Here is a 72,089-nt window from a genome sequence, read left to right as displayed (position 1 = left end):
GTACGTGGACATGCAATCGTCTACCATAAAGATCTTTGCATGGGCATAGCAGTCAGGGAGAGCTCTAGGGGTTTTATAGGACTCACCCATATGCTCCTTAGTTTGGGATCAAGCCAGTCGGATGTTTATTTATAAGTTCCAGCTTTCTGCAACACCATCCGTGACACAAAGATAATAATATAGTATCCACGGGTAATAGTTGTACACACAGCCGAGGTGGCACATAGTATAGGCTAGTGCACTAGTTTAATTAACAGTCCCGGACATGTGCTACAAACATACAAAGTATAGGGGTCAAATAGCCCCAAAAAGAGGTGCGGTCATTAGTAACACAAAAATCAGATGCAAAGTCCGTACCTCAAGGTATGTATGAGCTGCACGTCATACAGTAACTACATATGACTACAAATGACACAAAAGTATTTACCCATAGTGGACAATTTGACCGAGGTTCTCAGTGTGCTGCTGCCCCAACGCACGTTTCGCCAACCCTCTGGCTTCGTCAGGAGGCTTAAACAAGTGATGTTAAAAGTGGGTATTTATCCTAAAAATGCACCTGAAGTAATTCAATGACTCAAGTCCAGCATGATGAGTTGGGCCGCATCATCAAAGCGCGCCTCTCATCTCTCCACAGCAGAAGCGGGTCGTGTTCAGGTGATCACCCGCGTCACCCCGTAATAGGTGACGCGAGGTGTAAACCAACGCCCACTGCTGCCATCGAGGAGAGGAGCTGTACGGAGCACCAGATGCTGCGCCCTCGCCAGCGTATGCGTGGAATGCGTACACCCCAGGTATCCACAACAAGGGAAAAGTATAACTGCTGAAACAAACTATTGATCCGCAGTATACCAGTGAAATCAGTGATCAAAAATACAGCAAACAATTAATTATATAATCAAAAAATACTGTGAAAACGTGCAAGTGCCATGTAAATACAAATATGATAAACATGATTAGCCCATACAATATTATCATAATATCATTGTTACATGTATGCTGTTCCCAGGAACTGTAATACAAATATAACTGACATGATTAACCCGAAACATAATACTATTAGTATCATTATTACATGTATACTATTCCCAAAAACCACAATAAATAAAGTGCCAAGTGCCTTGTCCAGTAATTCATATCAAATATCAATGTATAAAAATGAAATAAATAAAAAACAATATAATGACAAAACAGTAGATTTGCTCGGGGTCAATCATATTTAACAAAATTAGATTTAAATATAAAGTGCAGCAGTGATATAGGAAGAGGTCACCAGACCAGATTATAGATAAAAATAATTAAAGTGACAGTGCAAATAAGGGAGCTGATTTTCAATATGCATCCGCATATTAACGAGGCGTACTACATCTTGCTGGAGAGAATATATATCATCAAGGGTGCTGAAAATAAGAAAAACCAAGGAAAGAAAAGAAAAAAGTAGTTAAGATACATATAAAAAATACCCACATTCAATAAAACAGCACAATCATATAAAGGACCTGAAACTAACCTCCTCATTTAATCCAAAGGGAATCTCTGTTTTTAACATGACTATCCATTTAGTCTCCCTCTGTAACAGTGCTTTTTTGCAATCTCCACCTCGAAAGCCCAGAGACACCTTATCGATGCCTCTGGCTCGCAAACCCCTGGGGTCACAGTTGTGCTTATCCTTGAAGTGCAGGACTGTGGGTTGTGATTTGTTTAACTCCTCCAACCTCATTGTACCTGCCCTTCGGATTTTACTCGTATGTTCAAGAATTCACACTCGAAGCTCCATAGTGGTCATGCTCACATAAAGAAGATTTCAGGGGCATTCTAGGAGATAAATAACTGCTGTTGTTTTGCAATTAATATGATGTACTATCCGATATTCCTTACTCCCACTTGAATCTGAAAAGGAGGTCAATCTCGACATGTGCCTACATGCCTGGCAATTACGACATGGAAATGACCCCCAACTGGGGCCCCTGCTGCCAAAGGGATTCCGTGCACCAGATGGAACATAATGGCTCCTTGTGAGCAGATCGCCCAGATTTTTAGACCTCCCTTATGTGTTCACCATGTCTTATATATATTTTTTTTTACCAATAATAAAGATTTTCGCTTGATAATTAATGCGAGTATGTCTCATTATTATTAGGGGCTATTTGTAGAGTTGTTGTAGGAGTAGTATCGCAGCCCTCAATCAGTATTTTGTGGAAGAAGGTATTTGATGGAAACTGGTATATAGCACCCCTCAATCAGAAATTGGTGGAAACTGGTATATAGCTCCCCTTAATCAGTATTCGGCGGAAACAGGTATATAGCACCCCTCAATCAGTATTTGGCGGAAACTGATATATAGAGCCCCTCAATCAGTATTTGGCGGAAACAGGTATATAGCACCCCTCAATCAGGATTTTGTGGAAGATGGTATATCGCAGCCCTCAAGCAGTTTTTTTGGGGGCAACAGGTATATCACACTAGTTGCAATTAGTTACTCCAATAGTGTTTTGCCCTCTATCTAGCTGCGGTATTGCAGCAGAACCGCACACAACTGCTAAACAATACAAATACACTATGATATATAATTTATATAAATCATCAAAAAACCATTGAGTAACATTATATCCCTTTAAAAAAAAATACCTTTATTTTAATACTTATAAAATACATGAAATGCATACAATAGGGAGTCAATAATAAGGTGTCACCTAATTTCCACATGTATACAATGACTGACAATGGGCCAAATTCAATCAGATCCTGCTATATCTATATGATGAACCAAGGAATAACCTCTATTACATATCCAAGGGTTCAAGTAAATCTGAAGTAAATGACAGGGTGCTAAAAGCGTCCTCCTATTTAAGAATTAATACAATGCTTGAATAGCCGAGGCTGGACAATGGTCTATAAGTGAATAGCATACATCGGGAGGATCAAACAAACAAAATAGTATTGGTGCAAACTAATATTACCTCAAAGTAATGCAAGAGAAACAGGTGGCTCCTTCCCCTCTACGCTCGTTTCGCATATCTGCTTCGTCTTCTCCTCCTGTAAAATCAGTGTTTAATAATTTGAGGGGTGTAGATTGTAAAATGGGCTCACTTTTGGGTGCTTTGCCCACAATGTGACTTCAGATCTTGAATTGATCCTTTATAAAAAGTTGGTATTGGAAATTTTCTTGAAAATGTTGCAAAATTGCATTTCAAATTTCAAAGTCTTCTAACACCCTCCCTAAAAAAACATTAAAAAAATGAAGCATAAAGTAGACATGATGCCAGCATAAAGTAGACATATGGAGGACTCACTATTCTTACTAAAAGCAAAGAAATTCACAGCCTTTCTTGGTCTTATATTTACCAGGTTATGACTACTATAGTTATCTCAGGAGCCTTCTTACACTCTATAAAAACCCTTTATACGACTTCCACCGCATTCCTTAAATTGCCCACAAGTCATCCGATCCCTATTCAGATCAGTCGAGGCACACGCCAGGGTTGCCCCCTCTCTCCTGCCCTTTTCACTTTGGCTATTGAACCGCTGGCTATAATGATTCGTTCCAATTCAAATATAACGGGGGTAAAGATTGGTCCCCGTGAATACAAAGTAAGTCTCTTCACAGATGATATGCTTCTTACTAGTACACACCCCTTAACTGCACTACCTAATTTACTGGACTGTCTAAGTGTATTTGGTCGTTTCTCTGGACTTCGGATCAATGTTGCTAAATCAGCTATTTTACATTGTAACACTCCATCTTCTGTCCGAAACTTAATCACACCCAACTTCGGTTTTAAAAACAGGGAACATTATATTCCTTATTTAGGGATTAATCTACCAAAAACTCTTGATACCACCTTCAGATGGAATTACGCCCGTCTCATCCCTAAACTCTACCAAGAACTGCTTACCTGGAACTTCCTTTCTCTCTAGTGGATAGGCAATACATACTATTAAAATGGTCACCTTACCTCGGATATTGTATTATTTTCACTCTCTTCCTGTGCCAATTGCAGTTTCTGCCCTTAAAGTGTTACAGAACAATATTTTTCACTTTTTGTGGGCATATAAGAGACCTTGAATAGCCAGGCATATTATTCACTTACATAAAAGGGTAGGTGGACTCTCAGTGCCCAATCTACAGGGTGGGCCATTTATATGGATACACCTTAATAAAATGGGAATGGTTGGGGATATTAACTTCCTGTTTGTGGCACATTAGTATATGTGAGGGGGGAAACTTTTCAAGATGGGTGGTGACCATGGCGGCCATTTTGAAGTCGGCCATTTTGAATCCAACTTTTGTTTTTTCAATAGTAAGAGGGTCATGTGACACATCAAACTTATTGGGAATTTCACAAGAAAAACAATGGTGTGCTTGGTTTTAACGTAACTTTATTCTTTCATGAGTTATTTACACGTTTCTGACCACTTATAAAATGTGTTCAATGTGCTGCCCATTGTGTTGGATTGTCAAAGCAACCCTCTTCTCCCACTCTTCACACACTGATAGCAACACCGCAGGAGAAATGCTAGCACAGGCTTCCAGTATCCGTAGTTTCAGGTGCTGCACATCTCGTATCATCTGAAGGCAATCGTCTATGCTGTGAAGATACGAGATGTGCAGCACCTGAAACTACGAATACTTTCTCACCTTCAACTTCTGAACTCTTTAGAGTTACTCAAGTCTTTCATATCCAATAGACTCCACAATGTTTGAAAGGCTCTGTAAATATAGAGCTTCAGAGAGGGGTACTCTCCCTTCTCTATTCTACTCTGAACTCACCACCTTCTGATAGTAAGCTGATCTTTATGCATGGTTGGGAGATAGATTTGGGGGAGACGCTCACATTGGAACAGTGGCATGGGTGTTGCACGACGATCAGTAAGGGAAGTTGACAGGTTACATTAATGGAGACTTCTTTAAAGATACTTCACAGAGTTTATATGGTGCCCTCTAGATTACACCTCATTTATCCAATGGTCTCTCCTTTATGTTTCAGTGGTTGCCAAGAAACCCGTAACACTCTTAATGTTTGGTGGACTTATCCCATAGTGAGATGGTTTTGGACCAACATCAAAAGAGGACTGTTTGAGGTGTTCGGGAGAGACCTCCCCTTGTCGGCACCTGTATATTTGCTAGGCCTTAAACTGCCAACATTCAACAACACTGCCTGTAAGCTTCTACAATATATTCTGATGTCTGCAAGGATTTATGTCGCGTCCAGGTGGAGGTCTATCCTCAGAGTCAACCGCATTGTCTTATACGAAAAACTGAATGCCACTTTGAATGATACCAGGGAATGTTGCTTGCAAATATGGAACCCCTGGTTAAACTGTGCCAACTCCCCCAACTTACAGTATTTCCTATCCCTCTGAATACTTACTTTGGTACCTGGAAGACTTAATTGCTTGTCCCCACCACCCTACTCTATCTATATCTTCTAACCGGGAGAGCCGCGAGAGCAGAACTTTCCTACTGTCTTGCATATGTTATGTTTTATTATTCCATACTTCTTCAAATTATGTTTGATGCTCATTCAATACTACTAGAGATCTCTGTTCACCCATTCTGAAAATTTTTCTCCATTCTTGCTACCAAACCAATAAATATGTTTTGAAACTAAAAGCAAAGAAATTCAAATGTAGAAAATTGAAAATTTTTTAAAATTTTCAGTACATTTTTTAACTTCAAAAAGTGTAAAACATCAACTGAAATTTACCCTTAAAATGATGTATTATGTGTCATGAGAAAACATTCTCAAAATGGCTTGGATAAGCAAAAGCATTCCAAAGTTAATACCATATAAAATGACACGTCAGATTAGCAAAAATCAGCCTGGTCATTAAAGGGGTTTTACGAGATTTTGAAGTGAATGGGGTTGAGAGTGATACCGAGCACAGCTGCTATAAAATGTACGGCACTGTGCTTGGTGAGCTGCGAAGACTGTGGTGCTCAAAAGAGCACTGGTGCCTTCTCAAATAGCTGATTGGTGGGGTCCCATGTGTCAGACCCCCAACAATCAGATACTGATGACCTATCCTGATGATAGGTCATCGGCATCGAAATCTCGGAAAACCCCTTTAAGATGAAAATTGTCTCAGTCTGGAAGGGGTTAAGAACAGGGCAGTTCGTACAAATTGGAAATGTTGTTGATCATCCATCATTGCATCAAGGAAACACTTCATATTGAAAGAAGCCACCATGAAAAAATTCAAAACATCAACTGCAGGTGACCATTGAAGTCTTCAGTGCAGTGGATACAGACATGCTGGCTGTGGTAAGTACTCCCACAAAAATCTTTATTGGTCACATCACATAGCTGAGGATCAGAAGGGAGGCTATAACTTAGAAATACAGTCACTGGTGAAAAAAATTAACTTCACTACAATTTACAGCCTATCTAATCAGCCAGAGAATAAAAGCTTTTGTGGGAGTGCTTCTTTAACTAATGAACTATTTGTTTCCCTTCCCCTTGTTATTTTATGTGTTCCCTCTCACTCTCTGGCATGACTTTTCGGGTGTTTTTTATTTTTATTTTCTTCTGGGGTATCATATTGGTATAATCATGGGTTTCCCATAGGAATATTTTTCGTGCATAATCACACATGTGTTATGGATCTCTATATTGGTATAATTATGATGTCTTTAATGTATTTTTGTAAAGGCAGTTGAAAAGTCACAAAAAAATAAAATAAACAGTTTGACAATATCTATATTTTTTCCCAGTGCTCCACTCCTTTAAAACATGAATTATGCTGTATAGTGAAAACTTTTGATTTCTGTATGGCCTCATGCACATGACCGTTTTTTTTTAAGGTCCGCGAAAACGGGGTCCGTAGGTCCGTTATCCGTGACGGTTTTTTCGTCTGTGGGTCTTCCTTGATTTTTGGAGGATCCACGGACATGAAAAAAAAAGTTGTTTTGGTGTCCGCCTGGCCGTGCGGAGCCAAACGGATCCATCCTGAATTACAATGCAAGTCAATGGGGACGGATCCGTTTGACGTTGACACAATATGGTGCAATTGCAAACGGATCCGTCCCCATTGACTTTCAATGTAAAGCCAGGAGTCCCTTTTATACCATCGGATCTGAGTTTTCTCCAATCCGATGGTATATTTTAACTTGAAGCGTCCCCATCACCATGGGAACGCCTCTATGTTAGAATATACCATCGGATTTGAGTTAGATCGTGAAACTCAGATCCGACAGTATATTCTAACACAGAGGCATTCCCATGGTGATGGTGACGCTTCAGGTTAGAATATACTAAAAGAACTGTGTACATGACTGCCCCCTGCTGCCTGGCAGGTGCTGCCAGGCAGCAGGGGGCAGACCCCCCTCCCCCCTCTGTATTTAACTCATTGGTGGCCAGTGCGGCCCCCCTCCCTCCCTTGTATTTAACACATTGGTGGCCAGTGCGGCCGGCCCCCCCTCCCTCCCCTGTAGTACTGTAGATTCATTGGTGGCCAGTGGGCCCCCCTCCTAATTAAAATCTCCCCCCCCTATCATTGGTGGCAGCAGAGAGTACCGATCGGAGTCCCAGTTTAATCGCTGGGGCTCCGATCGGTAACCATGGCAACCAGGACGCTACTGCAGTCCTGGTTGCCATGGTTACTTAGCAATTTTTAGAAGCATTATACTTACCTGCGAGCTGCGATGTCTGTGACCGGCCGGGCGCTCCTCCTACTGGTAAGTGAAAGGTCTGTGTGGCGCATTGCTTATATCACAGACCTGTCACTTACCAGTAGGAGGAGCGCCCGGCCGGTCACAGACATCGCAGCTCGCAGGTAAGTATAATGCTTTTTCTAAAAATTGCTAAATAACCATGGCAACCAGGACTGCAGTAGCGTCCTGGTTGCCATGGTTACCGATCGGAGCCCCAGCGATTAAACTGGGACTCCGATCGGTACTCTCCGCTGCCACCATTGATAGGGGGGAGATTTTAATTAGGAGGGGGAGGGAGGGGGGGCCCACTGGCCACCAATGAATCTACAGTACTACAGGGGAGGGAGGGGGGTCCGGCCGCACTGGCCACCAATGTGTTAACTACAGGGGAGGGAGGGGGGGGGGGGCGGCCGCACTGGCCACCAATGTGTGAACTACAGGGGAGGGAGGGGGGGCCGTCCGCACTGGCCACCAATGTGATAACTACAGGGGAGGGAGGGGGGGGCGGCCGCACTGGCCACCAATGTGTTAACTACAGGGGAGGGAGGGGGGGCCCACTGGCCACCAATGAATTTAAAACTGGGGAGGGAGGGGGGTGTGCCCCCATCTGCCTGGCAGCACATGATCTCTTACAGGGGGCTATGATATGCACAATTAACCCCTCAGGTGCAGCACCTGAGGGGTTAATTGTGCAGATCACAGCCCCCTGTAAGAGATCGGGTGCTGCCAGGCAGCAGGGGGCAGTCATGTACACAGTTCAAAGTATATTCTAACTAGGGTCTGAGATGGCCGCTTGATTCTGAGCTCCGTGCCACAGCTCGTTCTATGCACTAGCTATCAGTAGCATCCCGCTAGAAAATGTTCAAAATCGGCCACCCCAGAGCAGGGGACAGCTCCGGTGCCAGTAAAAATCAAGTTGCAGGAGGCGACATGGATAAATTTCTGAAGAAAGCGGCAGCCTCATACGTAGCCCGCGATTCTAAAATGGCGCCCGCTCATCCCCAGAAGGCCAGGTCGGACGACGACGCAAGTGACAATGAAGAACCACAAGGTAGAGGGGCCCTTCCGATCACCAGAAAATATCTCAAGAACACCCTGAGTAAAGCCCTTGAACCCCTGCTTAGTGAAGTTGCAGCCATGCGTCAAGATATGCGGCATATAGGGGACAGGGTGGAGGCGCTGGAGAATCAACAGGGCCAGATGCTAGATAACCAGAGGACCACGTCCGATTCCTTAAAGAAATGCGGTACTTACCTAAACCAACTCCAGAGTGCCTTGGAAGACCAGGAAAATAGAGGCCGCAGGAACAACTTGTGCATTCGGGGGATCCCTGAGTCTGTACTTCCCGGCGATATTCCAGCTGCAGTTGTCTCCCTCTGTTCCTCTCTCTTAGGCCCGGATTATGATATGGAGATTGTCCTGGAAAGAGCACATAGAGCGCTAAGACCCAGACCCAAACCAGACGATCCTCCAAGGGATATCATATGCAGATTTCTCAACTTCCAGGTCAAGAATGCTGTTCAGGAGGCTGCAAGAAATAGACAAGACATCACCTTTGGTGAGGCCCAGGTATCAATTTACCAAGATCTAGCTCCCTCAACTTTAAGGAAGCGCAAATTTCTCAAGCCTCTGACAGAGTGGCTACGGGCAAAAAGGATCCTTTATAAATGGAACTTTCCCTTTGGCATCTCCTTCTCTCATGGAGGCCGCCGCATCAACATCACGACATACGCTGACCTGGAGGATGTTTATGACCATCTACAAATCCCACCTATGCCAATTGAGAATTGGGACTTATTTCTGGACTTAGGAGCCTTACCAGAAATCCCATCGGTTGAAGCTTTCACAGTACAGCACACTCCTAAGGCCCATAAAACGGGGAAGAGGAGTCGGCAGATGACACCCAAGAGACTGGCTCAGGATTAATCCTCATGGAACTTGTTCGATATATTCTTCTTCACATACAGAGACGGTGCTTTTTATTCTCCTGGACTACCCTTGATCTATCCAGATAATTTGCTTCTCCCTTTTAACGAATCCTTGGCTATTATCTGCCTTATTAGCTTAACATTCTGCTAGTAGATCTAGGTTCTAGTCCTGAACAATATAATGTGTTCTCTGTATTGAATAATCCATGCTTCTCATTATGCCTCTCCTCTTCCCCCCTCAACTCTCTCCAACCTTTCTCCAATTCTCCCCTTAATTTATCTCCCTTCTTTTTTTCTGCTTATATCTCAACCCTTTCTGACTCTCAACTTTCCTTGCTCTGACTGTCCGAAGATGGCCTGACCAATCCTTCTTTCACATAAAAAGCCCACGATTGTGTGAACTAGGATTGCTTAGTTCTATTCTGCAATCTTATGTGCAGAACGGCCTGTTTACCGGTCTTTGACCAATTTTCCCCCATGCTTTACACCAGTGGATCAACCCACTTTATACGTTATCTCTTTGTTTTCTTTTATTTTGTTCTCATTGTTTCCCCTCTCCCTTTGTTCGGTTCTAGGTACCTCACATACATCTTCCTGTCATTATTGATGTGCACACAAGATCCAAAAGACCGGACTTCTTCCCTGGACGAGGTGGTTATCCTGAAAACCGTAAGTGCCCTCTTCTGGGGGACTAGCACATCACTTTCTTTCCCCCACACAATATCCCCTAACTATGGCTGACATTCTCATAGCCTCGTATAACGTAAAGGGATTCAATTCACCCTCCAAAAGAAGTCAAATTTTCTCTATTTTACGTAAGGAGGGTTCGGATGTGCTGCTCCTGCAGGAGACTCACTTTAGGTTCAACCATTATCCTAATATGGAATTCTCTCATTACCCGCTCTGGTTTCATTGTGGGGGATGTTCCGCCTCGTCCGGGGGAGTAAGTATTGGCTTCAAAAGGAGGGTCCCCTTTAAATATATGGACCACAAACAAGACCCAGAGGGTAGATTCATCATGGTTAAGGGGAATATAGGTGTTCAGGTATATACATTTGTAAACCTCTATGCCCCCAATTCTAAACAGGCCATATGGCTCGCCTCTATAGCTCCTCTGATTGCCTCCTTTAAGGAGGGTATAGTAGTATTAGGGGGTGACCTAAATGTGGCCATCAACCCCCAACTGGACTCATCTTCTCACACAACTTCCCAATCAAAAAGATCTCTAAGGCTCATCAAAAATACACTTTGGGATCTCCAACTAGTAGACGCTTGGCGAGCCCACCATCCTGACACACCAGATTATACATTTTACTCCCATGTACATAACAACTACCACCGAATAGATTATCTCTTTATCATAAAAGAGCACCTTCAACTTTGCCAAATGGCCAAAATTGGGTCTATACATATTTCAGACCACGCTCCCATATTCCTCAAAGTCACCTCCCCTATACAGAAACCTAAATGCTTTAATTGGAGACTGAATGAATCTATCTTGGGCAATCCAGATTCTATAAAGAAAATAACATCACATCTGGAAGAATACTTCACCCTAAATTCCTCACCAGAACTCTCTCCACAGACTATTTGGGACGCACACAAACCCTATATTAGGGGGGAGTTCATTAGTTTAGGAGCACATCTAAAGAAAACTAGGGAAAACAATATCAACACCCTCCTCTCTAAAATAAACAAACTAGAGTCGGCCCACAAACTTACTCGCTCTGAAATTCAACTCCAAGAGCTCTCTAAAGCAAGAGCGGAGCTAAAATCTTTACTACACAATAACTCGGCTAAGTATTACCTTAGTTCCCAATATATGTTTTACGCTCATGGGGACAAAGCTTCCAAATTCCTCATGAACAGAATTAAATCCAGAAGATCTGACAACTACATTCACCAATTGTCCACCCCTAATGGCGAACCTATATTCGCCTCATCTAAGATCGCTAAACAATTTAGAGACTTCTATGATGCACTTTACAATCTCCCTTCCCCCCTGTCTTCATCTTACCACTCCTCCTTGGTAGACGCTTTCTTGAAATCAGCCTCCTGTCCAACTATATCAGAGAGTCAAAAGCTTTCCTTAGAAATGTCATTTACTATGAAAGAGATTTCCATAGCCCTCGATCAGATGCCCAAAGGGAAAAGTCCAGGTCCAGACGGACTTCCTGCACTTTACTATAAGACCTTCAAAAAGCAGCTATTGCCATACCTATTGACGGTGTGCAATCAAGCCTTGAAGGGATCCCCTTTGTCCAGAGACATGACATTAGCTCATATAGCTTTGATTCCCAAGGAGGGGAAGGACTCTAAGCTTTGTGCAAACTATAGGCCCATATGCCTTTTAAATATCGATATCAAATTACTTGCAAAGCTTCTGGCCAATCGCCTGGCAGTCCTTCTCCCTCTTCTGGTACATGTGGATCAGGTAGGCTTCGTACGTAACAGGGAAGGCAGGGACAACACCTCCAGAGTAGTTAATGCACTTTCCTATGCTAGACATACTTCCTCTCCCCTAGTACTCCTCAGCACCGACGCCGAAAAAGCGTTCGACCGCATCAACTGGAACTACTTGAGTCATGTTCTCAAGTTTTTTGGCCTGCCTGAACCATATGTCAAAGCTGTATTCGCCATGTACGACCAAGCCACGGCTCGGGTCATGGTCAATGGGGACTTATCTACTCCCTTTCAAATTCAAAATGGAACGCGCCAAGGCTGTCCTTTATCTCCCCTTCTTTTCATTTTGGCTATGGAACCCCTCCTATCTAAACTTAGAGCAGATACCAAACTCGAGGGGATAACTCTTGGAGGCAGAAGCCACAAGATCGCTGCGTTCGCGGATGATGTCATGATAATGACTTCTAATCCTAAATCGTCCCTCCCAGTAATCTTGGAACACCTGAAGGAATATAGCATAGTTTCCAACTTCAGGATTAACGAGAGCAAATCCACCATCATTAGCACAGGACTCTCACCTTCACTCAAACTCTCCTTAATGAAAGATTCCCCCTTTAATTGGTCCTCTCCAACCATTACCTATCTAGGAGTTAAACTGAGCCCTTCCATATCAGACCTTTTCAAACTCAACTACGTCCCTTTAAAAACTGCCTTATTCACCGCGCTTGATAATCTCACCAAGTCTGTCCCAACCCTATCTTGGTTTGGTAGGAAAAATATTCTCTCCTCTCTTATCATCCCACGTCTTACCTACCTCCAACAAGTTCTCCCAATTCCTGTGCCTAAATCCTACTATACCTCCCTAAAACAGAGATTTAGAACTTTTATTTGGAACGGCAGGAAAGCAAGACTCTCCTACTCCTTCCTGTCTCGTTCTCGCACTTCTGGAGGGATAGGGTTGCCAGATCCCGAATTATATGGAAAGGCCATACTAATGTCAAGGATTATAGACTGGTTGAGAAACACAGAGAGCAAATCCTGGGTGGCCATGGAACAAAACATTATCGGAATGCCGACTCGAGCCCTTTGCCTGGGCCACCAAGCTCCCCCACAAATCAATTTACAACCTTTCCCAATCATCAAAGCAACGGTTGATGCTTGGAAATGGTGGAACCTTTCCCATTGCTCTATACCTTTTCCTTCTCCGCTCACCACGACCGGCGACATTCTTGGCTCAGCTGCCAGTGGACCTAGAAGCACTTTGTCAAAAATAATTAGATCCTCAACTTTGCCAATTTCTCTTTTCCTTGACCCCCAGGGTCTAACTCCTACAAATGAAACCATTAAAACCCTCCTGAATCCACAACCATGCGATTTCACTATCACCCCACTCATCAAATCCTTTATTCACAAATACAACACAAACGGAGAACTTCTCCGCCCTCTCACTTGGTTCGAAGCTTTAATTGCCAACTCCAGTCACCCCAAAAGACCCATTTCCTTTATCTACAACAAGTTAAGATCTCCACCCTTAGTTGTCAAACCATCCTTCATTCGCTCATGGGAACTGGAAACCGGGGTTGATCTCCCGATCCATTCCTTGTATTCACTATTTGACATCCCGCACAAATCATCTAGATGTGTAAGGGCCCAAGAGAATGGCTACAAAATCCTATCACAATGGTATATTACCCCAATTAAATCTGCTCGTTTCAATAGACCCACATCAGTAGATTGTTGGAGATGTCAAAATGAGATAGGCTCCTTTCTCCATATCTGGTGGACTTGTCCTCCTTTAAATAAGTGGTGGGTTGAGATCTTCCGGATTAGCAATCAGATATGTTCCTCTAACATTGCTCCCTCCCCATATGGAGCCTTGCTCTTCTTTTTCAATGACGAGACATCTCTGCCACCCACGTTTCTTTTTAAACAGCTCTTATTGGCAGCCGTCTCTTAATTCCCAAATACTGGTTGCAATCTAGTCTCCCCTCAACAGAACAATGGAGATTGAAGGTGGACCAGATCCACCGTTTTGAAGAAATGGCCTCCTGGGAATCGAGAACCCACTTGACTTTCCTGAGAAAGTGGGCCCCATGGACAAAATATAGATTTTCCCAGCACTAACCAATTTTTGTCTCCCTCTTTTTCCTAAACATGGATTGCCTAGCCTAAAAGATGGTTACCCCATAGTCCATACTACCTAAATAGATGTCAGAGACATAGCTATTTGTGTCCACTCTACCTCACCCATTTATACTTTTATGATTATAATTGTACTATTTTTGTCGAATATGATCTGATTCCCTCTCCATTTATCTGAGGTATAACATCAACAAACTATGCTTCTTCTTATTATTGGACTGTAATTCCAATCACTTTTATTCCTCCATGCTCTACAAGATATTCTTATGCTTATGTGTATGGTACCGATTTACACCAATGTTGGTGTTATGTTTCATTGTATTTTTCTTCTAAGAAAGGGAACGCCTCTGTGTTAGAATATACTGTCGGATCTGAGTTTTCACGAAGTGAAAACTCAGCTCTGAAAAAGCTTTTATGCAGACGGATCTGCGGATCCGTCTGTGTGAAAGTAGCCTACGGCCATGGACGCGGATGCCAATCTTGTTTGCATCCGTGTTTTTTCACGGACCCATTGACTTGAATGGGTCCGTGAACCGTTGTCCGTCAAAAAAATAGGACAGGTCATATTTTTTTGACGGACAGGAAACACGGATCACGGATGCGGCTGCAAAACGGTGCATTTTCCGATTTTTCCACGGACCCATTGAAAGTCAATGGGTCCGCGAGAAAAAACGGAAAACGGCACAACGGCCACGGATGCACACAATGGTCGTGTGCATGAGGCCTAAGTCTGTAAAGATGTTCAGCTGATGCTGTACTCAGCTGGATGCAGTTTATAACAAATCACAGCTATTTAGAATGAGCAGGTCCTTAGAAGAAAAATCTTCAAATGCTATAAATAGTTGTGAAGAATGAGTTTGGTGTATTAATTTCTCACGTAGCGAAATAGAATAATTTTAAGCTCACAAAAATGCCTAGGTCTCCACTGCAGTGAAGTCAAAAGTGCTTTGATATCAGAGGGAAAAAAATGAAATGGTGAAATGCATGCTGATTAGCACTTACAGTACACAGAATATTGATCATTACCTTCAGTGTAAATAACTTCTGTCATTTGGGCCGCTAGGGGAAAACGAACAACCATCATCAGCTGCATGCATATATTTACACATCAAAACGCATACAAAAATCATTAACACTTACACATCAAAATAGATCCCAATTAATATTACAACAGCATAAACATCAAATTGGATAAAATGATATGCACAAGTGCATTAATTTGTCAGTGGGCTTTGAGGATGAAGGAGATAAAAAGGCCCTTTGGGCAACAACCATGTTGCTGTTGTACAGTAATAACAGTCTTTTTTCTATTTCTAGGTAAGGCTTATGCCCAAAGCCCACCTATAATAAAAATAATTATACTAATCTTTAGCCTAAGGCTCAGCAGCAGTATGCAATGAACACTTATTAACGATATTATATTGTTGTGCAAAGTGTTTATAATGCAAATGCATCAATCGGAGACTTCATGCCTTATGCTTTAGGTTTATCCTTTTGGGGAAAAGAAGAATCAGCACGATCAGTTTTAACCTTCCTGCCGTCTCTACGTCATATTTTCTTTGTTTTCCCATTTATATAGCTGGTTGTACTTTTTAATAGCACCATTTAATATTGCATATGATGTAGTGGAAAGCTGGAAAAAAAATCCAAATGAGGAATTGGAAAGTAAACACAATTCTACCATTGTTTTATAGGTTTCATTTGTATAGTATTTCTTACGTGGTAAAACTGACCTGTTCCCTTCATTCTCTGGGTCAGTAAAATTACAGCAATATCACATTTATATATATATATATTTTTATTTTATTTGCATCACCACATATTGATTCCCATATTTTTGTTATAGTCATTGCTACGGAGCTATGTGAGGGCTCATTTTTTTGCAGGGTGATCTTTAGTTTTTAATAATACAATTTTGGAGTGTGTAAGACTTTTTTTTATCATATGTGATAAATACATTTGTGTTCGGATAGGCTATCAGAAAAGCGTGCCCTATCGTGACCCCCTTATAATAACAAGCAGTAGAATTATGCCATAACTGCTGTCGTAAAAGTAGCCTAAAGTGGGCCACCTTAGTAGTCTGAGAATTGAAAAAGGGGGAATGGGTGGGCGGGTGAAAAGCGATGAGCCGTGCGACGTAGGCTATGGGGGTGAGACTTATATGCTGTGAGAGGGAGCCTCCCCTCACACAAATACGGCAATACCTTTGCCTTAATACTTGTGTTCGGATAGGCTATCAGAAAAGCGTGCCCTATCGTGACCCCCTTATAATAACAAGCAGTAGAATTATGCCATAACTGCTGTCGTAAAAGTAGCCTAAAGTGGCCAAAAAGTACAACCGTTAGAGTAGTTATGCTTTATTGAAAACGTATTATGACAACAGATTACGAAAGGCAACAGACATTTCTTGACATGGGTCTGGAATGTACGTAAGGTACGACGAGGACTTCCATCTACCTAGTTTTTTGATGACATGGACCGGGACATCGTTCTTGGAGGCGGCTGAGGCGGCACCGATACGAAACGAGTGACCCGTGATGCTGGCTGGGTTAACATTGATATTGACAAGTAGTGCTCTAACGTACTTAAGGAAAACCTGAATGCTGAGAGGTGCGCCGTTGTGAGGCAGCAATGGCGAGTCTGGTAACGACGTACGTATGTAAAGTAACCATTGGTTCAGGACTACGACTGGACACCATTGATTACCGGTGGGAAAATACCTGATACGCACCACCTCCCCTGGATGAGCGGCTTTAGACTGTTCTAAATTTAGCAAGTACCCTGAACTATCGGGAATTAGATCTTTCTTACGAAGAAACTTAGTGGAAGTGGCTGCACACGTGAATTCCCCGGGTCTTAAGAAGCCGAAAAAAGATAGGTATAATGCCGTTTCCACTAATCTACTAGTCTCTAGACCAAAGGGGCAGTTGCGTAGCATGTCAGTGACTGCCCTAAACATGGGACCTGTGAAAGGCTGACGGCCCGTGGTTTTCTGAAAGGTGGTTTTCTGTATACCCCGTAACATAGCTTTAATGGGATAGGCAGAAAACAAGGAAGGCTGCTCAGGGTGAGCCAGATAACAGTAATGCTGGATTCCTGCTAGATATAGCTTGATTGTGTTGTAAGCTAACTTCAGATTTGAGTGGCCAAACCCGATAAAAGCCATTAGGTAGGTTATGTGTCCCATATCTAGTGGTGGATGTGAGACTCTGAACATGTTAAATAACAACCAGGCTGTCTTGTACACCTTCAAGGTATTTTTGGAGAGGGACTGTTCCACCAGGGATATGGCAGTGAGCAGTAGTGGTGCTACTGCATGACTAGCAGGTTGTGCTGCGGGATCGTAGCTGGTAGCGGATCTGCCCCTGGAGAAACCTGTAAAAAGAATGGAACGTTAAGTCTGGATAGAGCGTCTGCAGCAAGATTCCTCTGTCCTTGAATATGTGTGCAAACAAAATTGAACCTATGCTGTAACGACAACCACACAAATCTCCTCAGAAATGCCATGACTTCTCTGGAGCCAGACCTGCCCTTCATGAGGATGTCCACCAGCGCTGCATTATCTGTTAAAAACAACACGGTCTGATTACCCCACAGACTACCCCATGTTTGAGCTGCTGCCACTATAGGATATATTTCAAAAAGGGGAGATGACTGTAGAAAGCCTGGAATAGCTAAAACCTCAGGCGGCCAAGGACTGGCCATCCAATGTTTCTTGTAAATGACCGCGAACCCGGTAGAAGAGGTTGCGTCCATGTGGACAATCGGGGAACGACTGGATACGGAGGGAACAAAAAATGACACGCCGTTCCACTGTGCCAAAAATTCATCCCACATCATGAGATCTGCTAAGGCATCCTGATCTAATCTAAGTATGCTATCCTGATCCGGGGCTATGGGTAGAAGCTTCAGCAACCTGGATATGAATGATCTACCTTGTGGGATTATTCTCATTGCAAAGTTTAACATACCAAGTAGACTCTGGAGATCTGTTTTAGTGGTGACTCTAACACGTGCGAGTTTGTGTACTACCTCTCTGATCCTGATTAACTTGTCGTGAGGTAGACTTGCTTTCATGCTATCTGTGTCCAGGCAAATGCCTAAAAAGGTAATGATATTACCTGGACCCTCTACTTTATTGGAGGCTACGGGGACTTTAAGGTCTTCAAAAACTCCTCTCAACACCGTGAGGTCTCGTGGCACCTGTGTGGGTGGCTCGATTAATAGGAAATCGTCCAGGTAGTGAATTACGTGGTGAACCCGAAAAACATTTGATAGTATCCAATGCAAGCCTTGAGCAAACTGATCAAATAACCAGGGACTCGACTTAGCGCCAAAAGTCAGCTTGTTCGCAAAATAATACTGCCCTTGCCACTTAATGCCATGCCACTGTCACAGCTGAGGTTTAAGGGGTAACAACTTAAATGCACCCGTGATATCGGCTTTTGACAACCAGGTTCCCTTGCCTAGTGACATAATGACCTGTATGGCTTCATCTATGGAAGAATATTTCATAGAAACTTCCTCAGAAGGTATCAGTGAATTCAAACTTGGAATGGAGAGTGAATGAGGAGCTGACAAATCGTAAATTACCCTTTTTTTATTGGAAAACTTCCCCGTGACAACACCTATGGGGTTAACCCTCCAACACTCATATGGGGACTGTACCATTGGGCCTATCAAATATCCCTTTTCTAACTCGACAGCTAGCAAGTGTGAAATAGAGACCGGGTCTCTGACGGATGAAAACAGGTTTTTGCATTCATATGTGACCTGCGGCAGCGCCACCAAACCAGTATGGAAGCCATGCCGAAGACCATCAAGCAAAAATTGTACCCAACTCTGATCTGGATGACCTAGTAAATATATGGCCAGTAAATCCGTATCTATCACGCTTAGTCACGCTGAATGCTGCCCTTTCTGAGGGCACACGGTGATAGAATGAGCCCTGAAACAAAAAGTACACAAGTGCAGCAGCCTACATTGATTATAATAACAACCTGTGGTGTTAAAGTTGTTACATATCTGTGATTTCCCAAGGTATTTGATCGGGCGCCCTAATTTGTCTACGCCTGCTGCAAGCCTGGCAAACGGAGGTTGGGGGGTATGGCTAGCTTGTGCTCGTTCTGGCTTAGCACTAGCGCACCAATCTGTAGCATGTGCATAAGAGCCGCAGTTACTACACGCCGGGGCTTTGAGACCTGCAAAATGCCGGCAAAACAGCTCGGTATCGACTATGGACCAGTCAACGGTATGCTGAAATTGCCTCTGCGCAGCTGCAGCTTTGGCTGAAAAAGATCTGTGATATTCATAGAACGCTGTACCGCCATATTTGTTGGCTAAATCCACAACTTTGTATAAATACAGATCCAGCTCCTCTCTTCTATTAGGACTCACTGAACACACCACATCTCTAAACAAGCTAAATGCCAGTACGAACTCTGCTACGGTGAGTTTCCTGTTAAGCCTGACATCTCTGGACTTCAGTCCAATAATCGGTGATAATACACTATTAATATCATTAGTACATCGATGGATGAAAAAACCTAAAATTTCCCTGTATGTCCCTTACTCATCTAAGCCCATGGACACCCCTTGAAGGTAGGGGTTCCCTGTCCTCGTACCTAATCTAGTATCCCCTATAATCCCCTATCCTATAATGAAGGACAAAAGCTGAGTACATAAGCATACAAAAAGCGGACAAACAGAATGACAAACAACATAGATTCCCGACGCTGCGTTTCCCCAGTCGGTATAGATCATGACCGGTTCGTCAGGGGAAAAAATGATACTCAACCATCAGTCTCACAATGGAGACTATCATTCAGTGCCCCTCAATCAAGACCCTCTAGGAGAAAAAAGCCAGGATGCAGGCTTAGGATGTCAGGTGTCTCAATGCCAGTTCAAAAACTGGCGCCTTAAAAACTGTCCTCCCATATCCAGCCCCAACCACTTTAACACCCACACTATCTACTCCTCAAACATTTCACCTTCCACTACTCCACTTAATAATCCTGCCTACCTGCAGTTAATCTTGTGCATATTAAAGTTAGGCCAAGTTTTATAATAGGAAAATACCTTTGATTATAAGAGCATCGGTAGCACGCCGTTTTGGAACGCATATGCGTTCCACCAGGCGGAAGTGACGCAAAGTAACGGCGTCCCAGGGCGGATGTGATATGAATTACTGGAGCCCTTTGGTTACGGATACCGCTCTGGAACGGAAATGCGTTCCACTGAGCGGACGTTAGGTCACCGCCGGTCTTGGAATCCGGAAGTCACATTAACTCCATGCTTTCCACAGACCAGACGTGAGTAGAGTTGAGCGAACACCTGGATGTTCGGGTTCGAGAAGTTCGGCCGAACTTCCCGGAAATGTTCGGGTTCGGGATCCGAACCCGACCCGAACTTCGTCCCGAACCCGAACCCCATTGAAGTCAATGGGGACCTGAACTTTTAGGCACTAAAAAGGCTGTAAAACAGCCCAGGAAAGGGCTAGAGGGCTGCAAAAGTCAGCAAAATGTATTTAAATCCCCTGCAAACAAATGTGGATAGGGAAATGAATAAAAATAAAAATAAAATAAATAAAAATTAACCAATATCAATTGGAGAGAGGTCCCATAGCAGAGAATCTGGCTTCATGTCAGCAGAGAATCAGTCTTCATGTCATAGCAGAGAATCATGCTTCACGTCACCCACCACTGGAACAGTTCATTGTCAGATATCTAGGCCCAGGCACCCAGGCAGAGGAGAGAGGTCCCATAGCAGAGAATCTGCCTTCATGTCAGCAGAGAATCAGTCTTCATGTCATAGCAGAGAATCATGCTTCACGTCACCCACCACTGGAACAGTCCATTGTCAGATATTTAGGCCCAGGCACCCAGGAAGAGGAGAGAGGTCCCATAGCAGAGAATCTGGCTTCATGTCAGCAGAGAATCAGTCTTCATGTCATAGCAGAGAATCAGGCTTCACATCACCCACCACTGGAACAGTCCATTGTCAGATATTTAGGCCCAGGCACCCAGGCAGAGGAGAGAGGTCCCATAGCAGAGAATCTGGCTTCATGTCAGCAGAGATTCAGTCTTCATGTCATAGCAGAGAATCATGCTTCACGTCACCCACCACTGGAACAGTCCATTGTCAGATATTTAGGCCCAGGCACTCAGGCAGAGGAGAGAGGTCCCATAGCAGAGAATCTGGCTTCATGTCAGCAGAGAATCAGTCTTCATGTCATAGCAGAGAATCATGCTTCACGTCACCCACCACTGGAACAGTCCATTGTCAGATATTTAGGCCCAGGCACTCAGGCAGAGGAGAGAGGTCCCATAGCAGAGAATCTGGCTTCATGTCAGCAGAGAATCAGTCTTCATGTCATAGCAGAGAATCAGGCTTCACGTCACCAGCCACTGGAACAGTCCATTGTCAGATATTTAGGCCCCGGCACCCAGGCAGAGGAGAGAGGTCCCATAACAGAGATTCAGGCTTCATGTCAGCAGAGAATCAGTCTTCATGTCATAGCAGAGAATCATGCTTCACGTCGCCCAACATTGGAACAGTCAATTGTAATATAATTTAGGCCCTGGCACCCAGACAGAGGAGAGAGGTCCCATAACATAGAATCTGGCTTCATGTCAGCGACTCAGCAGAGAATCAGTCTTCATGTCATAGCAGAAAATCAGGCTTCATGTCACCCACCACTGGAACAGGCCACTGTCAGATATTTTTAGGCCCCGGCACCCAGACAGAGGAGAGGTTCATTCAACTTTGGGTTGCCCCGCAATATAATGGTAAAATGAAAATAAAAATAGGATTGAATGAGGAAGTGCCCTGGAGTACAATAATATATGATTAAGGGGAGGTAGTTAATGTCTAATCTGCACAAGGGATGGACAGGTCCTGTGGGATCCATGCCTGGTTCATTTTTATGAACGTCAGCTTGTCCACATTGGCTGTAGACAGGCGGCTGCGTTTGTCTGTAATGACGCCCCCTGCCGTGCTGAATACACGTTCAGAAAAAACGCTGGCCGCCGGGCAGGCCAGCACCTCCAAGGCATAAAAGGCTAGCTCTGGCCACGTGGACAATTTGGAGACCCAGAAGTTGAATGGGGCCGAACCATCAGTCAGTACGTGGAGGGGTGTGCACAGGTACTGTTCCACCATGTTAGTGAAATGTTGCCTCCTGCTAACACGTTCCGTATCAGGTGGTGGTGCAGTTAGCTGTGGCGTGGTGACAAAACTTTTCCACATCTCTGCCATGCTAACCCTGCCCTCAGAGGAGCTGGCTGTGACACAGCTGCGTTGGCGACCTCTTGCTCCTCCTCTGCCTTCGCCTTGGGCTTCCACTTGTTCCCCTGTGACATTTGGGAATGCTCTCAGTAGCGCGTCTACCAACGTGCGCTTGTACTCGCGCATCTTCCTATCACGCTCCAGTGTAGGAAGTAAGGTGGGCACATTGTCTTTGTACCGGGGATCCAGCAGGGTGGCAACCCAGTAGTCCGCACACGTTAAAATGTGGGCAACTCTGCTGTCGTTGTGCAGGCACTGCAGCATGTAGTCGCTCATGTGTGCCAGGCTGCCCAGAGGTAAGGACAAGCTGTCCTCTGTGGGAGGCGTATCGTCATCGTCCTGCGTTTCCCCCCAGCCACGCACCAGTGATGGGCCCGAGCTGCATTGGGTGCCACCCCGCTGTGAACATGCTTCATCCTCATCCTCCTCCACCTCATCCTCGTCCTCCTCGTCCTCCAGTAGTGGTCCCTGTCTGGCCACATTTGTACCTGGCCTCTGCTGTTGCAAAAAACCTCCCTCTGAGTCACTTCGAAGAGACTGGCCTGAAAGTGCTAAAAATGACCCCTCTTCCTCCTCCTCCTCCTCCTCCTCCTCCTCCTGGGCCACCTCCTCTTCCATCATCGCCCTAAGTGTTTTCTCAAGGAGACATAGAAGTGGTATTGTAACGCTGATAACGGCGTCATCGCCACTGGCCATGTTGGTGGAGTACTCGAAACAGCGCAACAGGGCACACAGGTCTCGCATGGAGGCCCAGTCATTGGTGGTGAAGTAGTGCTGTTCCGCAGTGCGACTGACCCGTGCGTGCTGCAGCTGAAACTCCACTATGGCCTGCTGCTGCTCGCACAGTCTGTCCAGCATGTGCAAGGTGGAGTTCCACCTGGTGGGCACGTCGTATATGAGGCGGTGAGCGGGAAGGCCGAAGTTACGCTGTAGCGCAGACAGGCGAGCAGCGGCAGGATGTGAACGCCGGAAGCGAGAAAAGACGGCCCGCACTTTATGCAGCAGCTCTAACATGTCGGGGTAGTTGTGAATGAACTTCTGCACCACCAAATTCAGCACATGAGCCAGGCAAGGGATGTGCGTCAAACCGGCTAGTCCCAGAGCTGCAACGAGATTTCGCCCATTATCGCACACCACCAGGCCGGGCTTGAGGCTCACCGGCAGAAACCACTCGTCGGTCTGTTGTTCTATACCCCCCCACAACTCCTGTGCGGTGTGGGGCCTGTCCCCCAAACATATGAGTTTCAGAATGTCCTGCTGACGTTTACCCCGGGCTGTGCTGAAGTTGGTGGTGAAGGTGGGTGGCTGACTGGATGAGCAGGTGGAAGAAGAGGAGGAGGAAGCTGAGTAGGAGGAGGAGGAGACAGGAGGCAAAGAATGTTGCCCTGCGATCCTTGGCGGCGGAAGGACGTGCGCCAAACAGCTCTCCGCCTGGGTCCAAGCCGCCACTACATTTGCCCAGTGTGCAGTTAGGGAGATATAGCGTCCCTGGCCGTGCTTACTGGTCCATGTATCTGTGGTTAGGTGGACCTTGCCACAGATGGGCGTTGCGCAGTGCACACTTGATTTTATCGGATACTTGGTTGTGCAGGGAAGGCACGGCTCTCTTGGAGCAGTAGTGCCGGCTGGGAACAACATACTGTGGGACAGCAAGCGACATGAGCTGTTTGAAGCTGTGTGTGTCCACCAGCCTAAATGACAGCATTTCATAGGCCAGTAGTTTAGAAATGCTGGCATTCAGGGCCAGGGATCGAGGGTGGCTAGGTGGGAATTTACGCTTTCTCTCAAATGTTTGTGAGATGGAGAGCTGAACGCTGCCGTGTGACATGGTTGAGATGCTTGGTGACGCAGGTGGTGGTGTTGGTGGTACATCCCATGTTTGCTGGGCGGCAGGTGCCAACGTTCCTCCAGTGGCGGAGGAAGAGGCTGAGGCGGCAGCAGCAGAAGAGGCCGAGGCGGCAGCAGCAGAAGAGGTAGCAGGGGGAGCCTGAGTGACTTCCTTGTTTTTAAGGTGTTTACTCCACTGCAGTTCATGCTTTGCATGCAGGTGCCTGGTCATGCAGGTTGTGCTAAGGTTCAGAACGTTAATGCCTCGCTTCAGGCTCTGATGGCACAGCGTGCAAACCACTCGGGTCTTGTCGTCAGCACATTGTTTGAAGAAGTGCCATGCCAGGGAACTCCTTGAAGCTGCCTTTGGGGTGCTCGGTCCCAGATGGTGGCGGTCAGTAGCAGGCGGAGTCTCTTGGCGGCGGGTGTTCTGCTTTTGCCCACTGCTCCCTCTTTTGCTACGCTGTTGGCTCGGTCTCACCACTGCCTCTTCCTCCGAACTGTGAAAGTCAGTGGCACGACCTTAATTCCATGTGGGGTCTATGACCTCATCGTCCCCTGCATCGTCTTCCACCCAGTCTTGATCCCTGACCTCCTGTTCAGTCTGCACACTGCAGAAAGACGCAGCAGTTGGCACCTGTGTGTCGTCATCATCAGAGACGTGCTGAGGTGGTATTCCCATGTCCTCATCATCAGGAAACATAAGTGGTTGTGCGTTAGTGCATTCTATCTCTTCCACCCCTGGGGAAGGGCTAGGTGGATGCCCTTGGGAAACCCTGCCAGCAGAGTCTTCAAACAGCATAAGAGACTGCTGCATAACTTGAGGCTCAGACAGTTTCCCTGATATGCATGGGGGTGATGTGACAGACTGATGGGCTTGGTTTTCATGTGCCATCTGTGCACTTTCTGCAGAAGACTGGGTGGGAGATAATGTGAACGTGCTGGATCCTCTGTCGGCCACCCAATTGACTAATGCCTGTACCTGCTCAGGCCTTACCATCCTTAGAACGGCATTGGGCCCCACCAAATATCACTGTAAATTCTGCTGGCTACTGGGACCCGAGGTAGTTGGTTCACTAGGACGTGTGGCTGTGGCAGAACGGCTACGTCCTCTCCCAGCACCAGAGGGTCCACTAACACCACCACGACCATGTCCGCGTCCACGTCCCTTACTAGATGTTTTCCTCATTTTTACTGTTCACCACAATAAGAAAAATATTATTTGGCCCAATGTATTGAATTCAAATTCAGGCCTTTTTTTACAGACACCTAACACTATCTGGCTATCTATTTAGGTACCGTATTACACTAATACAGGCACAGCAGTAATGACAGATTTAGCTGAATATAAATTTGAGCCCTATTATTTAGGCGCTGGGTGACAGGTATACGTTTACAGACAGAATTAGACTTGGAAATGCACAGTAGCGTGTGTGTGAAGTTATTGAGAATGACCCTATCAGCACCTTGAATCTAATATACCCTTTTAGGGATAGATTTAAAGTAGGCCTGATACAGCAGAAACCACTAATTTAGGAAATTGCTAGGTTGGGAATTGTATTTCAAACCAGAACAAAAACTGTGCTTTGACAGACACAATATAACTTAACCAGCTACAGCAATAGCCAGAGATTTAGCTGAATATAAATTTGAGGCCTTGTCACGACTGTGACTGATCCAGACAGGTCTGGGAGGAGAAGGTCGCAGCGACTTGCTACTCGCGATAGCTTGTGAGTTTGCTCCATGGTTCAGGGTATGTCATCCGGGTTTTGCCTTGTGAACCTTTTTGTCCTGACTGGGAGTTTGTAGGCATCCTTCTCAGGTGAGTCCTGTCTGCCACTCCCAGCTACTATATTAGTTTCAGTTTCACTTGCAGTCATTGCCAGATATAGTCCTTACTTCCAGTTCTATTCTGACCTTTGAAGGAGATCGTTTGATGGTGTTGCTGTGGAGCTCTTGTCCGGCGTGGACTGTCGTGATTGGGATCGCCTTCTCTGCTCGTGACTGGATAAGTCTATCTCTGTTAAAGTTTGTTTGTTGCTGTCTTCACCTGCTGTTCTCCTAGACATGAGTGATGGTGACTAGTGCTCCCATCGGCCTTTCCCTACTCTAGGCTTGTTAGGGTGACTGAGGTTTTAGGCATCCTGCTCGCCGCACGGGTTCACACCCCGTCTAGGGTATCAGGGCAGACAGGTGCCAGTTTAGGGTTAGTCAGGGTGGCCATACTATTCCCATCCGTAGATAAGGGTCCCCCTTCCCCTCCGTCTGGTGCGACACGACTGCTGCTGGGTTAGCGGTCGTGACAGTATATCTTTTTTTTTTTTTTTTTTGCTTGCTGTTTTGCTTTGTATTTTTCTGTTCCACTATGGATCCGGTTACGGTTTTGGCGAAACAATTTCTGGGATTATCCCTTGAAGTGGCAGGATTAAAAGTAACAGTGCTGCAGCAGCAGCAGCAATCCTTGGGTTCCACCGTTGCTATGGGAAACCAAGGTACTCCTGAGCCAAAAGTGGCTTTACCTGATAGGTTCTCAGGAGGGAGAGACCAATTTGTAACCTTCAGAGAAGCTTGCAAATTGTTCTTCAGGTTACGCCCTAGATCCTCCGGCGGTGAGGAACAACGGGTGGGCATTGTAATTTCTCTCCTGCAAGGAGATCCGCAGGCTTGGGCTTTCTCCCTACCTTCAGACTCTCTGGCCTTACGATCAGTGGAGGAGTTTTTTGAAGCCCTGGGTCTTGTATATGATGACCCGGACAGGGTCTCACTGGCTGAGTCTAAGCTACGTAGACTTCGGCAAGAGAACCGGTCTGCTGAACTATATTGTTCCGAATTCCGTAGGTGGGCTACTGATACGTTATGGAACGACTCGGCTCTTAGGAGTCAGTTCTGCCAGGGGTTGTCTGAAAAATTAAAAGACGCGCTGGCGGTATACGAGGTCCCTGGGTCTCTGGAGGCTGCTATGTCTCTGTCCATAAGAATCGACAGACGACTCAGGGAGAGACTATTAAATTTTACGGAGGCCTCTATAGGGCAGGGATCGGTTTGTTATGATCCAGTCGAACCAATTCAAATAGGGGGCGCCACTAGACAGGTGAATCCTCCTAAGTTCCGCCGTAGGTCAGGGGTTTGTTTTCGTTGTGGGGGGAGGGGTCATTTTGTTAAGGTTTGTCCCTCAGAACCCAAGAGACCACAAACAAATGAGCCGCCGGAAAACTAGAGTCCCCAGATTGTGCGGAGGATAACAGTCTGGGCGTATTCGTTTCCTCCATACGCATGTCTCAGTTTTTGTTGTCCTCTACCGTTGAGGTGGGCAATAAGACTGAGATCTGTTCCGTCTTTTTGGACAGTGGGGCGGGGGTCAACTTGGTGGATTCACGGTTTGCTCAGGCTCTGGGTTTTACTCCGGAACCGATACGCAGAACTATTCCTGTTTTTGCCATCGACTCCTCCCCTCTTACTCAGAAAGAGTTAACTCAGATCATCCATAATATCCATCTGCAGGTAGGGGACCTCCATAAAGAGCATATCTCTTGTTATGTCCTGGACGGTCTGCCGGCTCCTATGGTATTGGGGCTTCCCTGGCTGGTGACTCACAATCCAGTGGTGGATTGGCAGGCCGGGGAGATTGTGGAGTGGAGTGAACATTGTAAGGACAACTGCTTGAGTAGTAGGTGCTCTACACTCTCTGTAACATCTTTACCTGCCTTTCTGTCAGATTTTATGGATGTGTTCTCTGAGAACGGTTGTCAGGGGTTACCACCTCATCGTCCATATGATTGCCCGATTGATATATTACCTGGGGCAAAACTACCTAAAACCCGGTTATACAATCTTTCCGGGCCAGAGAGGAAGGCTATGAAAGATCATATTTCGGAGAGTTTGGCTAAGGGACACATCAGACCCTCTTCTTCACCTGTGGCTGCAGGGTTCTTTTTCGTTAAAAAGAAAGATGGGGGCCTACGTCCTTGCCTGGATTTCCGGGAATTAAACCGGATAACTATCCAAGATCCCTATCCTCTTCCTCTCATTCCCGACCTCTTTAATCAGGTTGCTGGTGCTAAATGGTTCTCCAAAATGGATCTCAGAGGAGCCTATAACCTGGTTCGCATCAGAGAGGGGGATGAGTGGAAGACGGCTTTTAATACTCCGGAAGGGCATTATGAAAATCTGGTCATGCCTTTTGGTCTTACTAATGCGCCTGCGGTATTCCAACATTTTGTCAACGATATTTTTAGTCACCTTATCGGGAGATTTGTTGTGATATATCTTGATGACATCCTGGTCTATTCCCCGGATCTGGATACACATAAGATCCATGTGAGACAAGTGCTGCAGATATTAAGGGCCAACAAATTGTTTGCTAAGTTAGAAAAATGTGTGTTCACCGTAAAAGAACTGCCATTTCTGGGGTATGTGTTGTCAGATTCAGGTTTCCGCATGGATCCAGAGAAAGTCCGGGCGATTATAGACTGGGATCTGCCTGAGAACCTGAAGGCATTGCAACGCTTCCTGGGGTTTGCCAATTTTTATAGAAAGTTTATAAAGAACTATTCAATGGTGGTCAAACCACTGACGGACATGACCCGAAAGGGATCCGATTTTTCCAAATGGTCACATGCAGCCAAAACTGCCTTTGCATCTCTGAAGGAGAGATTCACCTCGGCCCCTATTCTCGTACAGCCAAATGTCTCGCTTCCTTTTATTGTAGAGGTTGACGCATCAGAGGTGGGGGTGGGAGCGGTACTATCTCAGGGCCCGTCCCCTGGTGTATGGCGTCCGTGTGCTTTCTTTTCAAAGAAATTGTCTACTGCAGAAAGGAACTATGATATTGGCAACAGGGAACTTTTGGCTATTAAGTTGGCTTTTGAGGAGTGGCGTCATTTTTTGGAGGGGGCGGTTCATCCCGTCACGGTGATTACTGATCACAAAAACGTATTATATATGGAGTCTGCTAAACGTCTCACCCCTAGACAGGCTCGGTGGTCGTTATTTTTTACTAGGTTTAATTTTGTAATAACCTATCACCCGGGGGCAAAAAATACTAAGGCGGATGCATTGTCTCAAAGTTTTCCTTGAGGGGGTGATGTTGAGGTACCAGAGCCCATTTTGCAAAAGGGGGTGGTGGTCTCTGCATTATACTCAGGTTTAGAGGGGAGGGTGTTGGAAGCTCAGGGGGACGCCCCGGCCTCCTGCCCCTCGGGTAAACTTTTTGTGCCAGAAAATTTACGCCTGGAGATACTAAAAGAACACCATAACTCCACACTGGCAGGACACCTGCAGCGTACTCAAGTTAGGTTTAGAAATGTTCCTGGGTGTTGTAGTGCAATAGACACTAACCTGAGACGGCTGACTCTCTGCAAGGGCAGGTGATGATGAGAAATGTTCGTGACGCCAGTGCCAATTAAACGGTGGCACGCCGTTTGCTGATAGCAGGAATAACTGAGGAACCACGTGATGTTAAAACAGAATTCAAACTTTAGTAGTCATCATTTAGGGACATTGACGGAAGCGCAGTTCCTTTGAAGACAGTTGATTTTCAATACAGTTGATGCAGGCAATATATATATATATAGCAAGGTGACTTTAGAGTGTTAAACACAGGACTTGCAGTACAGGCAGCTTGCACTCTATTCCTGACTGATCCTGGAACATAGAAACTCTTCTCCAAGGTCCAATGCCCTAGCTCTGGCGTATATCCTTGGTTTTATCTCTATCAAGTACCTCCTCTGTTGTCTTGAGTACCTCTTGCTTTTCTTGACTTGCCTCTGTCTCTCTCTCAGTTTCCTCAGGCTCTAGAAACTTCAGAACTCTAGTGTTCCTGCTTCTGCGTATATGAATTCAGGAGAGGAACCTTCTCCTTGGATCTGGAACCCGGTTACAGGGACTGCATTACCCTCTCCTAGTCTGCAGGCTTCAGGCCTGGACTTGACTCTGACATTGTGTAATCTCTGGTTAGACTAGACTATCAGCCTTAGACTGCCTTTCCCTTCCCTGACTGGGCCTTATATAGACTAGGGCTCCCTAGCTCCCTCTAGTGACTAAGAGCTGGAATGACACCCCTAGCAGGCCTGTACATGCACATTTTACAGCAACAGGGAAATACATAGCATTACATTACATTACATTTTATAAAGACGACTTATACCAACTTCCCCATAAATAAGGAGGACGACAGCACACCAGTGACCCTTCCGTAGTGACGGGCATTACAGTCCCCGTACACTACATACCCCACTGCTTTAAGCTGAGTACGACCTCGTACTCCATCAGGGCCCGCCCAACTGGAATTTCTACCTGAAATAGAAAAAGAGACATGCAGGCATACATATATGTAATTCATCTGCATTTACATTCATATCAGGTCCAATTGGCAAAGGTGAAGGGTGGTGACAAGGGGCGTCGTTCTATTCTCTCAGGATAATGAATGGAACTGGGGCGCTGACCTGGCACAGCGTGACATTAATACCAGGATAGTCCATATGTGCAAATTGTCCTTAATAGAACAGCAAGAAACGGTAAAACAGTATAAAAGTTCTTGGAGGCTCAAAGAACAAATATGAGTCCGTACCCAGGTTACTTTCCTATAAATCACAGAGGCTCTCATGCGGTGGAGTCCATCTCTGGGCACATTTCCTTTAAAAAAAGAGTAAGAATCTCAGAGGCTCAGGTTCTTTTGAGTCTATCTCCGGGCACAGTTCCTTAGTATCAAGTTGCACAATATAAAACAAGTGCTGTAATACCCCTGATCAACCTGAAAAGGGGGTTAAGGGTAAAAGGTGCAACAAAGGAACAGGCACAACTTGGCGTGGGATAGCAAAAGCAGGCAGGAGGTCCTGGAAACAAACTTGGCTTCGTTGACTTTGATATTTCAGTGGTTAACACCTACCACTGAGCCGTGGATAAACTGGCAGCAGCAACAAACGACCAGGAAACATAGGACTCCTGTCCTGGAAGGGTTAAGCTTTCAACATCATTCTTTAGCAAAATAAATCAAAGGCCTAGCAGGCTGATTCACAGTGGCATGTCATAATCACCTGGCTCTGCTGGCAAATATGGCCTGTAGTAGTCCTCTACAGGAGGATGTGCCCACATCACGGTGTCAGGGGGCAGCTGCAAGGTGAAGGGGCCCCTGATAGGTATTGGCCCCATAGGCCTAGGGGTAAACACTCTTGTGGACCGTACCGGTCCCGGCATAATGATTGTGGGTTGTGCTGCATTGGGTACCGCCGCCGCAAGCGGTCCGGTGGGCTCTGGGCAGCAATTCACAGCAATAGGGGGTCTTCTTTGGGACCTTGCCGGAGCAACATTAGTAGAAGGTGGTTTACGGGTGGTGACAGGCACCCTTACCTCGTCCCCTTTAGGCGGCGTCTGGATCCTGGCGGTGGCAATCTTGCGCAGCTCCCGCAACTTTTCCTCCAGCCGGACGATCTGGTCACCGATGCTTTCCGTGTCGGAATCGCTGTCCTCTGCTGGCGCCGCCGGCGCGGGTACAGTACACGATGCGTCGGACGCGGCCGCTGCAGGCTCCGGTGGCGCATCTGGTCTCCGACCTTTACGGATATTTTCCAGGGTAACGCTGAGTCCTTTTAAATTTTCTAAGTCCTGGATTGTCTTCTCCCGACGAGGCAGCTCGGGGGAAGGATAGGGGCTCACATATTTTTCCAACACGGTTGGCTGCCAGAAGACATTAGGCCCAATGAAGGAGCCCCGCTCTTGGAAGGCGTGGTGGGCCTGTTCTGGAGAGCGTTCAGGTTCCCGCTCGCAGCCAGAGTAGTCTTCTTCTGCCTCCCAGTCCTCAGGTTCTCGCTTGGGACGGGTCACAGCAGTCGCATATGGGCCTCTCAGGCTCTCGGCAGGGGTGAACTCAACCTCCTCTCCCTCGCGGAGGCTATGCTGATACGAAGGGAGGTAGTCTCTCTTAACAGATCTCCTGTTGACGTATAAGTCTCTGCCAGTTAGGTAGTCTTGTATGAACCCGTAGCCACGGGTTTTGTCAAAGGACACCACCAACCCCTTTCTCCTTTCCAGGCGGGGTTGGGTGTTGGTGTGTCGTTCATGGATAGTCTTGGTCAGTTCCTCATAATATATTTTAGTCTTTGTATTCCGCTTTATAGCGGCCTCCCGGATCTCTGCCATTAATGAGGACCACTTGAAAGAGGGCTGAAAGAAGTCTCTCCAAGAGCCATAGCAGGGCTCTGGTTCTTTCTCCCGTGGCGGGCAGGCGGGTTTCTCCGGTCCCGGAGAGTAGGCCGGTGGAGCGTCCTCAGGCTCTACACCAACATTATCCATTTTCGGTATTTCAGGCGCGGACGTGGCAGCAAAGCAGTGCTCACTCTCCAACATGCTCGATCCTCCTCTGGAGAGCGACAGGGTGGCGCCAATAAGATCAGCCAGATCCTCCCATTGCACTGGGAGGCCGCCCCCCAGGTATTCCAGTATGGGGAAGGCGGAGTCCATGCTGGCAGACATGCAAATGTCCAGATAAGCAGTGGCGCCTGACCTTGAACCTTTTCCCGCTTTTTCATCAAAAAGGCGCCAACTTTTCCCGCATTTTCGGGATGAAGATGACGCAGCAGCAAATTCGGCAAGCTCAGCGGCCATCTTTAGTAGAAACGCTGTCTATTCACTGACAGCAAGCAGGATGATGAAAAGTCCACAAAACCACACTCCGGTGTGGCGATTTTCTTCCTCTTGATAGCGCAACACTGTACAGCGCTTTTTGGAGGTTTTAGGCACACTTTGGGTATGTTTTTCAGTCCACAAAGTCCACTTTAATAAAACAGGCAATTTGTCATTTTGGTCACAGTGCAACTGTATAAGGCACAAAGTTCACGCTTCTTGCACTAGAAAGCGTGCGAATCCTGTTCGTGACGCCAAAAGAGAGGTGCAGCGTACTCAAGTTAGGTTTAGAAATGTTCCTGGGTGTTGTAGTGCAATAGACACTAACCTGAGACGGCTGACTCTCTGCAAGGGCAGGTGATGATGAGAAATGTTCGTGACGCCAGTGCCAATTAAACTGTGGCACGCCGTTTGCTGATAGCAGGAATAACTGAGGAACCACGTGATGTTAAAACAGAATTCAAACTTTAGTAGTCATCATTTAGGGACATTGACGGAAGCGCAGTTCCTTTGAAGACAGTTGATTTTCAATACAGTTGATGCAGGCAATATATATATATATAGCAAGGTGACTTTAGAGTGTTAAACACAGGACTTGCAGTACAGGCAGCTTGCACTCTATTCCTGACTGATCCTGGAACATAGAAACTCTTCTCCAAGGTCCAATGCCCTAGCTCTGGCGTATATCCTTGGTTTTATCTCTATCAAGTACCTCCTCTGTTGTCTTGAGTACCTCTTGCTTTTCTTGACTTGCCTCTGTCTCTCTCTCAGTTTCCTCAGGCTCTAGAAACTTCAGAACTCTAGTGTTCCTGCTTCTGCGTATATGAATTCAGGAGGGGAACCTTCTCCTTGGATCTGGAACCCGGTTACAGGGACTGCATTACCCTCTCCTAGTCTGCAGGCTTCAGGCCTGGACTTGACTCTGACATTGTCTAATCTCTGGTTAGACTAGACTATCAGCCTTAGACTGCCTTTCCCTTCCCTGACTGGGCCTTATATAGACTAGGGCTCCCTAGCTCCCTCTAGTGACTAAGAGCTGGAATGACACCCCTAGCAGGCCTGTACATGCACATTTTACAGCAACAGGGAAATACATAGCATTACATTACATTACATTTTATAAAGACGACTTATACCAACTTCCCCATAAATAAGGAGGACGACAGCACACCAGTGACCCTTCCGTAGTGACGGGCATTACAGTCCCCGTACACTACACACCCAGGTAGTAGGGCAACCTCTGAATTAGTGTCTCGTCGGTTCTGGTGGCCTAAGTGGCGCCAGGAGGTGTTGAATTTTGTGTCTGCATGTGCTACCTGTGCTCGTTCTAAGGTAGATCATACTCGTCCGGCAGGGCGTCTTTTACCTCTAGCCATCCCCAACAGGCCTTGGACGCACCTATCAATGGATTTCATTACGGATCTACCAGTATCAGTGGGGAAAACTGTTATTCTTGTAGTTGTTGACAGATTCAGTAAAATGGTGCACTTTATTGCTCTTGCCGCATTGCCTAATGCTAACACACTGGCTCAGGTTTTTATTGACCACATCGTGAAGCTTCACGGGGTCCCTTCCGATATTGTTTCGGATCGTGGTACCCAATTTGTTTCTAAATTTTGGAAAGCTTTTTGTTCTCGTTTAGGGGTACATCTGTCGTTTTCTTCATCTTTCCATCCACAGTCCAACGGTCAGACTGAACGTACCAATCAAAACCTAGAGACATATTTGAGATGCTTTGTTTCCGAAAATCAGGAGGAATGGTCATCTTATTTACCGTTAGCCGAGTTTGCCATTAATAATCGTCGTCAAGAATCCACCGATAAGTCACCATTTTTTGGTGCGTATGGTTTCCATCCTCAGTTTTGTACGTTTAGTGAGGGGGGGCCATCTGGGATTCCCGAGGAGGACTGATTTGCGTCTTCACTTTCTTCAGTGTGGCAGAGTGTGCAAGAAAGTTTGAAGAGAATGGGTGGTAGATACAAATGTGTGGCTGATAGGAGGCGCTCTGAAGGTCCGGACCTTGGGGTGAATGACTTGGTGTGGTTGTCTACCAGAAATATCAAGTTGAAGGTTCCCTCGTGGAAATTAGGTCCGAGATTTATTGGTCCTTATAGGGTAATTAAGATCATTAACCCGGTCGCTTTTCGTCTGGAGCTACCTCAGACTCTAAGGATCCATAATGTCTTCCACAGATCTCTGCTTAAGAGATATGTAGAACCTCCTGAACCATTGCCACTACCGCCTCCACCGGTGGTTGTTGATGGCAGTCTTGAGTTTCAGGTAGAAAAGATTGTTGACTCACGATATGTTCGCCGCTATCTTCAGTACCTGGTGCACTGGACAGGTTATGGTTCCGAACAGAGAATGTGGGTTCCAGCTTCAGAGATAAAAGCGGACAGACTCATTCGGGCTTTTCATAGCTCCCATCCGGAGAGGCCTGGTCTTGAGGGTCCAGAGGCCCCTCGTAGAAAGGGGGGTACTGTCACGACTGTGACTGATCCAGACAGGTCTGGGAGGAGAAGGTCGCAGCGACTTGCTACTCGTGATAGCTTGTGAGTTTGCTCCATGGTTCAGGGTATGTCATCCGGGTTTTGCCTTGTGAACCTTTTTGTCCTGACTGGGAGTTTGTAGGCATCCTTTGTTGGTGGTGTTGCTGTGGAGCTCTTGTCCGGCGTGGACTGTCGTGATTGGGATCGCCTTCTCTGCTCGTGACTGGATAAGTCTATCTCTGTTATAGTTTGTTTGTTGCTGTCTTCCCCTGCTGTTCTCCAAGACATAAGTGATGGTGACTAGTGCTCCCATCGGCCTTTCCCCACTCTAGGCTTGTTAGGGTGACTGAGGGTTTAGGCATCCTGCTCGCCGCACGGGTTCACACCCCGTCTAGGGTATCAGGGCAGACAGGTGCCAGCTTAGGGTTAGTCAGGGGTGGCCATACTATTCTCATCCGTAGATAAGGGTCCCCCTTCCCCTCTGTCTGGTTCGACACGACTGCTGCTGGGTTAGCGGTCGTGACAGGCCTATTATTTAGGTGCTGGGTGACAGGTATACGTTTACGGACATAATTAGACTTGGATATGCACAGTAGCGTGTGTGGGAAGTTATTGAGAATGACCCTATCAGCACCTTGAATCTAATATACCCTTTTAGGGATAGATTTAAAGTAGGCCTGATACAGCAGAAACCACTAATTTAGGAAATTGCTAGGTTGGGAATTGTATTTCAAACCAGAACAAAAACTGTGCTTTGACGGACACAATATAACTTAACCAGCTACAGCAATAGCCAGAGATTTAGTTGAATATAAATTTGAGGCCTATTATTTAGGCGCTGGGTGACAGGTATACGTTTACGGACAGAATTAGACTTGGATATGCACAGTAGCGTGTGTGTGAAGTTATTGAGAATGACCCTATCAGCACCTTGAATCTAATATACCCTTTTAGGGATAGATTTAAAGTAGGCCTGATACAGCAGAAACCACTAATTTAGGAAATTGCTAGGTTGGGAATTGTATTTCAAACCAGAACAAAAACTGTGCTTTGAAAGACACAATATAACTTTACCAGCTACAGCAATAGCCAGAGATTTAGCTGAATATAAATTTGAGGCCTATTATTTAGGCGCTGGGTGACAGGTATACGTTTACGGACAGAATTAGACTTGGATATGCACAGTAGCGTGTGTGTGAAGTTATTGAGAATGACCCTATCAGCACCTTGAATCTAATATACCCTTTTAGGGATAGATTTAAAGTAGGCCTGATACAGCAGAAACTACTAATTTAGGAAATTGCTAGGTTGGGAATTGTATTTTAAACCAGAACAAAAACTGTGCTTTGACGGACACAATATAACTTAACCAGCTACAGCAATAGCCAGAGATTTAGCTGAATATACATTTGAGGCCTATTATTTAGGCGCTGGGTGAAAGGTATACGTTTACGGACAGAATTAGACTTGGATCTGCACAGTAGCGTGTGTGTGAAGTTATTGAGAATGACCCTATCAGCACCTTGAATCTAATATACCCTTTTAGGGATAGATTTAAATAACCACACTATTGATGGTTAAGTGGACTTGGTGGCAGCTTGCCCCTGATGTAGGATATAGCCCAAAAATAACCACACTATTGATTGTTAAATGGACTTGGTGGCAGCTTGCCCCTGATGTAGGATATAGCAAAAAATAACCACACTATTGATGGTTAAATGGACTTGGTGACAGCTTGTGCTGGCGCACCACAAGCCACAAAATGGCCGCCGATCACCCCAGAAAAAAATGACTGAAAAACGCTCTGGGCAGCCTAAAAACAGTGAGCAATTGAATAGCAGCAGTTCAATGATCCACAGATGTAGATCGATCACTGTCTTAAGTGTTTTGGAGGAGTTAATCACTGCCTAATCTCGCCCTAACGTCGCAGCTGCAACCTCTCCCTACACTTGTAACAGCAGAGTGACGTGCAGCGCTACGTGACCCAAGCTTATATAGAGGCTGGGTCACATGCTGCACTGGCCAATCACAGCCATGCCAATAGTAGGCATGGCTGTGATGGCCTCTTGGGGCAAGTAGTATGACGCTTGTTGATTGGCTGCTTTGCAGCCTTTCAAAAAGCGCCAAGAAAGCGCCGAACACCGAACCCGAACCCAGACTTTTACGAAAATGTTCGGGTTCGGGTCCGTGTCACGGACACCCCAAAATATACAGTTCGGGTTCGCTCATCCCTAGACGTGAGGTCTCCTCATTATTTAATACCTGCTTATGCGTTCCATCATACAGAACCGCATTCTAACAGATAAGACCGAGTACCTAAAGATCTATACACATCCAAAATATTGTGCATACAGCTCCCTATGATTGTATTTATTATCAATCTTAATTTTATACAGCATCTAACAGGACTTCATGAAACTGCAGGCAATGAGGGAAAAACGCATAAGCAGGTATTAAATAATGAGGAGACCTCACCTCCGGTCTGTGGAACGCATGGAGGTAATGTGACTTCCGACTTACAAGCCCGGCGATGACCTAACGTCCGCTCAGTGGAACGCATTTGCGTTCCAGAGCGGTATCCGGAGCCAAAGGGCTCCAGTAATTCACATCACATCCGCCCTGGGATGCCGATACTTTGCGTCACTTCCGCCTGGTGGAACGCATATGCGTTCCAAAACGGCGTGCTACCGATGCTCTTATATTCACAGGTATTTTCCTATTATAAAATTTGGCCTAACTTTAATATGCACAAGATTAACTGCGGGTAGGCAGGATTATTAAGTGGAGTAGTGGAAGGTGAAATGTTTGAGGAGTAGATAGTGTGGGTGTGAAAGTGGGAGGTGCTGGATATGGGAGGACAGTTTTTAAGGCGCCAGATTTTGAACTGGCATTGAGACACCTGACATCCTAAGCCTGCATCCTGGCTTTTTTCTCCTAGATGGTCTCGATTGAGGGGCACTGAATGATAGTCTCCATTGTGAGACTGATGGTTGAGTATCATTTTTTCCCCTGACGAACCGGTCATGATCTATACCGACTGGGGAAATGCAGCGTCGGGAATCTATGTTGTTTGTCATTCTGTTTGTCCGCTTTTTGTATGCTTATGTACTCAGCTTTTGTCCTTCATTATAGGATAGGGGATTATAGGGGATACTAGATTAGGTACGAGGACAGGGAACCCCTACCTTCAAGCGGTGTCCCTGGGCTTAGATAAGTAAGGGACATACAAAGAAATTTTAGGTTTTTTCATCCATCGATGTACTAATGATATTAATCCTGTATTATCACCGATTGTACTACCTACAAGTTCCTGTTCAACACCTAAGTTCCTACTCTACATATGTGGATTAATCCCCATCCTACCTGTCGTGAAAGGATATTGTGTTATTTCAGCAATCCGTGAGTAACCATGAAGTATCTTTGGTACTGAGATAAAAAGCATACCTGGTGTATTTTGTATATGTATTTGTTGTCCTGATCCTTGAGATCTGAGCCCGGTTTGAGGTTATTTTTAAATGATTATTAAAAGGTATATTTTAGATTTATGGGAAGGTGTTTTGGACTATTATTGACGTATACTTCCCTGGTTGATATTTGCTGCTAAGGCGGTTTTTGTGTGTTAAAACTTAGATGCTCAACAAATCTGTATTTCCTCACACTTTGTGGTAATGAATCAGGGTCAACTAAAATAGCGGCTGCACTTGTTACAAAACAAAAAGAGACAAGCCCGGGAATGCAAGATCACCCATAATGCTGTTCAACCAGCCAATCAGCAGATAGCCATCCACTGTGATGTCACATCCCTATAAAAGTCTCATTCTGCACAGTCTCCACCATTGTCTGTTAGCTGAGAATAGGAAGAGTTGTGGCAACTGGCAAGCGCTCATGCGCTAGGGACAATTTTGCTGAAAACGATTAATAGAAGAGTATTGGAGAGGGATAGTGTAGGGAGACGTATGCTGCTTCAATTTTATTTATTCCTACATTTACTTATTATTACATCAGCCGTAAACTAAGATATATAATTCAATACTGTACCAATAACATAGAAACCTTTATTATTCCAGTGCCAGCCTGCCAACCAATACCATCCTGTCTGCACCCCTTAGGGGGACCAGGTCTTAATGATCTTTTGTCAAGGACAAATCTGTATTTTTCTCCCAGGTGAGGGAGAAAAAAAAGAGAAGAAGCGCACAATAGGGTAATATTGTAAAAACAACAGAAATAAAATAGTGGGAATTTATCCACACTCACCTTGTAGGGTTGCGCTAAATAGGCACAACTCTACTGTAGACTTGGTAGAAGTAATGGCGTCTTCTTGCCAGGATTGCAGCCGCAGATTAGTTTGTTCTTTTTGGTAAGGTGTCCAATCCCCCAAAAAAGAAGTAAATTGTGATAGAAAAACGGAAAAAGAAGAGGTTTCTGCCTCGGCGCAAAATCACTGGAGTAGACGATCTTAATGCAAAAAGTATTTCTTGATTTAATAGAAACAACGCGTTTCGGGGATTAAAAACTCCCCTTCATCAGGTTTCATAATGATACAGTAAGAAAACAGAAAGGTACATATTTATAGATACAGCATGTCAAAAAAACCGCCAAAAGGATGCACCTGGGTGACGCCCCCTTTAGGGGAGGGGCCACCCCCAGGTGTCCCCCAATGGGCAGCTACAGTTTCTGTACAGGTAAACAGTATTGTGGGTGTATGAGTATTTCAAAGGGGTTAGGGCTAAAACCGCTGGTCTATTTTGTAAAGATCGCTTTATTCACAGTTTGTTTATTACTGGGACTGAGTTCGCTGTCACGTGATCGCAAGTACAAGCGGTCACGTGACATAAGAAGCAGGAAGTAAAATCGGCCTCTAGTGGTTTCTATACCTCTCCCGTCACTAGGGAGAGAGAGGCTCACAGTGCCGGTGCCTAGTATGTATACTGCGCTACCGTGTTAGTGGAGGGGCGGTCCTTGTATTTGGTGACGTCAGGGGTCACATGATCGGTCCTTTTTCGTTGTACTCTGGTTAGTTTTGTTTGCCGATCCTATATATTTCTCACAGTGATATTTGTCTCTGTTCATTTGGGGCTCTATTGGATTTGTAGCCCTTGACACCATGTATAGATATACAGATAAAACTCAATCAAGAGATGGTAAAAATTAAGATAAAAATCGGGTAGAGCATCCGATTAAAATTGTTCAGGGCAATCGAAATAATTTAAGAATAAATAGATAAGTACATAAGAAAATTAAATGAAATAAATAAGTAAAATAAAAATAAACTGAAATAAATAGATATTTTACATAGTAACCCTGCTGAGCAAACTTCATCTATATCATTATAATTAATGCAGATGATTGTAGTTAGCCTTGCAATGAATAGTCTGTCTGTCTGCATGAAGTTCTAGTCTGCTGGTGAATGGGTATAAATAATTAATTTTTTATTTTTTGTTTTGTATATAATTTATATATATTCTAGACATTTTATAGGTTAATTTCAAAGGCCTCATTTAGCCCGTAGGGATTCAAGCTATTCAGTTTAAATATCCAGTACATCTCGCGACGTCTGAGATATTGGACATCTTTCTGGAGGTAAATTGGAATAAACTCAATGGGTGTTACTGTGAACCCAACACTAGTACCATCATGGTGTTCTGCCGCATGTCTAGATACGCTGTGCTTCATAAATTTTTTCTTAATATTTGAGCGGTGCTTATTAAAACGGTTCCGTAGAGTTTGTATGGTGCGGCCCACATACTGCAGGTGACATGGACATTCAAGGACATAAATTACAAAGCTGGAGTTACAGGTTAAATGGTGTTGTATTAAAAAGGACTCTCCAGTCGTGTGACTATGGAAAGATGATCTTTGAAGGATATTGTTACAACATAGGCATCTGCGGTGACCGCATTTAAAGCTCCCGTTCGGGGCTCTAGTGTCCATACCCTGTTCATTATTTGGATGTAGAACTGGTCTTATTTTGCTAGGTGCCAGAAGGTTTTTCGGCAAACAAAACTAACCAGAGTACAACGAAAAAGGACCGATCATGTGACCCCTGACGTCACCAAATACAAGGACCGCCCCTCCACTAACACGGTAGCGCAGTATACATACTAGGCACCGGCACTGTGAGCCTCTCTCTCCCTAGTGACGGGAGAGGTATAGAAACCACTAGAGGCCGATTTTACTTCCTGCTTCTTATGTCACGTGACCGCTTGTACTTGCGATCACGTGACAGCGAACTCAGTCCCAGTAATAAACAAACTGTGAATAAAGCGATCTTTACAAAATAGACCAGCGGTTTTAGCCCTAACCCCTTTGAAATACTCATACACCCACAATACTGTTTACCTGTACAGAAACTGTAGCTGCCCATTGGGGGACACCTGGGGGTGGCCCCTCCCCTAAAGGGGGCGTCACCCAGGTGCATCCTTTTGGCGGTTTTTTTGACATGCTGTATCTATAAATATGTACCTTTCTGTTTTCTTACTGTATCATTATGAAACCTGATGAAGGGGAGTTTTTAATCCCCGAAACGCGTTGTTTCTATTAAATCAAGAAATACTTTTTGCATTAAGATCGTCTACTCCAGTGATTTTGCGCCGAGGCAGAAACCTCTTCTTTTTCCGTTTTTCTATCACAATTTACTTCTTTTTTGGGGGATTGGACACCTTACCAAAAAGAACAAACTAATCTGCGGCTGCAATCCTGGCAAGAAGACGCCATTACTTCTACCAAGTCTACAGTAGAGTTGTGCCTATTTAGCGCAACCCTACAAGGTGAGTGTGGATAAATTCCCACTATTTTATTTCTGTTGTTTTTACAATATTACCCTATTGTGCGCTTCTTCTCTTTTTTTTCTCCCTCACCTGGGAGAAAAATACAGATTTGTCCTTGACAAAAGACTTCGCTTCTGGATACTCCAGATTTTGTAAGCAGCACATAGGATCGAGCTAAGAGTTCCAAAACGGACCCTAACTAACAAAAGGAAGACATGGATTACATCCTGAACAGGATTGAGCAACGGGAACGCCTGATTTTCCAATACACCAGGAACCAAGTGGAACACAGCACCACTACAACCGAGGCGGAAACCGCAAGTAAAATAGATGAAAAATCACTACTAGATCTATTTCATAAACTAGAAAAACTCATAACTGATGAAATCCAACACCATTTGGATGCGACTTTTTTAGAAATATATGTGCAGGAACAGATTGTTCCACGTGGTTTAAGACTACGCTTTGACAATTCTTTTAAAGATGATGTGATTTTTGGTACCGAATGGGATAAATACCTGTTGGAGTGCGCCAAGGGACTCATGGTCAGATTGATTGAAAAAAGGCGGTCCCTCTATATAGATCTAGGGGTGAAAATATCTGACTGCTATACTGAACTATCTAAATTCAGATCACATATCAATTTTCCCAAATTTGACCGACTAATTACAACAAGGGTACTTACATACGAAAAAGAGACCCTAAACAGGAAAAGCGGCAAATTAGCCCGGGATCGTAGTGATTTTGCCAATAATAACATAAAATTCTGGAAAAAATCCACTTCTTCCACAACCCCACGCCACCCTCCACAGGCCAAGAATAACCCGGGACACCACAACTTGGCAAATAGAGAGGAATCCAACCCCCCAGCCCCAAATACATACACTAAACAAACACATAACTACAACCATCCACATCAATACAAACCACACAATATGTATTCATATAGGAACAAATACACCAAAAACTCACACACCCAGCTTCACCCCAAATCTGACCCAAGGGAAACACATATTCGCTCAGTTCCCTTATCGCCTGGGAAGACAGATACCAAAATCCGGAACAACACACATAACAAGGCCAAAGGATCTACCAACACCAATCCCTCCAACAGAGGTACCCCAACTAGACAGCCTGACTCCTCTAAATTGGAATTCCATACTCCACTACTCACCCCTAGTAAATTAGGTAGCCTTCTTACCTCTTATAATACCACCCACATCACATCTCCATCCATTGGTATTCCAGAAAACATCATGGCAGAATGTGGACCCCTAAACCTTCCACCCACCATTTTTTCTTACCATCCACAATCCATTTCCACATGCCAGTCCAGGTGCTCCACCCCCTCCTATTCCTCAGATGTAGAAGCTGACTCTCTTCTCACAGTGCACACAGGCACACCCCCGGTATGCCACACTACACCCGATGCCCTGGCACCCAACACACAAGTCATTACAGACCGTGAATCCACAGATGACTTATCTATAGCAGGCCCTTCCTTCATGGCTCTACCACCGCTCATAAACCACTCGGCAGCATACCCCATCAGGAAAAGCCCTAAAACAATCAACATAACACATTTTTTTCACCCACTGGGCCGAAAACCAACAAAAAGAAAAAACTCAGAAGAGGATGCCGAGCGGGAAAAAACAAAAACAAAAATAAAAAGGAAAGTCTGATGGTGATGCAAAATCCAAAAAATACCGAAAACTCACTGGGTATCTTCAATCTATCATCATATGTTCTAAACAGTGCAGAAATTGCAGTACTATCTAAAGGCCTGTCATTCTGCCCAACAAGCAAAATAAATGAATTCGATCTGTTTTTAGACTTAAACCGGTTCATTAAAAAACTTACTTTGAAAAGACACTTTAAAATGCTAGAAAATACAACTACAAAAAACCCTAAAACAGCAACTGATACTACTCCAATGTCCGAGGGAGAGGATGTAAAAACCATCCCATCAGGCCTTAAACCACCATCTAGTTTCTATCCCATACACCACAAGGGAAACTTCCTGGACACATTCTACTCCCTAGTGTCCAATGACTTCAGACAAATTAATCAGGGATCCCCGCCACACCCTCACAAAAAACATAACCTCAAACTCTGTGAGAAAACAGCTCTTAAAAGTTTACAGTCCAATACAAAGATAATCATAAGAAACGCTGATAAAGGAGGCGGAATTGTCATCCAAAATAGAGAGGAGTACGTAAAAGAGGCCCTGAATATACTCTCAAACACTAACTACTATCAACCACTCTCCGAGGACCCGTCCATCAAAGATAGAGAAGATTTTGAGGGATTAATCAAATCAGCAGCTAGAGTTCTCGACAAAAAAGAGAAAGAATACATCCTAGTAAAAGAATCGACACTTGCAACATTCTACCATCTTCCAAAAATCCATAAAGACCCAGTAAATCCCCCAGGCAGACCCATTATTTCCGGAGTGAATTCACTCACTCGTAATCTCTCTCATTATATTGATGTACACATCCAGAAATACGTTCTAACCTTAAAATCATATCTAAAGGACTCTCCATCCCTTATAACATCTATAAAAGAATTGGAATGGAAAGAAAGCTACCATTGGCTGACATTAGACGTTTCAGCCCTTTACACAAACATATCCCACAAACTGGGACTACAGTGTGTTTCTGCTTTTCTAAACAACGATTCGGAAATGCCCCTAGAACAAAAAACCTTTATTTTAAATGGTATAGAATTTATTCTAACCCACAACTCATTTACCTTTCAAGACCAGACCTACAAACAAACAAGGGGCACCGCGATGGGGACGCGCTTCGCACCAAGTCTAGCGAATCTTTTCATGGGAATATTTGAAGAAACCTACATCTATCAAAGCACCTTTTGGCCAAATATCATCTTCTTTAAAAGATATATCGATGACCTTATTTTCATCTGGGATGGGGAGAAATCCACCATTGATGATTTCATTTCACACCTCAATGCCAACAGCTGGGGCATCTCGTTTATAGGTACATCAAATAGGAAGACGATCGAATTCCTAGATCTGGAGCTTTTTGTCCTAAATAATGAAATAAAAACTCGTACTTTTTTCAAAAAAGTAGATAGCAACAGCTATCTCAGTTTTGACAGTATTCACTACAGGAAATGGAAGGCAAATATTCCATTCAGTCAGTTTAAACGCATTCGGCGCAACTGTACACTAGATACAGACTTCATCACTCAAAGTAATATCCTCACATCCAGGTTTAGACAAAAAGGGTACCCAAATAACATCATAACGGGTGCCATCGATAAAGCCAAAACACTAACACAATTAGAATGTCTGGCTCCAAACAGTAGTAAAAAAAGAGGGGAGAAAACTGATCTCGAGTCTTACTGCTACAACTTTGTGACAACCTATAACCAGAAACATACCGCCATAAAGGCAATCTTGGGGAAATATTGGTATATCTTGAAAAGAGACCCTATACTAAGCCAGATCATCCCTGACACCCCACGCTTCACATACAGAAGAGCGAAGACCTTGAAAAACCTTCTGGCACCTAGCAAAATAAGACCAGTTCTACATCCAAATAATGAACAGGGTATGGACACTAGAGCCCCGAACGGGAGCTTTAAATGCGGTCACCGCAGATGCCTATGTTGTAACAATATCCTTCAAAGATCATCTTTCCATAGTCACACGACTGGAGAGTCCTTTTTAATACAACACCATTTAACCTGTAACTCCAGCTTTGTAATTTATGTCCTTGAATGTCCATGTCACCTGCAGTATGTGGGCCGCACCATACAAACTCTACGGAACCGTTTTAATAAGCACCGCTCAAATATTAAGAAAAAATTTATGAAGCACAGCGTATCTAGACATGCGGCAGAACACCATGATGGTACTAGTGTTGGGTTCACAGTAACACCCATTGAGTTTATTCCAATTTACCTCCAGAAAGATGTCCAATATCTCAGACGTCGCGAGATGTACTGGATATTTAAACTGAATAGCTTGAATCCCTACGGGCTAAATGAGGCCTTTGAAATTAACCTATAAAATGTCTAGAATATATATAAATTATATACAAAACAAAAAATAAAAAATTAATTATTTATACCCATTCACCAGCAGACTAGAACTTCATGCAGACAGACAGACTATTCATTGCAAGGCTAACTACAATCATCTGCATTAATTATAATGATATAGATGAAGTTTGCTCAGCAGGGTTACTATGTAAAATATCTATTTATTTCAGTTTATTTTTATTTTACTTATTTATTTCATTTAATTTTCTTATGTACTTATCTATTTATTCTTAAATTATTTCGATTGCCCTGAACAATTTTAATCGGATGCTCTACCCGATTTTTATCTTAATTTTTACCATCTCTTGATTGAGTTTTATCTGTATATCTATACATGGTGTCAAGGGCTACAAATCCAATAGAGCCCCAAATGAACAGAGACAAATATCACTGTGAGAAATATATAGGATCGGCAAACAAAACTAACCAGAGTACAACGAAAAAGGACCGATCATGTGACCCCTGACGTCACCAAATACAAGGACCGCCCCTCCACTAACACGGTAGCGCAGTATACATACTAGGCACCGGCACTGTGAGCCTCTCTCTCCCTAGTGACGGGAGAGGTATAGAAACCACTAGAGGCCGATTTTACTTCCTGCTTCTTATGTCACGTGACCGCTTGTACTTGCGATCACGTGACAGCGAACTCAGTCCCAGTAATAAACAAACTGTGAATAAAGCGATCTTTACAAAATAGACCAGCGGTTTTAGCCCTAACCCCTTTGAAATACTCATACACCCACAATACTGTTTACCTGTACAGAAACTGTAGCTGCCCATTGGGGGACACCTGGGGGTGGCCCCTCCCCTAAAGGGGGCGTCACCCAGGTGCATCCTTTTGGCGGTTTTTTTGACATGCTGTATCTATAAATATGTACCTTTCTGTTTTCTTACTGTATCATTATGAAACCTGATGAAGGGGAGTTTTTAATCCCCGAAACGCGTTGTTTCTATTAAATCAAGAAATACTTTTTGCATTAAGATCGTCTACTCCAGTGATTTTGCGCCGAGGCAGAAACCTCTTCTTTTTCCGTTTTTCTATCACAGGTCTTAATGATGACCATCATCATCTTTTGCTGTATTTACTTCTTCCAAATCATCCTTCAAAGTCTCCATGTGCTAGAAAAGTCAGAAAGATGCAGAGAGAGGAGGAGCTGGATGTTCCTGATGACATTGTTATGAACCAGCGGGTGTGAACCCTCTGTGCCACGTGTCCTACCTTCTCTAAGTGCGTTGTCTTAGTGAACCCCTCATTCTTCACAGTACCCCTGATGGTGGGGATAGACTATCCCAAGGGGAACACCAGGTTGCTACCTCTTGAGGAAGATTGACACATGAGGCAGCTGTTCCAGATGGACCAGGAGGTACCAGAGCGAGGTACCAGTGGTACAGACATAGTCAGCAGGCTGAGTCGTAACCAGGAGCAACAGTGCAGGACTGAAGCATGAGGCAGAGGAAAAGTCAAACAAGCAATAGGTCAGGGCAGGCGGCACAGGTCAGGCAATCCAGGTTGGCAACAGGAGAGTCAAAGCAAGCAGGCAGGGATCAAGCAGGTAGCAGAGTCCAGGAACACGAACACGGGTCAAGTAAATAGGAACACAAGCAGAGATATCAGCAACCTTTGCAGGACACTAGGACCTTAATGCTCAGGCATCTGGGAAGGAGGCTGAGCCACTTAAATTCGTGCAGGAGGGCTAGGATTAGTCAGCAAGGTCACATGATCTATCCCATAAAGCACAGGAGGTGACACGCGCCGGCCCTTAAGGAAGTGATGCAAGGAACAAGCAGCAAGCATGCTGTGGCCAGGGCTGAAAGAAAACTGTGTAGAGGATCCCAGAACAAACAGTACCTACAAGGACAGAGCCCAAGACTGTAGCGGTGAAAGGGGAAGCACTATCAGCAGATCACCACTGAACAAGGCGCCCGGGACCATGGCGGTAAGCAAAGGAACAGCGGTGCACAGCAGCCGCTGTTACAGACATATTCTAATCGATATTAGATGATGTGGAAAAGGAGGAAAAGCAGATGGCAGAAGAAGGGCTCCCACCTGTAGGGCAGGAGAGTGCTTGGGTTGGAGAAGTAGGTATGCCAGAGCTGATTAATATTCTGTGTTTACTGTCAAGTAACCTGCAGGAGATTGCAGGCATGAACAGCAATAATTTGCATATTGTGCCCCCACCAAAGCAGCCAAACCCCATACCAGCAACTAGGGATGAGCGAATTGACTTTGGATTTTTTCTCCGAAGTCGATTCGAGTAAAACTTTGTTTTAATACTGTACGGAGCAGGAGATCCGTACAGTATTAGAATGTATTGTCTCTGATGAGCTGAAGTTATTACTTCGTGGAGTCAATTTTTTGTGTAAAAAACCTTGATACAGAATTCGGTTTCGTTTCCAAGGTACCAACCGAACCCGAGTTCGATATCAAGGTTTTTACAGTAAAAATGAATTCCCAAAGATATTACACGAAGTTTCGAGAGACTTCACGAAGTAATAATTTCGGCTCATCGGAAGTAATAACTCATACTGTACGGAGCTCCAGCTCTGTACAGTATTGGAACAAACTTTTATGCGAATCGACTTCAGATGAAGCATTCAAAGTCGATTCGCTCATCCCTGCATCCCAGCATGGTTGCATCCCGCTAGCAGCACTGCTGCTCTGTGTGGCTCTACCCTAAGTCAGAGTGGGCTAGGTATACCTGATTTATAGCGATTCATGACAAATTAATTTGTAACAAATGAAATTTCTTGGCGAACTTTGGCGGTTGCCAAATCACATTTTTCAAAACTTTGCTCATCTCTAGTGATAATGAAAAAAGCTACTGAAAAGTTACCCATACAGAACAGGAATTCATGACCTAATTTTAGACCTAGTAGCCAGTGTTAAAATTGCAGGATTATATACCCTTTCTAAGAATATAGAAAGTCACATGAAAAAATTAACTCACCGTAAATTCAAGAAAAATATGTTTAACATAAAAATATGATTTAAACAATGGGTCATTTTCTGATGAAACATTCTTTTTAAATCATTTCAACCAATAACTGATCAGAACAGAAAGTATCTGAAAAAGAACTAAAGGGAGCTGGGTGGTAGCATCTACTTTCCAATATGTATTTGCCCCCAGAATTAACATAAAACATAATCATAATCTGATTTAAAATTTGGATGATTTTCACACAGTGTTACACTGTAAATGCCACACATTATCAACAAGAAAATGGTACTAGGTAATTGAAACAGTCATCATTCTCAAAGCCTAAGCTCTGCCTAAGGGATCTTTGCACAGTTGAGATAGCATTACTAATATTAAATTGGCCTGAATATCCCTTTATATTTCAGCACCCTATCAGTCATACACAGAAGTCCTCATGCAGAGCTTTCAATAGAGACAAGGTAGGGAGAGGTGCTCTCTGCTTTGGACCAGTATGAACCAGAGTGACTATCCTCTTGTTCTATCCTAGACAGTCTGAATTTTAATAGCCTGAAACGCTGACTACTACAATGAAGCCTTAAGGGGTTAAGGACGCAAATGTTTTTGATTTCCCTGTTTTTCATAGAAAAATCCATGATTCATGTCCTATTATTTGAGAATACAAAGTGCTTTTATCTCGCGTGACACACCCACACAGGGCATATCCTGGCACTAACAAAGAGTGATGGAAAAGGACTACACGTCTAGAAATAATTCACTTTTACTACATGCCCAACCCATTGTGTGTTAACCGTATATTGTTGGGTGCTTTTGGTTTGACCTGTAACATGCAAACACTTTGTCTCACTCTGAGCCAGTGAAATGAAATATACTTCTAACTTTAAAAAAAAGACACAGGATAAATCATTTATGATCAAAGTATTTTGCCAACCTAGAGACAGTTTACATTGTATATAATTGGAAAACAAAATGAAAGCAGGAGCACTTCAAGAACAATGACTTGTCAAGTGAGATCTAGTAGTCCTAATATCTAGCGCTAGCTTCTGTTGATCTTCTCAAGATGTCTTGTGCATGATTTTCTGTGCTATCTCTAACTCACATTTATTACACATTAACAACTATATATTGGAGGCCTCCATAGATTGCAGCCACAGACACAGTTGAGTGTAACTTGAAGCTCCTAGACCCCAATTCAAATCTCTAACAAGGCCAAGAACCTACCATGTTCCTTTTATACTACTATTGCCTTCTAATGTGGCAGAAGGGCCTTTGGGTCTGAGTGTAGTTGATTCCTCTCACCCCCTAATTACTACTGGACACTGAAACAAGGCAATAAACGGTTGTCCAAGGGAACACATTTTTTGTAAAACGTCAGGATGGAATAAAACTAGAAATAATTATTGACCTTACCAATTACTCTTGCTACCGTTCCAACTCTGCTCCAGTCATGAAATGTCTGCTCAGCCATATCAGTGACCAATATCTGCCAGTGATTGGCTGAGTGGGCATTTCTAGTCATTTCATGCGTGTCAGTAACTGATAGTAGAGAATACTGAGGGCCAGAACAGCCCTGGAATTGTCACGGGTAATGGGGAGGGGATAACACCAAATGACACACAGAAAGAATAGACCGGCGTCTAGGCCTCAAACCTAAGGGAGAGGGATGGTGATCTCCTAGGAATCCCTAGACCTCTCCCTGACTCCTGCCAGTATGAGTAGACCCTGAAGGTGGAAATACTCATACACAGGAATCTAGGCCCTGAAGACCCTGGAAGGCCCTAGGAATGGTGGCAGGGAATGAGACTTCTGGTTCCTCCCCAGATGAAGGAACCAGCATCTCCTAAGGCCTAGACAACAACACACCCAAGCGAACAACAAAATGCAATAAAAATGCACTTAGCTTAAAGCAGAATGGAGGAGCAGGAGAGCCAAAGGAACAAAACACCAGCTCAACCAAATTTAGCAGGAAATATCAACTGCAAGGTAAGCAGTGTGAGTCAGAACTAAATAGCCTCAGTAATGACCATCAGCTGCACCAGACAAGAGGTGTGGTCATTACCAAACACAACAATGAATTGAGAAAACAGAGAGACTTTCAGATACCCTCATGTGCCGCCAATCTCTCCAATCTTCTCACCTCTCTCATAGGAGGGACCGTGACAGTACTCCCCCTCTATGGGTGACCTCCTGACACCCAGGGGCGACTTTTTTAGGATGCGCCCTGTGAAAGGCCTTCACAAGGCGACTGGCATTAACGTCGGTTGCAGGAACCCACAGTCTTTCCACTGGACCGTAAACTTTCCAGTGCACGAGATACTGAAGAGATTGACTGAGAATTTGTGAGTTCACGATCCTGGAAATCTGAAATTAAAGATTACTGTTCAGCAAGACCGGAGGTAAGGAGGACGGTTCAGCAGGTTCGACATATTTTTTTCAGTAATGATTTGCAAAAAACATTATGAATTTTTAAAGCCTGCAGAAGTTCAAGACGAAATCAACCGGATTAATAATGGAAGAGATCTTATATGGCCCAATAATCCTTGGCCCCAACTTCCAAGAAGGTACCTTCAACTTAATGTTTCTTGTGGCTAGCCATAGAGAATCATCCACTCTCAGGTCCGGACCACTCATACATCTCTTGTCAGCCATACGTTTATACCGTTTACCCATTTTTAAAAAAAAAATTCGAATTTTTCGCAAAATAGGTGACAACGAAGAGGAATATCTTTCCTCTTCTGGTATACCAGAAGTCTCAGTACCAGAAAATGTACCAAACTGCGGATGGAACCTGTATGCTCCAAAAAACAGTGACTTATCACATCAATGGACTCCTGCCTACGGCTATTTATGGCAAACTCAGCCAACGACAAAAATGAAGACCATTCCTCCTGGTTCTCCAAGACAAAACATCTCAAATAAGTCTCCAGATTCTGGTTAGTGCGCTCAGTCTGACAATTCGACTGAGGATGAAAGACCAAAAAGAAGGACAATTGTACCCCTAGGTGAGTACAGAATGCCTTCCAGAATCTGGACACAAACTGAGTCCCCCTATCAGACACCACATCAGAGGGGATACCGTGTAGTTTCACAATGTTATCGACAAACACTTGTGCGAGAGTTTTAGCATTAGGTAGACCTGATAATGCTATAAAGTGTGACATCTTGCTGAAGCGATCAACAACCCCCAGAATCACAGTTTTCCCTGAGGAATTAGGCAAATCTGTGATAAAGTCCATGGACAAATGAGTCCACGGTCGGGACGGGATAGACAAGGGAAGTAGAGATCCTGAAGGCCGAGTATGTGTCATCTTAGCACGTGCACAAGTCTCACAAGCTGACACTTAGCCCTCAACAGATTTATGCAATCCTTGACACCAGAATCTCCAGGAAATGAGATCAACCATGGATCTGCTCCCAGGGTGTCCTGTAAGAACAGTACTGTGATGTTCTTGAAACATCTTGTGGAACAAACAACTTCCCTGGAGGAAAAAGAATCTGGTGGATCTCCCTGGGCCTCCAACACCTCTGCCTCAAGTTCAGGAGAAAGGGCGGATAAAACCACCCCATCAGCTCATATCGGGCCAGGATCCTCCGAATCACCCCCCCCCTCCCGGGAAAGCTATGCGACAAAGCATCCGCTTTGACGTTCTTAACCCAAGGGCGATAGGTGACGACAAAATTAAATCTGGTAAAAAATAATGACCATCTGGCCTGTCTTTGGTTCAGACGATTAGCCGACTCCAGATAAGCCAGATTTTTGTGATCAGTAATTACTGTAATGGGATAAATCTCTTCTTCCCACCAATGACGCCATTCCTCAAAAGCCAATTTAATGGCCAGCAACTCTCTATTACCTACATCATAATTTCTTTCAGCAGTAGAGATTTTTTTTTGAGAAAAAAGCACATGGGCGCCATTTGCTAGGAGAAAGACCCTACGACAAGACTGCTCCAACCCCTACCTCAGATGCATCAACTTCCACAATGAATGGCTGTGACACATCAGGTTGTTCCAGTATAGGAGCAGAAGCAAAGCATTCCTTCACAGACTGAGAAATCCGCACCTTTCTTAGTCATATCTGTTAATGGTTTAACAACAGTCGAGTAATTCAAGATAAATTTACGGTAGTAGTTGGTGAACCCCAAAAATCGCATGAACGTTTTCTGATTTTTGTGTCGATCCCAGTCCAACACAGCACAGACTTTCTCCGGATCCATACGAAAACCCAAAGATGAGAGTAGGTAACCCAGGAATTGCACTTCCGGAACCGCAAACACTTCTCCATCTTAGCATACAATTTATTCTCCCTTAGGATCTGTCAGACCTGTCTCACGTGATCTCCATGTCGGGGGAATAAATTAAAATATCATCCAGATACATCACCTCAAACCTGCCTACCAGATGATGAAAGATGTCATTGATGAAATGTTGAAAAACATTAGGAGCATTGGTTAACCCAAAAGGCATGACCAAATTATCAAAATGACCTTCAGGGGTATTAAAGGTCATCTTCCATTTGTCCCCCTCCTTGATTCTTACCAGATTATATGCCCCCCTCAAATCCAATTTAGAGAACACCTTGGCACCCACAATCTGATTGAACAAATCTGGGCTCAAAGGAAGGGGATAGGGATCACGGACAGTAATGCGATTAAGCTCACGGAAGGCCAAACATGGTCTAAGGGTTCAGTCCTTTTTTTTTTACAAAGAAGAACCCTGCAGCCACTAGTGATTTGTATGGTCTAATACGACCTTTGGCCAAGCTCTTGGTGATATATTGTCGCATGGCTACTCTTTCGGGTTCAGAAAGATTATACAACCAAGACTTGGGCAATCTAGCTCCGGGAATAAGGTTGACGGGGCAATCATACTCCCGATGTGGAGGTAAATCCTGGTGTCCACTCTCCGAGAATACACCAGAAATATCCAAAATAAAATAAGGTACAATTCTAGTGGTTACAACAGAAAGCGACATGCTAAGACAGTTGTTTATGCAAAAATCACTCCAATCAAGAATCTGTCTCTCTTGCCAATCGATAGCAGGGCTATGTTTGGATAACCACGGTAAACGTAGCACCAGAGGAGCAGGCAGACCCTCCAACACAAAACATGAAATGGATTCTTCATGAGAATCTCCCACCTTTAGGCAACTGTCCTGCACAGTTTGTGACAAATACTTTTGTGAGAGTGGAGCGGAATCAATTGCAAACATCAAAAAAAAATTGTCTAATGCGCTTGTAGTCAAACCATGCATATGGACAAATTGGCCATCAACTAGGTTAACCCCTGCCCCACTGTCAATAAATACTTCAATTCCCACAGTTTTGGAGTCTAGCTCCACCTTGACAGGCAGGAGAAATCGGGTACTACCGGTAAACAACAAAAGTACATTCTTAGATTCCCCACCCATACTACCAATCATGAGAAGAGGACTAAACACATTGGTTTTCTTTCTCTCTTTTTCACCTTGACCTTTAACATAAGGACATACGTTAACAAAATATCCCTCTTTACCACAGAAAAAACTGAGTCTTTTCCTAACCCTAATGTTATTATCACCAGGTCCAGGAATGACTTTCCCCAACTGCATTGGCTCATCATCAGACATGAGCTCAAGTGCCTCCCTACCAAAAGTGTCAAAAGAGTTCGCTTCCCCATATGATAGTGCATCCCGAGCAAGAGGAACCTTAGATCTCTCCCTCAGGCATCTATTAATACGTACAGCCAGAGACATGGCCACCTCCAATGACTCTGGATATTCGTGAAATGCCAATGTGTCCTTCAGGTTCTTGGATAACCCTTGACAGAATTGACTACGGAGGGCTAGGTCATTCCACTCAGTATCTGTCACGACTGTGACTGATCCAGACAGGTCTGGGAGGAGAAGGTCGCAGCGACTTGCTACTCGCGATAGCTTGTGAGTTTGCTCCGTGGTTCAGGGTATGTCATCTGGGTTTTGCCTTGTGAACCTTTTTGTCCTGACTGGGAGTTTGTAGGCATCCTTCTCAGGTGAGTCCTGTCTGCCACTCCCAGCTACTATATTAGTTTCACTTTCACTTGCAGTCATTGCCAGATATAGTCCTTACTTCCAGTTCTATTCTGACCTTTGAAGGAGATCGTTTGATGGTGTTGCTGTGGAGCTCTTGTCCGGCGTGGACTGTCGTGATTGGGATCGCCTTCTCTGCTCGTGACTGGATAAGTCTATCTTTGATATAGTTTGTTTGTTGCTGTCTTCCCCTGCTGTTCTCCTAGACATGAGTGATGGTGACTAGTGCTCCCATCGGCCTTTCCCCACTCTAGGCTTTAGGGTGACTGAGGGTTTAGGCATCCTGTTCGCCGCACGGGTTCACACCCCGTCTAGGGTATCAGGGCAGACAGGTGCCAGCTTAGGGTTAGTCAGGGGTGGTCATACTATTCCCATCCGTAGATAAGGGTCCCCCTTCCCCTCCGTCTGGTGCGACACGACTGCTGCTGGGGTAGCGGTCGTGACAGTATATCTGGCCTTTTAAAAAAAAAAATGATATTTCTTTTTTTTTTTTTTCTTTGTTGCTTGCTGTTTTGCTTTGTATTTTTGTCTGTTCCACTATGGATCCGGTTTCGGTTTTGGCGAAACAATTTCAGGGGTTATCCCTTGAAGTGGCAGGATTAAAAGCAACAGTGCTGCAGCAGCAATCCTTGGGTTCCACCGTTGCTACGGGAAACCAAGGTACTCCTGAGCCAAAAGTGGCTTTACCTGATAGGTTCTCAGGAGGGAGAGACCAATTTGTAACCTTCAGAGAAGCTTGCAAATTGTTCTTCAGGTTACGCCCTAGATCCTCCGGCGGTGAGAAACAACGGGTGGGTATTGTAATTTCTCTCCTGCAAGGAGATCCGCAGGCTTGGGCTTTCTCCCTACCTTCAGACTCTCTGGCCTTACGATCAGTGGAGGAGTTTTTTAAAGCCCTGGGTCTCGTATATGATGACCCGGACAGGGTCTCACTGGCTGAGTCTAAGCTACGTAGACTTCGGCAAGAGAACCGGTCTGCTGAACTATATTGTTCCGAATTCCGTAGGTGGGCTACTGATACGTTATGGAACGACTCGGCCCTTAGGAGTCAGTTCTGCCAGGGGTTGTCTGAAAAATTAAAAGACGCGCTGGCGGTATACGAGGTCCCTGGGTCTCTGGAGGCTGCTATGTCTCTGTCCATAAGAATCGACAGACGACTCAGGGAGAGACTATTACATTTTATGGAGGCCTCTATAGGGCAGGGATCGGTTTGTTATGATCCAGTCAAACCAATGCAAATAGGGGGCGCCACTAGACAGGTGAATCCTCCTAAGTTCCGCTGTAGGTCAGAGGTTTGTTTTCGTTGTGGGGGGAGGGGTCATTTTGTAAAGGTTTGTCCCTCAGAACCCAAGAGACCACAAACAAAGGAGCCGCCGGAAAACTAGAGTCCCCAGATTGTGCGGAGGATAACAGTCTGGGCGTATTCATTTCCTCCATACGCATGTCTCAGTTTTTGTTGTCCGCTACCGTTGAGGCGGGCAATAAGACTGAGATCTGTTCTGTCTTTTTGGACAGTGGGGCGGGGGTCAACTTGGTGGATTCACGGTTTGCTCAGGCTCTGGGTTTTACTCCAGAACCGATACGCAGAACTATTCCTGTTTTTGCCATCGACTCCTCCCCTCTTACTCAGAAAGAGTTAACTCAGATCATTCATAATATCCATCTGCAGGTAGGGGACCTCCATAAAGAGCATATCTCATGTTATGTCCTGGACGGTCTTCCGGCTCCTATGGTATTGGGGCTTCCCTGGCTGGTGACTCACAATCCAGTGGTGGATTGGCAGGCCGGGGAGATTGTGGAGTGGAGTGAACATTGTAAGGACAACTGCTTGAGTAGTAGGTGCTCTACACTCTCTGTAACATCTTTACCTGCCTTTCTGTCAGATTTTATGGATGTGTTCTCTGAGAACGGTTGTCAGGGGTTACCACCTCATCGTCCATATGATTATCGATTAATCTACTACCTGGGGCCAAACTACCTAAAACCCGGTTATACAATCTTTCCGGCCCGGAGAGGAAGGCTATGAAAGATTATATTTCGGAGAGTTTGGCTAAGGGACACATCAGACCCTCTTCTTCACCTGTGGCTGCAGGGTTCTTTTTCGTTAAAAAGAAAGATGGGGGCCTACTTCCTTGCCTGGATTTCCGGGAATTAAACCGGATAACTATCCGAGATCCCTATCCTCTTCCTCTCATTCCCGACCTCTTTAATCAGGTTGCTGCTGCTAAATGGTTCTCCAAAATGGATCTCAGAGGAGCCTATAACCTGGTTCGCATCAAAGAGTGGGATGAGTGGAAGACGGCTTTTAATACTCCGGAAGGGCATTATGAAAATCTTGTCCTGCCATTTGGTCTTACTAATGCGCCTGCGGTATTCCAACATTTTGTCAACAATATTTTTAGTCACCTTATTGGGAGATTTGTTGTGATATATCTTGATGACATCCTGGTCTATTCCCCGGATCTGGATACACATAAGATCCATGTGAGACAAGTGCTGCAGATATTAAGGGCCAACAAATTGTTTGCTAAGTTAGAAAAATGTGTGTTCGCCGTAAAAGAACTGCCATTTCTGGGGTATGTGTTGTCAGATTCAGGTTTCCGCATGGATCCAGAGAAAGTCCGGGCGATTATAGACTGGGATCTGCCTGAGAACCTGAAGGCATTGCAACGCTTCCTGGGGTTTGCCAATTTTTATAGAAAGTTTATAAAAAACTATTCCTTGGTGGTCAAACCACTGACGGACATGACCCGAAAGGGATCCGATTTTTCCAAATGGTCACATGCAGCCAAAACTGCCTTTGCATCTCTGAAGGAGAGATTCACCTCGGCCCCTATTCTCGTACAGCCAGATGTCTCGCTTCCTTTTATTGTAGAGGTTGACGCATCAGAGGTGGGGGTGGGAGCGGTACTATCTCAGGGCCCGTCCCCTGGTGAATGGCGTCCGTGTGCTTTCTTTTTGAAGAAATTGTCTACTGCAGAAAGGAACTATGATATTGGCAACAGGGAACTTTTGGCTATTAAGTTGGCTTTTGAGGAGTGGCGTCATTTTTTGGAGGGGGCGGTTCATCCCGTCACGGTGATTACTGATCACAAAAACTTATTATATCTGTAGTCTGCTAAACGTCTCACCCCTAGACAGGCTCGGTGGTTGTTATTTTTTACTAGGTTTAATTTTGTAATAACCTATCGCCCGGGGGCAAAAAATACTAAGGCGGATGCATTGTCTCGAAGTTTTCCTGGAGGGGGTGATGTTGAGGTACCAGAGCCCATTTTGCAAAAGGGGGTGGTGGTCTCTGCATTACACTCAGGTTTAGAGGGGAGGGTGTTGGAAGCTCAGGGGGACGCCCCGGCCTCCTGCCCCTCGGGTAAACTGTTTGTGCCAGAAAATTTACGACTGGAGATACTAAAAGAACACCATAACTCCACACTGGCAGGACACCCAGGTAGTAGGGCAACCTCTGAGTTAGTGTCTCGTCGGTTCTGGTGGCTTAAATGGCGCCAGGAGGTGTTGAATTTTGTGTCTGCATGTGCTACCTGTGCTCGTTCTAAGGTAGATCATACTCGTCCGGCAGGGAGTCTTTTACCTCTGGCCATCCCCAACAGGCCTTGGACGCACCTGTCAATGGATTTCATTACGGATCTACCAGTATCAGCGGGGAAGACTGTTATTCTTGTAGTTGTTGACAGATTCAGTAAAATGGTGCACTTTATTGCTCTTGCCGCATTGCCTAATGCTAACACACTGGCTCAGGTTTTTATTGACCACATCGTGAAGCTTCACGGGGTCCCTTCCGATATTGTTTCGGATCGTGGTACCCAATTCGTTTCTAAATTTTGGAAAGCTTTTTGTTCTCGTTTAGGGGTTCATCTGTCGTTTTCTTCATCTTTCCATCCACAGTCTAACGGTCAGACTGAACGTACCAATCAAAACCTAGAGACATATTTGAGATGCTTTGTTTCCGAAAATCAGGAGGAATGGTCATCTTATTTACCGTTAGCCGAGTTTGCCATTAATAATCGTCGTCAAGAATCCACCGATAAGTCACCATTTTTTGGTGCGTATGGTTTCCATCCTCAGTTTTGTACGTTTAGTGAGGGGGGGCCGTCTGGGATTCCCGAGGAGGAACGATTTGCGTCTTCACTTTCTTCAGTGTGGCAGAGTGTGCAAGAAAGTTTAAAGAGAATTGGTGGTAGATACAAACGTGCGGCTGATAGGAAGCGCTCTGAAGGTCCGGACCTTGGGGTGAATGACTTGGTGTGGTTGTCTACCAGAAATATCAAGTTGAAGGTTCCCTCGTGGAAATTAGGTCCAAGATTTATTGGTCCTTATAGGGTAATTAAGATCATTAACCCGGTGGCTTTTCGTCTGGAGCTGCCTCAGACTCTAAGGATCCATAATGTCTTCCACAGATCTCTGCTTAAGAGATATGTAGAACCTCCTGAACCATTGCCACTACCGCCTCCACCGGTGGTTGTTGATGGCAGTCTTGAGTTTCAGGTAGAAAAGATTGTTGATTCACGTTATGTTCGCCGCTCTCTTCAGTACCTGGTGCACTGGACAGGTTATGGTTCCGAAGAGAGAATGTGGGTTCCAGCATCAGAGATAAAAGCGGACAGACTCATTCAGGCTTTTCATAGCTCCCATCCGGAGAGGCCTGGTCTTGAGGGTCCAGGGGCCCCTCGTAGAAAGGGGGGTACTGTCACGACTGTGACTGATCCAGACAGGTCTGGGAGGAGAAGGTCGCAGCGACTTGCTACTCGCGATAGCTTGTGAGTTTGCTCTGTGGTTCAGGGTATGTCATCTGGGTTTTGCCTTGTGAACCTTTTTGTCCTGACTGGGAGTTTGTAAGCATCCTTCTCAGGTGAGTCCTGTCTGCCACTCCCAGCTACTATATTAGTTTCACTTTCACTTGCAGTCATTGCCAGACATAGTCCTTACTTCCAGTTCTATTCTGACCTTTGAAGGAGATCGTTTGATGGTGTTGCTGTGGAGCTCTTGTCCGGCGTGGACTGTCATGATTGGGATCGCCTTCTCTGCTCGTGACTGGATAAGTCTATCTTTGATATAGTTTGTTTGTTGCTGTCTTCCCCTGCTGTTCTCCTAGACATAAGTGATGGTGACTAGTGCTCCCATCGGCCTTTCCCCACTCTAGGCTTTAGGGTGACTGAGGGTTTAGGCATCCTGCTCGCCGCACGGGTTCACACCCCGTCTAGGGTATCAGGGCAGACTGGTGCCAGCTTAGGGTTAGTCAGGGGTGGCCATACTATTCCCATCCGTAGATAAGGGTCCCCCTTCCCCTCCGTCTGGTGCGACACGACTGCTGCTGGGGTAGCGGTCGTGACAGTATCAGTTGCCCATCTCCTAAATTCAGAGCAATAGGACTCCGCAGAACGCTCTCCCTGCCGTAAGCCACGCAGCTTAGTCTCGGCCAGGAAGACCTGATCTGGGTCATTGTATGGTGTAGAAAAAACTAACGGTCCGTCCGATTTTTGCCATAATTTACGATTTAGTAAATCTTCGCTACTCCTGGTTTGTAGTGAAGATGGCCTACTTCTGCAGATCCTGCTGAGCTGAAGTATTAGATTATGGACATTCGGGGGCACATTTATTAAGACCAGCATTTTAGACGCCAGTCTTGATAAAGCCCCAAAGCTGACGGAAGATCCACCGAAGTTACGAAGAGACGCAGGCCTTTCCATAAATTCAGCACATCCAGCACCAGTTCTAAATGTAAGACAGCCTTACTTGCTGTCCTCCATTTAGACAATTTTTTACACCTAAAACTGCCGGCCTGTCCCCTAACCCGTCTGCGCCATGCCCACAACTTTAGATTCACTCCTCTAACTTTCCTTAGTAGAGTAGTTCTTCCTGGCTCTAGTTAATTCGCCAATAGGAACTCACTTAACCTCTTCCCGACCAGCATTGTATATGTACGGTGCTGGCTGAGACTTTAAAGATGGTGTCCGATCACGAGCGCGGCGGGCACCATAGCCACCAGGTGCCTAATGTTTCATACAGAAGATACTTGTGGCTATTGGGGTAATGTCCATGACCAGTAGACTTTTAACCCTTCATATGCCGTGGTTAAACGTGAGCACAGCATCTGGACGCGCTAAAATCCAGAAGCGCACACTTCGGGGTGTGCTCTGGCTCCTACTGGTGAGGATCGGGGAGCTGGATTTAGTGTGCAGCAGCCCCTGTCCTCATGTATGACAGGAGGCTGCTGCACATTAGCTTCTATGGACCCCCTTTCCTGTGGCATATTGAGGAGGGTGACAGCAGCAGCAGTGGCAGTCACAATGACAATAGTGGCCCCATAACAGAGTGGGGATAGGGGCCAACCATATTGGCAGTAACAGGGACAATAGTGTCCCCATTAGAGAGTGAGGAGGGGGCAGCAGAAGTGGCTGTAAGGCTGTGTTCACATTAATGTTATTTTTTCCGTTCTTCTGATTCATTTGAGGCCTTATGCTCAATTTGCATCCGTTTTGGTCAATACGTCTTAAATCAGTTTTTTTAACAAGGAAAAAAGTCATGCATGCAGAAGTTTATTGGTCTCTTTCACAATGTCAGTATTTGGTTAGTATTTTGCATCAGTATTAGATCAGTATTTGTAAGCCAAAAACAGGAGTGGGTCTTAATAGAGATAAAATCTAATGGAAGTATTTGCTTCTCATCTGTGTCTTGAACCCACTCCTGCTTTTGACTGATCGAATACTGATTGAGTGAAAAAGGCCTTACGGATGTTCAAAATACAGGGTCCTTTTTTTGTTTGTTCTCCTGACAGATAAGAACTGCAAAAAAAATAAAAAAATGTGATGTCAACATGGACAAACAGGCACAATAGTGGCCCCATAACTGAGTGGGCATGAGGGCCAGCAGCAGTAGCAGTAATAGGGACAATAGTGGCCCCATGAAAGAGTGGGGATGTGGGCCAACAGCAATGGCATACAACACAAGATAGTGACAGATCACAGTATTAGCAGAAAGCCGAAACAGCAGTGTGATAGCAAGTCCCAGTGGCATGCATATCCTTTTAAAAATGTAACATACATACCAGTAGGCCAAGAAGCCCCATTGTAGGAATGGCAGTAGAGGCAGTAATGGCCCATTTTGCAGAATATTCCTGTGTGTCAATACACTACAGTTTGATCACTAATGTCATCTGGAAATCCTGGTTGCTCCTTGCCTGATTCATCTTTATGAACGTTAATCAGTGAAAAATTCCAGCAGACCACCAATATGTTGCAAAATGGAATTCTTCTTTATTTTATGACTCCATTGATAAAGGCTATATGCCGAAACCCGTTGAGTCATGAAATAAAGAAGAATTACATTTTGTAACATATTGGCGGTTTGCTGGAGTTTTTCACTGATTTAGGCTACTTTCACACTAGCGTTCGGGTGTCCGCTCGTGCGCACCGTTTGAAGGGGCTCACGAGCGGCCCCGAACGCATCCGTCTGGCCCTAATGCATTCTCAGTGGAGGCGGATCCACTGAGAATGCATCAGTCTGGCAGCGTTCAGCCTCCGCTCCGCTCAGTGAGCGGACACCTGAACGCTGCTTGCAGCGTTCGGGTGTCCGCCTGGCCGTGCGGAGGCGAGCGGATCCGTCCAGACTTACAATGTAAGTCAATGGGGGCGGATTCGCTTGAAGATGACACCATATGGCTCAATCTTCAAGCGGATCCGTTCCCCATTGACTTACAATGTAAAGTCTGAACGGATCCGCTCAGAAAACTTTCACACTTAGAAAATTTTCTAAGATTTAATGCAGACGCATCCGTTCTGAACGAATGCGAACGTCTGCATTATCGGAGCGGATCCGTCTGATGAAACATCAGACGGATCCGCTCCGAACGCTAGTGTGAAAGTAGCCTTACGTGGAGCGACGTTCCTTGCAATGACAGGCAACACAGCGAGTGCCGGCTGGATTCGAGTTTACTTTATGAACGTTAGTCAGTCAACATTTTGGGAGGAAAGGCGGGTTCTCTTAGGGGTAACTATGCCCACCGCCGCACTAAACACCTGTTCTGATGCCACACTTCTAGCTGGGCAGGAAAGCATGCCCATGGCAAACTCAGTCAGTTGTGGCCACACTTCAAGTTTGCATGCCCAGTAGTCCAGGGGATTTTGGATCATAGGGTGACAGAGCGCAGTCCAAGTATGCCACCAGCTGCTGGTTGAGACATCAACCATGTCTCTATAGCAATGGTGCTTGTAGGCAGCGACCATGTTTCTATAGTAGTCTATTTTTGCATCACTCTCAGAAGGTCTAAAAAATTCCCCCATTTTTGACTGGTAGCAATGTGCATAGCCAGTAGTCAACGGACTGCCAAATCCTAACAATGCCGATGTCACTACAGAAACATGACAGCATGCATCTGGTCATTTGTGCAAGGGACTTGTAGGTCCTCCCTGCCTCCATCTCCATTGCATACTGCCATGGTCTGTCGGGGTCACCTGCGTCGTCTTAGTCTTCGCTCTCCAACAACTCCTACTCCTCTCCTGTCGCTTGACCAGATAAAATTCCTGGGCATTTATCTCCTCTTCCTCCTCTGCAAGTTCATCCTCCTCAATGCTCAGGTGCCCGTGAAAAGGAGGTGCCACGTCTTCTGTCCCCTTGCCCACCAAATTTGTCAGCATCCCCCCAGGACATGAAGGAGTGGATTGACATCATTCATTTCGTAGTTCTAGCAACTGACAAATAAAGTGGCCTCCTCAAAGGGCCTGAGTAAGCAGCATGCAGGGGCGGACTGACCGGTTGGGCACTTCGGTCATGGTCCGAGGGCCCGGCCGGGATGGGGGCCCGCCGCAGAATCACATTATGTGTTAATGTTATGCTGGCCTGGTAATGGCAGCGGGGCCCGGTGCAGTCACTGTATTCTATTACACCAGGCCCCGCTCACTGTAATTCATATGTGAACAACTTGAAATCCTCTGCGATCCTCTTGCAGATATAGCAGTGCTGGGTGTGTTTGGGCAGCTGTCATGTGTATAGATGTAGCAGAGCTGGGTGTGCTGGGGCAGCTATCATATATAGAGATATAGCAGAGCTGAGTGTGCTGGGGCAGCTGTCATATAGTGATATAGCAGTGCTGGGTGTGTTTGGGCAGCTGTCATGTGTATAGATGTAGCAGAGCTGGGTTTGCTGGGGCAGCTGTCATATATAGAGATATAGTAAAGCTGAGTGTGCGGGTGCAGCTGTCATGTGTATTAGATGTGGCAGAGCTGGGTGTGCTGGGGCTGCTATCATATATAGAGATATAGCAGAGCTGAGTGTGCTGGAACAGCTGTCATATAGCGATATAGCAGTGCTGGGTGTGTTTGGGCAGCTGTCATGTGTATAGATGTAGCAGAGCTGGGTGTGCTGGGGCAGCTGTCATATATAGAGATATAGTAGAGCTGAGTGTGCTGGTGCAGCTGTCATGTGTATTAGATGTAGCAGAGCTGGGTGTGCTGGGGCAGCTATCATATATAGAGATATAGGAGAGCTGAGTGTGCTGGGACAGCTGTCATATAGAGATATAGCAGGGCTGGGTGTGCTTGGGCACAGTCATGTGTATAGATGTACACTTAGCCAGCTATAACAGTAGAAGTCTCATATTTTTTCAGTCAGTGTCAATGCCTTTCTTATGGTCGTGTGGTTAGGTGCTTTGCCTGTGATACAGAAGGTTGTGGGTTCGAATCCCAGCAGAAACTTTTCTAAAATACAAGCACTGACTCCATATATGGACATACAGGGCGGGACACAGGAAGAGGCTGCATCGCATCGCATCAAGTATAAGTGTTTTTTTTTTTTTTTTTTTTAATACCCGACTGTTACTGCCATGGGGGGAGCGGGAGGCACTTGATACTGGCACATGGGGGGGGGGGGGAGGAGAGAGGCACCTGATACTGGCACATGGGGGGGGGGGGGGGTTTGGCACCTGATACTAGCACATGGGGGGGAGGGGGGTTGGGTTGGCACCTGATACTGGCACATGGGGGGGAGGGGGGTTGGCACCTGATACTGGCACATGGGGAGGGGGGTTGGCACTAGGATACTGGCACATGGGGGGGAAGGAGAGAGGCACCTGATACTGGCACATGGGGGGGTTGGCACCTGATACTGGCACATGCGGAGGGGATTGAGAGAGGCACCTGATACTGGCACATGGGGGGGGGGGGGTGGCACCTGATACTAGCACATGGGGGGAGGGGGGTTGGGTTGGCACCTGATACTGGCACATGGGGGGAGGGGGGTTGGCACCTGATACTGGCATATGGGGAGAGGGGAGGGGGGTTGGCACTAGGATACTGGCTACTGGCACATGGGGGGGAAGGAGAGAGGCACCTGATACTGGCACATGGGGGGGTTGGCACCTGATACTGGCACATGGGGGGGTTGGCACTATGATACTGGCACATGGGGGGAAGGAGAGAGGCACTTGATACTGGCACTTTTTTTGGGGGGGAGATGGCACTATGATACTGGGACATGGGGGGAAGAGAGAGGCACTTGATACTGGCACATGGGGGGTTTGGCACTATGATACTGGCACATGGGGTGGGAAGGAGAGAGGCACTTGATACTGGCACATTGGGGGGGGGGTGGCACTATGATACTGGGACATGTGGGGGGGGGAGAGAGGCACTTGATACTGGCACATGATGGGGGGGCATCTATGGGGACACTTACTGGCACATTATGGGGGACACTAGGCGGCAGCCTATCAGAGGCCGGACACTGAGGGCATCTACTGGGGCACTATATATGGGGCATTTTATACTGGTACATTATGGGGGGAACTAGCAGGAAGGGGGGAGAGGAGCACTATGGGGGAATTTACTGGGGGCACTATATAGGGGTATTTTATACTGGGACATTATGGAGGCACTATGGGGACATTAGCTCAACTGGGGGCATTACAAGGGGGTATTTTTTGCACTGTCACATTAAAAGGAGAATTATTTCTACTAGGGGGGGGGGCATTATGGTGGGCTTTATTACTCCCCCATGGTATGACCCCCTAGTAGCAGCACCAGCCTCACCCTGCTCTGCGACCCCACTGCCCCTTCTCCAAATCCTTATTATGAAATCTTTCCCATTAGGATGAAACACAACATCAGCTCCACCGAGCCCCCGGCCAAAGTGTGGAAGTGGTGTCCGAGATCCCCAAGGGCCAAGCCAAGTAACTGTAAGATTTCATATGAAATATGTTTATGTTATACACATATAGCCTACACTGTGCCACACAATAAACAGTATACCGCTACACTGTGCCCCACAATATACAGTATACCGCTACACTGTGCCACACAATATACAGTATACCGCTACACTATGCCCCACAATATACAGTATACCGCTACACTGTGCCACACAATATACAGTATACCTCTACACTGTGCCACACAATATACAGTATACCGCTACACTGTGCCCCACAATATACAGTAGAAAAGAGAAGAAAATCCGGCTCTCTTCGGTGAAAAAATGAAAAACTTTATTCCAGCGAATTAAAATCCATACAGGTGTACATGAAACAGTCAATGCATTTCAGACCTCAAAGAAATGTGGGTCCTTCCTCATGACAAACATGTATATGAAATGGGAGCTCCCTCTTAAGTAACACAAACTAACCCCAGGTTGATAGGTATCACCTGGGAGGTGGAGACCCAAGGGGGCGTTCCCATGCACATGACAGAATAGAAAACCTCTTTAACCAATGGCAGAAACCAGCAGAAGGAAAAACTCACATACAAGCATACAAGTAAATGAAGTCACTAAAACAGCAATCATTAAGCTAAATAAAAATACAGATACAAAGAGAGCAAAAGTACTGATGGCAAAGCGTATGTGTAGTAGAAAAAACGACGTGGTCACACATCAATATTGTAGAATGAGATCATGACGTCTATTCAACCCACAGGGCTGGCGAGATTCTAGCTGGAAGATCCAGAAGGCCTCCCTGTTAAGGAGTTTCCTCCTGTGATCTCCCCCCCTAGGCGGTAGAAAAACTCTTTCTATGCCCTTAACCTGTAAGTGGGATACATCACCAGCATGTGCAACTGCAAAATGCAGGCTGACTGCAGAGACATTCCGGTCCTTATAATGAGGCACATCGGACATGTGTCTGCGAATCCGATTTTTTAAAGGAGTGGTGGTGCAGCCCACATACAACAAGGAACAAATTGTACATGTAATAAGATACACCACGTGTTTGGTGTTACAGTTGATATAGGATTGGATGTTATATACCCTTTCGTTGTTCATGGACTTAAACGTTTTTTCAGTAGTCATGTAGTGGCAACAAATACATTTTTTGTGACCACACTTAAAATTACCTTTGTGCTGTAACCAGGTGGCTTGTGGTTTTTTGCCCACTGAAAAAAAGCTAGGGCTAATGATATTACCCAGGGTCGGTGCTTTCTTGGCCACACACTTAATTCCATTGCACACAATATCAGACCACTTGCCGTCAAAATTAAGTACATTAAGATATTTTTTCATAATTTTACATATGGCAGAGAACTCTTGGCTATATTGTGTTACGAAATAAGTTGCTTGCTGGCCATAATTGGAATCCACTGATTGTCTGCGTGCCTGAGACTGTCCCGGGAAAATTAGTGACTGTCTATTAATTTGCGAAACCATTTTTTTTAGCATATTGTATATCCCGCTGTAAATAGTCCCTGCGTAACAGTCTACTAGTTATGTTACAGGCTTCTGTCTCAAAAGCCCTCTGATCGGAGCAATTCCGACGGGCACGTATAAGTTCACCCCTGGGGATGCTGTGGATAGTATGGGAGGGGTGGCATGACTGGGCCAGAAGTATGGTATTGCCTGCTAATTGTTTTCGGTGGGTAAGTGTATTAACTGCACTGGTGGAGGAGTCCCCCCTCAGGCACAGATCCAAAAACTGAATCTCAGTTTGGTGAGTATGAAACACAAATTGTATGATATCCACCTTGGAATTGAAATATTCCATTAGCTCTGGTATGGACGTCACATCGCCAGACCACACCATCAGTAGGTCATCAATGTAACGTCCATACCAGAGTAGGTGGTCCAGGAGTGGGAGGGTGTCGATGAGGAGAAAGCACCCCTCCCACCATGCCATAAATATATTAGCAATGGAGGGAGAGAACTTGGCCCCCATCGACACCCCGGACACCTGTAAATAAAAATTCTCACCAAACAAAAAATAATTGTGCCTGAGGAGGAAATCCACCACATGGACAACATATTCCCTCAATGTCTGGGTGTAATCACTGTAATGTTCAAAAAACCACCTCAGCGCAATAATGGCCAAATTGTGGGGAATATTAGTGTATAAGGACGTGATGTCCGCTGTTATCCACGAATAGTTGTCCCTCCACTTAAAATCAGCAAAGGCTTGTAGCACCGCCCTGGTGTCCTTGAGAAACCCTGGAATGAGTGGAATCAGGGGCTGTAGCAGGGAGTCCACCCATTCAGAAAAGCGCTCAGAATATGAGCCTATACCAGCCACAATGGGTCTGAGGGGTGGAGGGAATACATCCTTGTGGACTTTGGGTAATGCATGAAAAATGGGAGCTATAGGATGTTCCACAAAGATGTATTCCCGCTCCCTGACGCTGAGACAGCCACATGATACCCCACAGTCCAGGAGTTTCTTCATTTCTAATTGGAAATTCCTCAGTGGATCACTGGGCAGACGGACATAAACATTGATGTCATCCAGCATAGTAGTAACAAGGGATCCATATAGGCCCTTGTCCAATACAACCACTGACCCCCCCTTGTCTGCCTCCTTGATAATAATATCCTCCCTTGCTCCTAAGTCTCGCAGGGCAGTTTTTTCCGCTACGGTCCTATTAGAATATCCTTGTGTCCTAGAAGTATCATACAAAAGACATAAATCTTTTTCAACCAATTCTTGGTATTTATCCAAAGCAATTGATCGAGATTGAATAGGGTAAAAATCCCTATTGTATGTTTTAAAGGACACAGAGGTATTAATGTAACCCCCCTCATCACTAAAACCAGTTCACAATATACAGTTATACCGCTATACTGTGCAACACGATATACAGTATACCTCTACACTGTGCCACACAATATACAGTATACCTCTACACTGTGCCCCACAATATACAGTATACCGCTACACTGTGCAACACAATATACAGTATACCTCTACACTGTGCCACACAATATACAGTATACCTCTACACTGTGCCACACAATATACAGTATACCTCTATACTGTGCCACACAATATACAGTATACCGGTACACTGTGCCACACAATATACAGTATACCTCTACACTGTGCCACACAATATACAGTATACCGCTACACTGTGCCACACAATATACAGTATACCTCTACACTGTGCCACACAATATACAGTATACCGCTACACTGTGCCACACAATGTACAGTATACCTCTATACTGTGACACAGCATATACAGTATACCGCTACACTGTGCCCCACAATGTACAGTATACCTCTACACTGTGCCCCACAATATACAGTATACCTCTACACTGTGTAGTCTGTTCTATAAGCACCATTGTTTTGTGGTGGTGGACAGAAAATAATCTGGAAGTGCCCCTCCCGAGACCAGGCTCTGACTGCTAGGGGGGGGGGGTCTGCTGAGCTAACGGATGCCCCCTATGGCAGCAGCACCACCATAGCCCCCATATATGGCTAAAAAATTATTGCTTCGGGGGGTTGACACCATTTTCTACTGCACCGGGTGACACCAGCCCTAGCAACGCCACTGGCTCCGCCTGCTTCATTCATAAAGTGGGAGGAGCAGGCGCGTGACGTCAGTGAGTTGCGCTGCCGCCCGGCCTGCTACTGAGTTTGTGAGTACAGAGAGCTCAGAGGGAGAGGATCGCAGAGGATTTCAAGTTGTTCACATATGAATATTAGTATTACAGTGAGCGGGTCCCGGTGCAATAGAATACAGTGACTGCACCGGCCCCCGCTGCCATTACAAAACCAGATGCCGGCCCCCAGACCCTGTATTGGGGATTATTCACTCACAGGGACACTGTTATGGGGGGATCTGTGGATGACACATATATAGCATAAGGTGCTATATATGTGTCACCCACAGATCCCCCCCACAACAGTGCCATCCACAGAGCCCCCACAACAGTGCCATCCACAGAGCCCCCACAACAGTGCCATCCACAGAGCCCCCATAACAGTGCCATCCACAGAGCCCCCACAATAGTGCCATCCACAGAGCTACCACAACAGTGCCATCCACAGAGCCCCCATAACAGTGCCATCCACAGAGCCCCCATAACAGTGTCATCCACAGAGCCCCCACAACAGTGCCATCCACAGAGCCCCCACAACAGTGCCATCCACAGAGCCCCCACAACAGTGCCATCCACAGAGCCCCCATAACAGTGCCATCCACAGAGCCCCCACAACAGTGCCATCCACAGAGCCCCCATAACAGTGCCATCCACAGAGCCCCCATAACAGTGCCATCCACAGAGCCCCCATAACAGTGCCACCCACAGAGCCCCCATAACACCTTTTGGTTCAAAATATTTTTTAATTTGGCTATTCCCCACCCCTCTTGTAATTGTTCCGCTACTTGTGGGCTGCGCGGGAATGAGTTCAGTCACTTCGGTGGGCAATCCCGTCCTGTAGCGCGTGATCCCGCAAGACCATATTAGAATATCCTTGTGTCCTAGAAGTATCATACAAAAGACATAAATCTTTTTCAACCAATTCTTGGTATTTATCCAAAGCAATTGATCGAGATTGAATAGGGTAAAAATCCCTATTGTATGTTTTAAAGGACACAGAGGTATTAATGTAACCCCCCTCATCACTAAAACCAGTTCACAATATACAGTTATACCGCTATACTGTGCAACACGATATACAGTATACCTCTACACTGTGCCACACAATATACAGTATACCTCTACACTGTGCCCCACAATATACAGTATACCGCTACACTGTGCAACACAATATACAGTATACCTCTACACTGTGCCACACAATATACAGTATACCTCTACACTGTGCCACACAATATACAGTATACCTCTATACTGTGCCACACAATATACAGTATACCGGTACACTGTGCCACACAATATACAGTATACCTCTACACTGTGCCACACAATATACAGTATACCGCTACACTGTGCCACACAATATACAGTATACCTCTACACTGTGCCACACAATATACAGTATACCGCTACACTGTGCCACACAATGTACAGTATACCTCTATACTGTGACACAGCATATACAGTATACCGCTACACTGTGCCCCACAATGTACAGTATACCTCTACACTGTGCCCCACAATATACAGTATACCTCTACACTGTGTAGTCTGTTCTATAAGCACCATTGTTTTGTGGTGGTGGACAGAAAATAATCTGGAAGTGCCCCTCCCGAGACCAGGCTCTGACTGCTAGGGGGGGGGGCTGCTGAGCTAACGGATGCCCCCTATGGCAGCAGCACCACCATAGCCCCCATATATGGCTAAAAAATTATTGCTTCGGGGGGTTGACACCATTTTCTACTGCACCGGGTGACACCAGCCCTAGCAACGCCACTGGCTCCGCCTGCTTCATTCATAAAGTGGGAGGAGCAGGCGCGTGACGTCAGTGAGTTGCGCTGCCGCCCGGCCTGCTACTGAGTTTGTGAGTACAGAGAGCTCAGAGGGAGAGGATCGCAGAGGATTTCAAGTTGTTCACATATGAATATTAGTATTACAGTGAGCGGGTCCCGGTGCAATAGAATACAGTGACTGCACCGGCCCCCGCTGCCATTACAAAACCAGATGCCGGCCCCCAGACCCTGTATTGGGGATTATTCACTCACAGGGACACTGTTATGGGGGGATCTGTGGATGACACATATATAGCATAAGGTGCTATATATGTGTC

The sequence above is a fragment of the Bufo bufo genome, chromosome 6, assembly GCF_905171765.1.
Source record: "Bufo bufo chromosome 6, aBufBuf1.1, whole genome shotgun sequence".
NCBI classification, from domain to species: Eukaryota; Metazoa; Chordata; class Amphibia; order Anura; family Bufonidae; genus Bufo; species Bufo bufo.
Note: the sequence above shows the minus strand (reverse complement) of the source record.